Genomic DNA, 72089 nt, shown 5'->3' on the forward strand with positions numbered 1-72089 from the left:
AAACCACTAAAATTATCAGTTAAACAGGACATTTTTTTTTAAGAAAATCTAGATATTAGCCTATCAAATAAGAAATGGATTGTTGCTGGTCCCGATTTCTCACATCAAGGTCAAATCGAAGGCCAAATATTTAATATCTCTCAATTCAAATTTCGAGCTTGTGCTTCTACTTCCCGCTAAAGCTGTGCTCATCACGACTTTTTTTCTCCAAATATCGATTCCGTGATGGGCACGGTAAGTCAACACTTAAAAATTACTTTACTGTTAGGTTGAAGATGAGTTGATTCACTATGGGCTACGTTATTCAATTAAAGTAAAACATTACACTGAAGTTTTTCAGACAACATTAATTGCGTGGACAGCAAACTGTACAGCGAAAAGATGGAAAAATGAAGGGTTAACTTTAAAAAAACCCGCTCCAGTTGAAATGCTTATACAGACACGGACAATGACACGGAGAACCAGTCGTATTAACAAATGCTGAAACAAATTTTGAATTATTCGCTTATTCACCTAAAAATCACCTTCATTAACATGTCTGCTCACTAGGAGCGTATCCCCCAGCGTGTACGTTAACATATCTCAGATTTTGAGTACAGTTTCAAAAGTTCATTTCCGTAAACTGTAAAAGCAGTGATTACTATGCTAATTATCACAAATTAAATGCAACTTTTGAGTTGCATACATACAACCTACTAGGGAATGAAGACCATGTGCTAACAAAGAGTACACTGGAAAATGAAATAACACGTTATAACAAAAATTAAAATAAGATGATAATCGATACAAATATAGAGGATGAATATGACATATCCAAACTTCGCCAAGTATGGTAGAAGAAGCTATTTGTTTACTTCTTGGCCAACAGCTAAGAACATTTATAAATCTATATGTGGCTTTTTTATACGCAATTAGTACATTCAAATTCACAAACGATGACAAACTGAAGGGTACGAAGGTACAGTTGCAAGTAACAACCGTAGTCATAATTATATAGTTCTACTAAACAACGTTGAAAATAGTGGGTAATTAGGTGGTAAGTAGAAATGACCAAAACTGAACAGTTTACATCGATCATTTCGAAATACAGCTAGAAGATTAAATTTACAAGAAATAACAAAAATCAGTGAAATTTGGAGTTACACTAAGCATAGTTTGAGGGGAAAAGCGAGCATCCCCGGTGGGGATACTTCAGCTGACTTCTTTGGGGGGGAACAAAATGTGATTGAGGGGAAAATCCCCCTCATCCCCCCCGGTAATTCGCACCCTGGGTATGCCGTTAGTCATCGTAAAACCTTTCAATTGGAAGTGAAATAACAAACTAAAACAATTTTAAATCAATAAATGTTTATGTGTAAAAGTTGGTGTCTCTTATCTGTAGTTCTGAGTTCCTTTTACTTTGAAGTGACAAATGAGAGAAGAAAGTATGGTGATCGAAAAAAAACAAAAACAAATTTGAGACTGAAAAAGTTATTTTTCGATACATGTCCATCTGTTCGTCGGTCCGTTCGCTACACTTTTCTGTGCACTCGCCTGGAGGCCATACCGTTTAACTTATCTGCACCAAATTTTAGTTTAAGATTTTCATAGCATTTCCTATAGTTTTTTTTTTTGTTTGTTTCCCTCCTACTCTCAAAACAAGGGTAGTTTCCTGTACGATGAAAATAGAAAAAAGGTATTTTTTCATAACTGCTCTAACGATCTTGTTTTCTTTCTTTTTTATACATCAATATTTAATTAGCAACCCTATTTTGTGGTATAAGGCATTTATCTGAGAAAAATCTACAAGGGGTAGTTTATACTTAGGGGTAGAGATGCAAGAACTCGGAAAAAAAACGGCTTTTTTTGGAAAAAACTCGTTTTTTTCTGCTTCGCTTTTTTGCTTGGGAAATTTTGGGCTTTTTTCAAAATTCTGCTTTAAATTTATAAAGCAGACTTTGTTTCGCTTCTCTATAACACAAAAAGTCATTTAATTAGTGGTTGATGCCAATAATAATATAAAACCTCGAAAATAAACCATGAATTTCGAAAAGATATTTCAAACAATTTTACTTCAACATATTTACATTACGAATTCCAAAGGATTAACCAATGTATATAATAACAATTTTTTAGCCTCTTATATACAAAAGTTGGCAGGGTTGGCAAGAACCATGGTTGTTTTTGAAAATGCCAAAAACCCGTTTTTGGGTGGAAGGTTAAAGCAGTTTTTTTTTTTTTTTTTTGGGGTTTAAACCAGGTTTTTTGATTTAGATATTTTGCTTTATGTATTTATATTACATATTCACAGAAATAAGTTTGTTTCGCCTTCGTGTTATTATGCAACAACGTGGTTATGCTGGAAGAGGTCCCATAAGCTTAAAGAAGTCCGGTCAGTAAATTTCTTAAATTGAGAAACTCCTGCCTCCTGCTCCATTGGGAAAACCCCGTCATTACTTTAAATGTAAAATAATAACGGAAAAATCCTGTTATTGCTTTCCATGTAAAATTTAAGGTCAATGTATCATAATCAGTACGCTAAAACTAAGGTATTAAATTACAAATTTAATATGTATGTATCATTGAAATTCTAATCCAAGCTTAATATTGGAAGCTACGTAAGCAGTCGATAAATTTTGCCCATTTCTATCAATATATTTAAGCAACCCTGGATTCTTTATAAAACAGGCATTCAGGCAAGCAGAAATATACAATTTAGTTTCAACATCCTTATGTAATACCAATGTTATCAAGGAGAAGACTTTCGCTTAAAGTGACATCCGAACCGCTACTTGGTTGTTTACGCATGAAAGAAGGATTGTGGTTCGACCGAGAATTGAACATGGAGCACCTTAATTAAAAGGTGAAAAGGAAATAAAACTAATGCAGGTGGTTTGATATGTGGAAACGTCACCATGAAGTTCACACGATTCGCATTTTTCGTTCTTTTTATTTTTTGGTTTAAACCAGTTATTAAAAAAAACAGCTGGTTAACCAGCCAACCCTAAAAGTAAACATTTCTTTTAAAAAATACACAAATAACTAGCAAAATTGTATGTAGTATTTTTACTTCAAAATATTTCATACCCTCGTTTTGAAACAAAATAAAATTAAAATTAAACATAGGAGAAATACTTATATTTATATGATACACTTAAAGGCTGCACATCTAGAGCTTTTGGTTCCGTAGATTCTTGAAAATCTACAGTTAAGTTTTATATAACCACCATCACGGTTTACCCCATCCTCAAGTTTTCTGAAATTTTAATAAGAGGGATTCAACATATCATTACGGAACTCCCCCCACCCCACCACCACCAAAGAAAAACGAACTACGGAATATATTTAAGTTAAGATAAATACAACTGCACAATAAACATGACTGAGTGGAGCTTTTGCGCTTCCATTGGGAAGTCCGAGATTCAATCCAGCATTCGACTATTCTTACAATTTTTTTCTTCATTCCATCTGTGAATATAGAAATAGTGCGTGTACTGTGAGTTGGCCGACTTCCTTTCTTATTGTTTATAAATCGTTATTATTACTAATTACCAGCAGTGACGGTTTTGCAAAGATTAGGGGGGGCGGTCTTTCGGACTGAAGCCTGTTCCCCAAAAATTACGGAATGTCTAAAACAAACGAAATATCTATTGGTTATGCCTTTACTCATAAACTTTAAGCTCCCGTGAAATAAAAATTACGAATGTTTAGAAAAACTAAACATTAGTAAGAAAATCCCCTCCCAAAATACTTTTCTAAATCCGCCACTGATTCTCAGTATAAAATGAACTTCAAGGTTGTGTCCGGAAGATTATTGCTAAACATATAAACGAAGCGAAATATTAGTTATGCCTGTACTCATAAACTTCAAGCACCTCCCAAATAAAATTATGACTTTTCAGAAAACGAAACAATGAGAGAAACCCCTCCCAAAGTACTTTTCTAAATCCGCTACTGATTATTTGTATAAATTGGTATTGAAGGTTGTATAGGGGAAATTATTGTTAAATCATTGCACAGCTACAGTATAACAGAAATGTGGAAGTATGGTTTGACGGATATATTGAAAAACGTACGCTTTGACGGATATATAGAAAAACTTAATTTTAACTCTTGCGCTAGAAGCTTGAGTACTAAGCTCTTAGAAATGAAACACGGATGACAAACTAAAACGATCTAGAGAAGAAAAAATGTCAACTCAAAAGTTAAAATAAAGTTAAATAGCCTCTAAAATAGCCCTCAATACTACATTCTTCATGTTAGCTTTAATTCGTAAAACATGTGCTTCATCAATCTTGATGGTGAATTTCAGAGCGAAATATGCCATTTAGGTCACGGAATTCTTATCTAACTATAGAATATGCTATAAGAAAGCTATTTAGATAGAAAAATCATGAAAATGAAAAAAGCCAAAATTTCCAAAATTCTCGTTTTTTCCCCAAAAAAGCCGGCTTTTTATGTAAAAAAAACATCGATTCAAAAAAGCTGGCTTTTTTGCATCTCTACTTAGGGGTGAGTTTTTTCTCAGTGATTTTCTAAAAATGGACTGAAGTGTTTTCGTTCATATTTCATAAATAAATATTTCATTAATAATTTAACAATATGGCATAACTCGTTTGTCCTTTTAAAAAAATGCGAGGGGTAGTTTATTCTTGGTGGAGTGTGTTGTCTGGGCGATTTTCTCAAAAACGACTCAAAAGAGTTTATTCATATTTCAAATATAAATGTTTCGTTAATAACCGAACAATATGGCAAAACTCGTTTGTCCTTAAAAAAATATGCGAGGGGTAGTTTACTCTTGGGGGTGTTTCTCCTCCACGTTTTTTTCAAAAGTGAGTCAAGCAATTTTGTTCGTACTCAGAAATAAATATTTCACTAAAAATCTAATAATATAGAAAACTCGCTAACCCTGAAAGAATCCTCAAGAGAGAGTTTATTCGGGGAGTTATTTTTCCTTCACGATTTTCTGAAAAATTACTCGGACAATTTTATTGATAAGCCATAAATAAGTATTTCATTAATAACCCTATATTTAAGTATAAGTCATTTCTATGAAAAATTATTACGACTGATATTTTATTTTGGGGGTCAAGGTTTTACCCAACAATTTTCTCGAACGAGAGGGGATTTTGTTCAAATTTCGCAAAAAAAAAAATATTTCATTAATAACCAAAAGTATATCTTAACTCATTGTTCTAAACAATTCACAAGTCCTGACGTGTTCTTTTTGAACGACTTTCTCAAAAATGACTCATTTGATTTTTTTCATATTTCATAAAGAATTATTGCATTAATTGCTCTATTATATGTCTAATGAAAATGTGCTCAAAGTGTGAGTTAGTTTTGTAGTGTGGATTTTCTTCAATCGAAGTTTTTTTATTCGATAATCTGACATTCGATGTATTTGAATAATACGATAATTTTATTCGTATTATCCAAATACACACTTCAGTAACAACTGCGGCCTAACACAGTTAAGAAATTGAATTGCAAAACTTTAGTGCGGTGGCCCTGTAATTGAATATTTTTTGGTAAACTCCCTAGCTTTTTGTGGTAAACTCAGGCTTTTCTTTTTCGAGCGACAAAAGAGAAGAAAATATGGTGATTGTGAAAATAGTATATCAAAATCAGATTTCAACGGATTTACCTACTTCATGGCGTCTACATACCGAAAATGTGATTTTTCGATACCCGTCCTTCCGGTCCGTCCGTTCGGTACACTTTTCTGTGCACTCGCCTAGAGGCCATACTGTTCGTTAGGCCTAGAGGCCATAACGTTAGTCCTATCATAGATTAGGAGTTAAAAATGAATAACTCACGTGGCTATAAATGTAAATTTTCCGAATTTTACAATAAATGTCCCACAAAGATGGAATAAATTTCAAGCAATAGTGCTTCGTTAGTGCTCCAAAAAACACTAAGCATCATAGTTAGTGCTATCGTAATTTAGGAGTTATTGACGAATAACTCGGGCGGGGATAACTTTAGATTTTTCAATTTTTACACAATTTTACATCAATTGTTAGACAGAAATGAGATAAACACCAGCGGTTAGTCCATTGCCAGTGGTTCACAAAACACTAAGAACAAACGCTATTGTTATCATACTTTGTGTGTTATTAGTGAATAACTTGCGCAAGGCAAATTTAAATTTATCGAATTCTTAAAAAACTGACCCACACAGGTGGGATAACTGTCAAACGTTAGTGCATCATTAGTGATTCCAGAAACACCAAGTACCAACGTTAGTGCTATCATATTTTAGGAGTTATTCATCAATAACTCACGAGTCTATAAATGTAAATTAACCAAATTTCACAATAAATGTCCCACGAAGATGGGATAAACGTCAAACGTTAGTGCTTCGTTAGTGCTCCTAAAAACAAGCACCATAGTTAGTGCTATCGTAACTTAGGCGTCATTGACGAATAGCTCGGGCGGGGCTAACTTTAAATTTTTCAATTTTTACACAATTTTACATTAATTGTCAGACAAAAATGAAATTAACAACAGCATTTAGTGCACTGCTGGTGCTCCACAAAACACTAAGAACAAACGCTACTGTTATAATACTTTATGAGTTATTAGTTAATAACTTGCGCAGGGCAAAATTTAAATTTATCGATTTTTTAAAAAAAATTACACATAACGGTGGGATAAACGTCAAACGTTAGTGCATCGTAGTGTTTCTAGAAACACCAAGTACTACCGTTAATCCTATCATAGTTTAGGAGTTATTAATGAGTAACTCACGCGGAATAAATGTATATTTACCGAATTTTACAATAAATGTCCCACAAAGATGGAATAAACGTCAAACGTTAGTGCTTCGTTTGTGCTTCCAGAAACACCAAGTACTAACGTTAGTGCTATCATAGTTTAAGAGTTATAAATGAATAACTCACGTGGCTATAAATGTAATTTTACCGAATTTTACAATAAATATCCCACAAAGACGGAATAAAGTCAAGCATTAGTGCTTCGTTGGTACTCCAAAAAACACTAAGCATCATAGTTAGTGCTATTGTAATTTAGGAGTTATTGACGAATAACTCGGGCGGGGATAACTTTAGATTATTTAATTTTTACACAATTTTACACTAATTGTCAGACAGAAATGAGATAAACACCAGCGGTTAGTGCATTGCCAGTGGTCCACAAAACACTAAGAACAAACGCTACTGTTATCATAGTTTATGTGTTATTAGTGAATAACTTCCGCAAGGCAAATTTAAATTTACCAAATTTAAAAAAAAATGACCCACAAAAGTGCGATAACTGTCAAACGTTAGTGCTTCCAGAAACACCAAGTACTAACGTTAGTGGTATAATATTTTAGGAGTTATCAATGAATAACTCACGCGTCATAAATGTAAATTAACCGAATTTCACAATAAATGTCCCACGAAGATGGGATAAACGTCAAACGTTAGTGCTTCGTTAGTGAGCCAAAAAACACTAAGCACTATAGTTAGTGCTATCGTAACTTAGGCGTTATTGACGAATAGCTCGGGCGGGGCTAACTTTAGATTTTTAAATTTTTACACAATTTTACACCAATTGTCAGAAAGAAATGGGATAAACACAAGCGGTTAGTGCATTGTTAGTGCTACACAAAACACTAAGAACAAACGCTAATGTTATCATAGTTTATGAGTTATTAGTGAATAACTTGCGGAGGGCAAATTTTAAATTTATCGAATTTTTAAAAAGTTTACACACAAAGGTGGGTATAAACGTCAAACGTTAGTGCATCGTTAGTGCTTCCATAAACACCAAGTACTACCGTTAATGCTATCATAGTTTAGTAGTTATTAATGAATAACTCACGTGGCTATAAATGTAAGCTTACCGAATTTTACAATAATTGTCCCACAAAGATGGAATAAACGTCAAACGTTAGTGCTTCGTTTGTGCTTCCTGAAACACCAAGTACTAACGTTAGTGCTATCACAGTTTAAGGGTTATAAATGAATAACTCACGTAGCTATAAATATAAGCTTACCGAATTTTACAATAATTGTCCCACAAAGATGGAATAAACGTCAAGCATTAGTGCTTCGTTAGTACTCCAAAAAACACCAAGTACTAACGTTAGTGCTATCATAGTTTAGGAGTTATTAATGAATAACTCACTCGGCTGTAAACGTAAATTTACCGAATTTTACAATAAATGTCCCACAAAGATGGGATAAACGTCAATGGTTAGTGCTTCGTTAGTCAATGGTTAGTGCCCACCATTTAAGGACCCTCAAGGTGAGGGCCTATTCAAGCAATTCTCTGCCAAAGTTCACAATTTTCTTTTCTCTTGCGTCCCTTCTGCTTCTGCCGTTTTTTGGATGCTTCGATTGTGTCCATTTCAGAATAGAAACACCAAATATATCTCCGCAATAGTGCTTCAACTTCAAGCGACTCTTGCAAAGTTGCACACACATTCGTCGGTTCCTTGTATCTATCTATCAGTGCTTGCTTCAGTGGCCACACACAGTGGCGCTCTCTACCGGTAGCGCTCTTACGAGCTGTGTGCAGTTTCGTTGTGCAAGAATCGGTTGAAGTGGAAGCACTGTTGCGGAGATATATTTGGGGTTTCTGTTTCGAAGTGGACACAATCGAAGCAGCCGAAAAACGACAGAAGCGGAAGGGACCCAAGAGAAAGGAAAATTGTTAACTTTGGCAAAGAATTGTTTTAAAGGGGCCCTGACCTTGAGTACTCGAAAATGGTGTAGATACTGTGCGAAAAACACGTTTGGTTTCAGTTTTATTTCTTTTGGCAGTGTTGCCTCCATTTTCAGACCCCGAAAAAAATATATGTTGTACCCAAGCGTATAACAAATTTTTTTAACCAAAAAATCAGGAACGTATCTCCCCAAATTTTTTCCTACATTTTTTGAAAGTTTCCATGCGCAAAAAAATAAAGGAAATACGCATCGATAGTTTTGAAAAAAATTGCATATTTGTATCTACATAGTATCTACAATTTGTGAAACTTTCAAAATTTTTGGACCACTCTCACCAAAATTTAAAAATATTCAATTTTGAGCATGTATGATACGATAATTCGACAAGGGGGGAGGGGGTCAAAAAGTTTTGGGGGGTAGTTTTAGGTAAGGGTAACCTTTTTGGCCAATAGCGATCCAGTTTGGATCAAGGGCCGATTTCACTATTTTACCAGGAAAGACCCTTTATTGCTTCTTGAATGCTTCGAGAAACAGTAGGCACTAATGTTAGTACTGTCATTGTTTATTGGTCATTAGTGAGTAACTCAGGTTTTTTGACTTGTTCAGCTATCACACACTTTCATTCTTAATGTGTTACAAATGTGCAGCAAACTCCATTGTCAGTGCACTTCAGAATACTAAGCTCTAAAGATAGTGTTATTATATTTGTGAGTTATTAGTCAATAATTTGGGTAGAGCTAAGTTAATATTTATTACTTTTACAATAATTGTCCAAGAAGGTGACACAAACGCCGAAGGTTAACTTTTCAAAATATCAAGCGCTACTATTAGCGCTATAATAATTTAGCAGTTAGTAAACAACTAGTGCTGGGCTAACTTTGACTTCTCAACCTAATTGTTCCAGGAATGTTATTCTTAATTAAAAACTAAACATAAACACTTATGGTGTGTGAACTTGTCCCCCCACTTGACGCACTAACGATAAAATTAGTGTCAGTCGTTAGTGCATCGTTAGTGCTTCTTAGTACACCAACCCCTAACGTTAGTGCTTCATTAGTGTAGGAGCTACAAGTAAAAAAACCTTTGAGGGAAGGTGCGTGAACTTGGCCCCCACTTGACACACTAACGATAAAATTAGTGTCAATCGTTAGTTCATGGTTAGTGTTTCTTAGTTAACCCTAACGTTAGTGCTTCATTACTGTAGGAGCTACAAGTAAAAAAAATCCTTTCGGGGGCCAAGTTCACGCTGCCCCCAAAATACCTAGTGCCATTCGTTAGTGCATCGTTAGTGCTTCCTAGTGCACCAACCCCTGACGTTATTGCTTCATTACTGTAGGCTCTAGAGCCAAAACAATGGTACACGCTGGCCCGCACTTCAAGCAATAACGAAAGAAATAGTGCCGTTCGTTAGTGCATTGTTAGTGCTTCTAGAAAATATTAATAGTTTCGTTAGTGCTTCACTATTAGTGTAGATATAGCCAATTATAAGTAACGAAGCTCCCATAAGTAATGCATGGGGTATTTTTCATTGCGTTAAATTACCGCCAAATTCAAAAGCAACAATGATCTCTTTTAGTGCAATCGTTAGTGCATCGCTAGTGTTTCTTAGTGCATCAACACCAACATTAGTGCTTTATTACTGTAGGAACTACAAGTAAAAAATCCTTTGAGCGTAGCGTGAACTTTCCCCCCTTATTTTGAGCACTAACGAAAAGATTAGTGCCATTCGTTAGTGCATCGTTAGTGCTTCTAGAAAACACTTATTGTTTCGTTAGTGCTTTAATATTAGTGTGGTTATGGCTAATCACATGTCACGAAACTTCCATAAGAAATGCATGGGGAATTTTTCATTGTGTTAAATTACCGCCAAATTCAAAAGCACTAATGACCTCTTTTAGTGCAATCGTTAGTGCATCGTAAGTGCTTCCTATTGCATCAACCGCGAACGTTAGTGCTTCATTAGTGTAGGTGCTATAAGTAAAAAAAAAACTTTTAGGGGGCCTAGTTCACGCTGCCCCCACTTCAAGCACTAACGATAAAGTTAATTTAGTACCATTCGTCAGTGCATCGTTAGTGCTTCTAGAAAACACTTATAGTTTCGTTAGTGGTTTAACATTAGTGTGGTTATGGCTAATCACATGTCACGAAACTCCCGTAAGAAATGCATGGGGAATTTTTCATTGCGTCGAATTAGCGCCAAATTCAAAAATACTAATGATATCTTTTAATGCAATCGTTAGTGCATCGTTAGTGCTTCTTAGTGCAGCAACCCTAACGTTAGTGCTTCATTAGTGTAGGAACTACAAGTAAAAAACTCTTTGGGTCTAGCGTGAACTTGGCCCCCCACTTTGAGCACTAACGAAAAGATTAGTGCCATTCGTTAGTTCATCGTTAGTGCTTCTAGAAAACACTTATAGTTTCGTTAGTGCATTAATATTAGTGTGGTTATGGCTAATCACATGTCACGAAACTTCCATAAGAAATGCATGGGGAATTTTTCATTGCGTTAAATTACCTCCAAATTCAAAAGCATTAATTATCTCTTTTAGTGCAATCGTTAGTGCATCGCTAGTGCTTATTAGTGCAATAACACTAACGTTAGCGCTTCATTAGTGTAGGAACTACAAGTAAAAAACCCTTTGGGCCTAGCGTGTACTTGCCCCCCCACTTTGAGCACTAACGAAAATATTAGTGCCATTCGTAATTGTATCGTTAGTTCTTCTAGAAAATACTAATAGTTTTGTTAGTGCTTCACTATTAGTGTAGATATAGCCTATTGTAAATCACGAAACTCCCATTAGAAATGCATGAGGAAGTTTTCTTTGCGTTAGATTCTCGCCAAATTCAAAAGCACTAATGACTTTTTCTAGTGCAATCGTTAGTGCATCGTTAGTGCCTCTTAGCTAACCAACCCTAACGTTAGTGCTTCATTAGTTTAGGAACTACAAGTAAAAAAATCTTTGTGTCTAGCATGAACTTGCCCCCCCCCCCGACTTTGAGCACTAACGAAAAGATTAGTGCTATTCGTCATTGCAGCGTTAGTGCTTCTAGAAAATACTAATAGTTTTGTTAGTGCTTCAATATTAGTGTTGATATAGACAATTATAAGTCACGAATCGCCCATAAGAAAAAGATGGAGAATTTTTCATTAGGTTAATTTCTCACGAAATTCAAAGGCAGTAGTGGTCTGTTCTAGTGGCATCGTTAGTGTTTCGTTATTGCTTGCTAGTGCACCAATACTGAACATTAATGCTTCTCATCGTGAATGCTTTTATGGACTAGCGTACAATTAGCTTCCCCTAGGTTTTATTTTCTACCGTCCGTACTGTTGAGGTACTAATGTTAGGAGTTCTGCAATAAGAGCTACTAACACTGCACTATACTATAACTATTACACTATATGTAGTTATTTGTGCTTTTAAATATGGAGCAATTTTACAAAATGGAAAATGCTATGTGTCTAAATTTAGCCCTGCACGCTTCTCATGTTCTACTAAAACTATTTACATATTTAGTGCTTCGTTATTGCACACTAGTGCACTAAACTCTAACGTTAGTACTATCATTCTTAGAAGTTATTAATGAATAACTCGGGCGGGGCTAACCTTAGATTTTTCAACTTTTACACAATTTTTTAGTAATTGTGCCACAAAAGTGGAACTAACACCAGTGATTAGTGCATTTATAGAGCTCTATAAAACACTGAGTGCTGTCATAGTTTAGGAGTTATAAGTGAATAACACACTCGGGGCTAAATTTAAATGTATCGAAGTTTAAAATAATTGTCTCACAAACATTTAATAAACGTCAAAGCTTAGTACAGCGTTAATACTCCAAAAAGTTCTATTATTAATGCTACCTTAGCTCTAACGTAAGTGAAATCGTAGTTTGGAAATTATTGATGAATAACTCGGACGAGACTGAATTTAAAATTATCGAATTAACACTAATTTTCTCACAATGGTAAGACAAACGCTAAAGGTTAGTGCATCCTTAAATCTAAAAAAAAAATAATAAGTATTAACGTTAGTGCTATCATATTTTAGTACTTATTAATGAATAACTCACCCCTGTCTAACTTTAGATTTTTCAACTTAAATAATTTTACACAAATTGTCCCACAAAAGTAAAACAAACACAAGCGCTTACTGCATTGCTAGAGCTCTATAAAACACTAAGCATTGTCGTTAGTGCTTTCATGAATAATCCGGATAGGATTGAATTTAAATTTATCGAACTTCACACTAATTGTCCCATAAAGGAAAGATAACCATCGAAGATTAGTTCACTGTTAGTGCTCCATGAAACATTAATCACTTAACTTCAGTGCCGTCACAGTTTAGGAGTTTTAACAAATAACTCGAGCGAGGCTAACTTCGATTTTTCAATTTTTACACAATTTGTGTAAAGTTTGATAAATTTTAATTGAGTTCCGCCCGAGTTATTCACTGATAACTTTTAAACTATTATAGTACTATCGTCAGTACTTAGTATTTTTTTGATGCACTAAAAAGCACGAACTTTTAGCGATTATCCTACCTTTTGATGGACAATTATTGTAAAATTCGATAAATTTAAATTTAGCCTCCTGCGTGTTATTCGTTAATAACACTTAAATTAAAATAACATTAACATTAGTGCTTAGTCAGCGGAGGACTAAACGCTGGTTTTGTCCAATTTCCGTCAGAGAATTAGCGTAAAATTGTATAAAATTTAAAGATCTAAAGTAGCCTTCCCCCCTGAGTTATTCATTTTTAACTCCTTAACTACGACAGCAGTAACGTTAATGCCTAGTGTCTTTCGGAGTACTAACGATGCACTAATCTTTGACGTTTATTCCACCTTTGTCGGACAATTATTGTAAAATTCGCCAAAATTAAATTTAGCACTGAGTGACTTATTCACTTATAACTCTTAAACTATAATTGAAATTAACACTAATGCTTCGTGCTTCGGGAAGCAATAACGATGCACTAACTTTTGACGTCTATCTCACGCTAGACAATAATTGTAAAATTAGAAAAATTTCAATTTAGTCTCGCAAATGATATTCACTAATGGGCACTAACGAAGCACTAACGATATGAAATGCTTTTTTAGTATTTGAGACGCGTGCGGGGCTAAATTTAGACAAGTAGCATTTTCCATTTTGTAAAACTCTTCCCCCAAATTTAAAAGCACTAATAATCATATATTACTGTAATGGTTATTATTACGTACGGGAATTTAACGCAATGAAAAACACTCATGCATTTCTTATGGAAGTTTCGTGACTTACAACTTTCTATATCTACACTTATAGTGGGCACTAACGAAACTATTAGTATTTTCGAGAAGCACTAACGATACACTAACGAAAGGCACTAATCTTTTCGTTAGTACTCAAAGTGGGGGGCAAGTTCACAATATGTCCAAAGGGTTTTTTTGCTTGTAGTTCCTAAACTAATGAAGCACTAACGTTAGGGTTAGTGCACTAAGAAGCACTAACGACTGCCCTAAAAGAGATTATTAGTTTAATTTCCTGGCGGTAATTTAACACAATGAAAAATTCCCCATGCATTTCTTATGGAAGTTTCGTGACTTATAATTGGCTATATCCACACAAATATTGAAGCACTAACGAAACTATTAGTATTTTCTAGAAGCACTAACGATGCGCTAACGAATGGCACTAATCTTATCGTTAGTGTTTAAAGTGGGTGGGCCAAGGTCACGCTTGACCCAAAGGGTTTTTACTTGTAGTTCCTACACTAATGGAGCACTAACGTTAGTGTTGGTGCACTAAAAAGCAATAGCGATGCACTAACGAGTGCACTAAAAGAGATCATTAGAACTTTTGAATTTGGCTGTAATTTAACGCAATGAAAAATCCCCAATGCATTTCTTATGGGAGTTTCGTTACTTATAATTGGCTATATCCACACGAATATCGAAGCACTCACGAAACTATTAGTATTTTCTAGAAGCACTAATGATGCGCTAATGAATGACACTAACCTTTTCGTTAGTGCTCAAAGTGGGGGGCAAGTTCACGCTAGGCTCAAAGGGTTTTTTACTTGTAGTTCCTACACTAATGAAGCACTTCGTTAGTGTTGGTGCACTAAGAAGCACTAGTGGTGCACTAATCATTGCACTAAAAGATATCGTTAGTGCTTTTGAATTTGGCGGCAAGTTGACGCAATGAAAAATTCCCCATGCATTTTTACGGGACTTCCGTGACTTATAATTGGGTATATCTACACTAATAGTGAAGCACTGACTATTAGTATTTTCTAGAAGCACTAACGAACGGCACTATTTCTTTCCTTATTGCCTGAAGTGGGGGGGGGGCAGCGTGTACCATTGTTTTGGCTCTAGAGCCTAGACTAATGAAGCACTAACGTCAGGGGTTGGTGCACTTGGAAGCACTAGCGATGCAGTGACGAACGGCACTAGATATTTCGTTAGTGTTTGAAGTGGGGTTCAGCGTGAACTTGCCCCTCCAAAGGTTTTTTACTTGTAGCTCCTACACTAATGAGGCACTAATGTTAGGAGTTGGTACACTAAGAAGCACTAACGATTGATACTAATTTTATCGGTAGTGCGTCAAGGAGGGGGGGACCAAGTTCACGCACCTAAACACTTACGTTACTGCTATGATTGTTTAGGAGATAGTGAATATCACTTTGTTTTATCAACGTTTACTCCCACAAAGGTAACAAACGCGAAAAATTAGTACATATTGTGTTTCAAAATTTGTTTGTTTCAGTTTCTTGTGTATATTATAAAGGTTCATTTATCAAATTAATTGTTGAGCCCACTAAAATACATCAATGTATCATTTATGTACTTATCTTTAATAAATAAAATGGAGAAATGTGCATATACCGTATTCTCGCGTGTATAAGCCGCACTCATGTATAAGCCGCACCCTTAAATTTTAACTTTACTTCCGTTTTTAAAAAATCTTTTGTTCGTTTACCGGCAATTGTTGATTCAAATCAACAATAGCGGTATTTGAGTTAACGTGTTTGTTCCTGTATTGAATTGTTGTTTCGTCTGATTGTGGTTTTGTGGATTTGTTTTCTATACGTGTTTCTTGTGATGTACGGTAAATACCCTACAACAAACGCAAAAAATTAATACCTGAATTACCTTTAAGCCATTTTAAATCATTCGCGTGTATAAGCCGCACCCTACATTTTCGTTTGCTGTTTCGTGAAAAAAAAGTGCGGCTTATACACGCGAGAATACGGTACCTTTTACACACTTTTTCTTCAATATGTCAACTCAACTCATTCCATAAAAACTATTTAATTTTGGTTGTCCTGACAACGACATTTCAAAATCCTATTTTTTAAAAACATCTGAATATCTTTTTATAGACTTTATATCTAACTTATTTCTTTTTCTTTCTCTTTTTCTAATAGTAGAATCCAGCTTAGCACATATTTAAAATACCTTACGGCCCAAAATTACAAGTTAATAATTTTTACAAGTTCGTTACAAGTAAAAAATATACAACATACCGTTGTAATATGCATTTTATTTTTTAAAGTAAATGTATGATTGAATGATGGTGTATCACTCTCATAACCTAATTTGATTTAGGAGTAGTAGGGACCCCCGTTTGCCCGAATGACTCATCCTCACTCTCTTTTATGACCGGGGTTAAAGGTCAATGACCTGGCCCGGGGTCAATGACCTAGGGGCATTTAGGACCACCTCCTCTAAATTTTGGCAGGGGTACCTTGGCCCACCCCTAAATTTTGGCAGGGGTACATAGGACCACCCCCCTTAAATTTTGGAAATTGCCAAATTTAAAAATTTGATATGGTAGCCTAGGACCATACTATGTACCTCTATTAGTATGTACCTCTATGTACCATACTATGTACCTCTATCAGGGGGTCTATGTCGTTCCCTTTTATGGGTAAAAAATTGGCAAAATTCAAATTTCGGAGGTTTTTGACCTAATTTCCCCCCTTTGATGAGGTGTTATTACCCTATATGGTTATATGGGCGTATACAGGGGTCCATTACCTTTCATAACATATGGGTATATTAATGCACCCCTTGAAAAATTTGGGAGGGGTACCTTGGCCCACCCCTTAAATTTTGGAAATTGACCAATCTGAACATTGGGTATTATAGTACTGGACCCTAACATGTATTATGATAAATTTGGGTGGTCCACCTCGTTCCGTTTTAGGGGTACAAAATTGCCAAAATATAAACGTAAGCAATACGTTGTATCACGTGTTTGTTCTTTTGACCCATTTTATTTCCTTGGATGAGGTCCTATTACCATATATGGTTACACGGTTATGTATAGGGGTCTATTTCTATAATAAGACATAAATACATTTGTGCATCCCTTTAAAAATTTGGGAGGGGTACCTAGGCCCACCCCTTAAATTTTAGAAATTGCCCATTTTACACATTTGGTATAATAGTATAGGACCCTAATATATATTACTAAAAATTTGGGTGGTCCACCTCGTTCCCTTTCATGGGTACGAAATTGCCAAATTTTTAGTACAACCACGTGTTTCGTTTTTGACTTAATTTATTCCCTTGGATGAGGTCCTATTATCTTATATGGTTGTATGGTCATGTATAGGTGTCCATTACCTATAATAATACATAGGTACATTTGTGCACCCATTAAAATTTTCGGGAGGGGTACCTTGGCCCACCCCTTTAATTTTGGAAATTACCCATTTTATATATTTGGTATTATAGTATAGGACCCTAAAAGAGATTACTATAAATTTGGTTGGTTCACCTCGTTCCCTTTCATGGGTACGAAATTGCCAAATTTTAATACATTCACGTGTTTGGTTTTCGGCTCAATTTATCCCCTTGGATGAGGTCCTATTACCTTATATGGTTATATGGTCAGGTATACTGGTCCATTTCCTATCATAAGACATAGGTACATTTGTGCACCCCGGGAGGGGTACCTTGGCACACCCCTTTAATTTTGGAAATTGCCCAATTTAAACATTTGGTATAATAGTATAGGACCCTAAAATATATATATATATATATATATATATATATATATATATATATATATATATATATTACTACAAATTTGCGTGGTCCACCTCGTTCCGTTGTAGGGGTACGAAATTGCCAAATTTTAGTACAACCACGTGTTTCGTTTTTGACCTAATTTATTCCCTTGGATGAGGTCCTATTACCTTATATGATTATATGGTCATGTATAGGGGTCCATTTTCTATCATAAGACATAGGTACATTGATGCACCCCGGAGGGGTACCATAGCCAATCCCTTAAATTTTGGAAATTTTCCAATTTAAGCATTCGGTATTATAGTACATGACCTCAATATGTATCATGATAAATTTGGGTGGTCCACCTTATTCCCTTTCATGGGTAAAAAAAATTGCCAAAATATAAACATAAGCAATATGTTGTACCACGTGTTTGGTTTTTGGCCCAATTTCTCCCCTTTGATGAGGTTTTATTACCTTATATGGTTATATGGTCATGTATATAGGTTCATTTCCTATCATAAGACATGGGTACATTGATGCACCCTTTAAAAAATTGGGAGGGGTATCTTGGCTCATCCACTCAGTTTTAGAAATTGTTTAATATAAGCATTTGGTATCTTCGTACAGGTCTTCAATATGTATCACTATAAATTTGGATGGTCCACCTCGTTCCCTTTCATGGGTAAAGAACTACCAAAAATCAAATTTCGGAGGTTATTGACCCCTATTTAACACGTTATATGGTTTATTACCTTCATATGTTTATGTTCCCTTTTAAATTTGGGAATTATCAAATAACAAAATTCGGTAAACGTTTTCTAGGACCCATTGCTATTCCTCTTATGGCCAAATATTCAAAATTTAAAGGTTATTGACCGGCTTTATTATTGAATGAGTACAGGATTTATTACTTTTTAGTAGATAGTCAACCTCACTTCTGGTTGACTATCCTTGCACCCCCTAACTACCAAAAAATTATGAACCCGCCACTAACCATTACACTTTAACACAGAAGGATAGCGCAAAGTGAGATTGAATATGCTTTTATGACATTTAAAATCATAAAAACTTACATCTAAAAACCTACATCTAAAATTACACTACACTACACTACTTATAATTACACTTTTACTCTATCCCATAATGACCCCAAGCTAATGTATTTATACCATCTCGCATAATATATCTTTTATCATCTGATGAATCTAATGCTAGTTTATGAAGGGTTATGCTATATATATCGTGCTTATAACTCCTAATGAGGTTTGTGTCTTTATACGTTTTAACATATCATCAACACCCTAACGCGAGGCTCTCCTCCAATCAATCGAACCAAGAATAGTCCCTGAAACCAAAGACGTCCAAGTGCCAGTTTGCCTTGATGAAAGAACGCTAAACCCGACAGACACCGACTTAGATTTCAATACTAGCCTCAGAACCCAAGCTACAAACTAAACAACGATTGCAGAACTCAAAAGACTGTACCCAAATCAACATTGTCCTGAAGCTTAAAGACCCCCAACTCAATCAACCTGTTCAATAGAGTCAAAGAGCTCGACCCCATGGGCTGATGAGTGTTAAGAGTTTGTTTGGTTGTGACAATTTGAACTCTTCTGTTTGTCTTATGCTTGGTAACACTTCTTCAAACACCCAATCTTGAAAGTGTTCTGCTTCTTTCTTTTTCGACTTCATGATTAGCGCGTACAATCCAGGCTCGTTAATGAAAATTGTATGAGGTTGTAAGTTTGGCTTAGAAGATTGTTGAAGTACTTCTATTTGTTCTAGTCTAGCTTGGTATTTTTCTTTAACGTTTTCTCTGATGGCTTGCCTCGCGTTGACAGCCCAAGATACCTGCTGCATCTCCAGCTTTAAACCAAACATTCCGGGCTGCGTCTAATAAAGTCGTGATGTGTTGCTTTTTGTATATAAAGTCTAATGACACTGACATATTTGAAAGAATGTTTGTTGTTTGTTCTTGTTCACTTTTGTTAATGCCGACTAACTATCAACCAAAGACGTCCAAGTGCCAGTTTGCCTTGATGAAAGAACGCTAAACCCGACAGACACCGACTTAGATTTCAATACTAGCCTCAGAACCCAAGCTACAAACTAAACAACGATTGCAGAACTCAAAAGACTGTACCCAAATCAACATTGTCCTGAAGCTTAAAGACCCCCAACTCAATCAACCTGTTCAATAGAGTCAAAGAGCTCGACCCATGGCTGATGAGTGTTAAGAGTTTGTTTGGTTGTGACAATTTGAACTCTCCTGTTTGTCTTATGCTTGGTAACACTTCTTCAAACACCCAATCTTGAAAGTGTTCTCCTTCTTTCCTTTTCGACTTCATGATTAGCGCGTACAATCCAGGCTCGTTAATGAAAATTGTATGAGGTTGTAAGTTTGGCTTAGAAGATTGTTGAAGTACTTCTATTTATTCTAGTCTAGCTTGGTATTTTTCTTTAACGTTTTCTCTGATGGCTTGCCTCGCGTTGACAGCCCAAGATACCTGCTGCATCTCCAGCTTTAAACCAAACATTCCGGGCTGCGTCTAATAAAGTCGTCATGTGTTGCTCTTTGTATATAAAGTCTAATGACACTGACATATTTGAAAGAATGTTTTGTTGTTTGTTCTTGTTCACTTTTGTTAATGCCGACTAACTATCAATGCTTGTGTAAAGTTGTTATAACCACCGGGGGCTACGCTGTAGCCCCCCTCCCTTGGCTTTATTTGTCTGTTTTTAAGTGGGTTGTCGTCGTGTTCATTATACTCAACTGCTATCTTAAGCTAAGAAAATAAAATATATTTACTGCATCTTAATCTCCAGTTTCTAAGCTTTCATTTGACACTTGAATCATTAAAATCCGTTAAAAATTAACTTTAAAAAGCCGTTGAGAAGAAATGTATAATAAAATAACATTTACTGGAATAGGTGATCTGTCACTCATTCATTTGAACGATTCCAGTACCAGCACAGGACCGTCTAATCCAATTATCTTTCCTTCTCCTCACATTAACATGCATATATACACATTAGCCTCTTTTCCTTCAACAGAACTTTTAGCTAGCAACTGTAAGAGGGCGCTCTATGTGACGTAGTCTCCTCGAAGGAGAATACATCATACATGACGTCATTGAATCCGTGATGAAATACGAGGGCTGTCTAAAAAGTATCCGACCTTTGGCCAGAAAAATAGTTGCGAATACCTGACAGATTTGGGACTCTAATCCTCTTCAAAGTAGGCCCCTTGTGCTTCCACACACTTAGCCCACCGATCCTTCCACTGCTGGAAACACCGCTGGAAGTCTTCTTTTGGAATGTTGTTCAGCTCCGTCGTCGTGTTCCGCATTATGTCTTCTCTACTCTCAAAACGGGATCCCTTCAGAGGCATCTTCAATTTTGGAAACAACCAGAAGTCACAAGGAGCCAGGTCTGGAGAGTAGGGAGGTTGGCGAACGGTTGTAATTCCATGTTTGGCTAAGAACGTGTGGATCAATTGGGATGAATGTGCTGGGGCGTTGTCATGATGGACGTGCCAGTTCTTCGCTGTCCACATGTCTGGTCTTTTGCGCCGGACTGCGTCACGGAGTCGCCTGAGAACATCTTGATAGTACTCCTTTGTCACTGTTTGTCTTCCGGTGCGTACTCGTGATGCACAATTCGACGGACATCGAAGAAAACAGTCAGCAACACCTTGATTTTGCTTCGCACCTGCCGCGCTTTCTTCGGCCTTGGAGAATCGGGATGCTTCCATTGAGACGATTGTTGTTGTTTTGTTTCTGGGTCGTACCCGTACACCCATGACTCATCTCCAGTTATCACGGAATTCAGATACCCAGGATCAGTGTTGGTGGTGTCCAGAAGGTCCTGTGCAACGTCAAAACGGGTGTCTTTTTGTTCCTGAGACAACAACTTGGGTACAAATTTAGCAGCCACTCGTTTCATGTTCAAATCGTCACGCAAAATTGCATGTGCAGAATCTTTACTCACTCCAACATCTTCTGCAATATCCCGCACTGTCAAACGGCGATCTGCCATCACCAAATTTCGCACCCGCTCAACAACAGCTGCATTCCGAGCAGTTTGGGGCCTGCCGCTACGCTGCTCACTCTCGACTGATGTGCGGCCATCTTTGAATCGGTTGAACCATTGTTTAATTTGTGTTACACGCATCGCATCTTCTCCAAACACCTGCTGAATCTTACGAATTGTTTGGCTTTGAGAATCAACCAGCCTTTGACAGAATTTGATGCAGTATCTTTGCTCAATTCGTTCAGTCATCTTGCGAGAAACACTAAATCCGACGAACACTACCAACAGCACCTCACTTCGCGACCACCAGCTGACGACTGGCACACGCGAACGCGGTGAAAAAATTCAAGCATGCGCATTAAGGTTCCTCCTTCCACCGTGCACGGTGGCGCCGCCTGAGAATCACTACTTTGCGTGGAAAAAATTAAGGTCGGATACTTTTTAGACAGGCCTCGTATCTCTCGAGTCTCTTTCTCTCTTTTCTTCCCATTAACACTCAGCGATACCAGAATATCAGAACTAAATCCTAAGTTGCAAGATAAAAGAAAAAAGTCAGTGTTGCCAACTCAATAGTTTATTCGGAACGTTCCAGGATTTTAATTTTTCAAGATATCGCTTTAAAACATATAGGGATGAATTCACCCCATTACTAATAAATATGATAATTGTTAAAAGTGAGTTGGCAACACTGGCAGCATTACCCCCAAATAACGTTAAAATTCAATAGCTCGGCTCCTAATTAACCGATTTCAAAAATTCAAACGGCAAATGAATACTAATAACATAACCAATTTTATAAAATGCATAAATGGTTGCATAACCCTCAGGATATGTTCCCTTTTTTCAATATCTCTACAAAATTTCATCAAGTCGAAAAATAAAAAATACTACCATAATCACAATAAAATTCTGAGACTTTTTTAAAGAATAACATTTTCCCGAAAACTCAAAAATAAACCCGTAAAAAATTCCCGAAATTTCGAATTTGCTATAACATCATCAAATATTAACCGATTTTCAAAATTCGAACGGCATTCAATAGAGAAATAAATTTCCTATCTATTGAATGTCTTATAAATTGCTTAACTCTAAGGACATAATTATAAAAAACTCAAATAAATCTCTTATTTATACATGTATCTTTAAAATTTAAATGACATTATGTTCTGTATATCCAAAGGTCTTAGTTTTTATAGTCTTGATACTATAAAAACACTTGTACACTTAAAACATACTTAAAATTACAAGTTCGGATATTGATAATGGAATCTTCTGCTAACCTCATTCTCAATAGGAAACAATGACTTCTTAAACTCTGTACACTGATCATAATTCAAGCTGAATAGACTGCCGTTAATATCAAAAACAACTTGAACTTCGGTCTGCACATTTTTCACAATTACATTGAAATTAATAGTAAGTATAAATTTCTTTTGAGGATCCATTCTATTCACTCCATTTTTTACTTCTGACGACATATTTTTGATCATTTTTATTATTCTTTGGATTCACATACAGAACTCAGCAGTTGGATAATTATCTTTTAAACCAGTGTATTTGATTTTTATTCCATCTTTAACGATCTCATCAATCATTTTATCCGTTAAGTGTTTTGTAAATCTAGGTGGAAGAAATACCTTAAACTCTTCACATTCAACTAAAATGCTCTTTCCAAACTTAGTTTTAATCTTTTCCATTTTCACAATCTTATATTCTGTATTTAATTCTAATTCTCTTAATCCAACAACTTATTTTTGTTCAAGACTTCCAAGTTTATTTAAAAGCTCAATATGACTCGACATCGTATTTATTATATAGAAAATCAATGAACACTCTTCAATTTTTATCTTCACAAAAAATATTTAATCATTTGAAGACCGCAAACGCCATTGAAAGACACGTAGATGAAGAAGATAAGAAAATTTTTTCAGAAGTTAGGGGCATTGAATCAATGCCCCGCGTTAATCCACAACCACATACAATCTTCATCATTTTTTTATCAATTTCGTTTTATGGAAAAACTTCCATAAAACAATACAAACATGCATTTAACTATCTAAAACTCTTCTACTACTTTCTCATTCTTAGGATCATATGTAAAATTCTTTTGTCCAATTAAAATCGCATAGCATATAGTATTAGCAGCCACAGCTTCTGCAAAGTCTAGCACAATCTTTATGTTTGTTCTCTCATTTACCGATACATTCTTCCTCTTACTACAATTAATCACATACATTGGTCTGTTATCCATAAACTCTTTAGGGTCATAGTACATTTCGGTATTGCCACATGTTATTCTCTTAAATGCAGTATAATCTTCATACATCTTAAAATAATCCCTGTTAGCAATATCTAAGTTTCTTGATTCTTTTGGAAATACCTCATTCCTTCCATTCTTAAGATAGATATTCTTTACCTTACAATGATCAAACTTACTTGCATCTGCTGTTTGTTTGCCACTTCTATCAGTTTGGAACATTACAACTACGAAATCAGGCATATCAAATTGTCTAGAATTAAATTGAGTAGTAACATCAAACTCCAAGAAAGAACCTACAAATGTCTTCTGAACACATTGATAAGTATGGAATGAAAACATGATTTTAGGTTCTTTAAGAATATTCAACTTTAACTTGATTCATAATTAGATTCGTATTCAACAATAGGCATCCTTATCTCCATACTTTTTATTGTTATTTTTCCATCATGAGGAGCTGCTGCACCTGCCCCTGTTCCAACCCATTTGTACAAGACATCGTTATTGTTGTTAGCTTTTGTAAATGTTATTCTCAATCCACCTTTCCACATAACCTCTTTATAATCACTTAAAAAGCCTGGTATTAATCTTAATGGGTACAAAACACTAAAGTCCTTTCTTAGACCAAGTTTATCATCCGTTTCAAATCCTGCTTGTTTTAGATATTCAACTTCTGGTTTGGAAATCTTTAATGTTCCGATAGCTGTAGATGTTATTCCAGGTAGTTCAATCTTATCTATAACAACTCCATGCTTTCTAACCTCAATTTGAGAAAAGAAGAATGGTAAGAAGTTATCTACAAGTTTTATAGTATCATTTGCACCAAATGTTCCTCCAACTGATGCGCCAACAACTTCAAAAGTCATATGACAATCTGCCTTGTGTGGATGTATGAAGCCATCCCCCACATCGAAATCAAACTCAATATCTTTGTTAGCTTCATTCAAATTATTAAATGTTCTTGTGTTAGCTTTAAAACTCTGTAACTCGTAACTCTCAACACTATCCATTTATTATAAAGAAAATCTTGAAACAGCGCTTTTATGGGATATACCCATAAAAGAATCATACATAATAACAATTAAAAACTTATAATCCCCATCCTAACTTAACCTTAGCATTCATAGCAGTACCAACCCCAAAAGCAGCTAATCGTTCACCAATTGACGCATCACTACTAAATGCTCTTTTCCATGCTTTAGTTTCTAGTTCCTTATCTGAAATATGTCTTGACTCTGTATCTTTATTGTCTCTGTAGTATATATCGTGTTCTTTACAAGCCTCATCTAATGAGTTAATACCTTTATCACCTCTCTCTAACCTTTCTTGAAGCTTAGTTCCAGGCCCGCAAAATCTAAAACCTGGAATATGTAATTCAACTGGAAGTTTATTAATCAAATCATTTACTAATCCTTTCCCAAGCTTCTCATCATTCCAGAATCGTGGTGGTAATGTATTTAAGATCTTAATCAAATAGCCTATACCTTTTGGATCATTAGGAATAAATTGTGAAAGCTTATTATTAATCATACTCACTATACCTACTTTCTCATTATAAAAGTTATTATTACCAGCCTTTTCTTCTCCATCTATAACTATTAACCGATCAATTAACTTTCTCACATCATCCATCCATATATATTCTTTAGGTATCTCTGTATATTATTTAATTCCTTCACCAGTCCTTTTAGGTGTCGTGTTCTTTTTAGGAGTTGGAGGTAAAGATGGTTTAATATAATTATCCCAAATAGGCTTGATAATATTAATGTACTTAGAACCTCTACTAGATGCTACTTTTTTATCTCGATTATATTTTTTGAAGGCAGCATCTGATTCTATTATTATTTCCTTGTACTGTTCAAAATCGTCATCATCATAATCTTCAATGGTTTTATTAGTATTCATCGTTAACAATTCCCATAGACCTTCTGTTCCTTTATAAGTTTTACCATTAATTATCAAATCATCGCCATTTACTTTAACTTCAGAATTTCCTACCTTATTTATTATTTTTCCATCTTCTTCTACAGTTCTTATTCCAAATACACTATCATTTCTTTTACTATAATATTTCGTTGCAATCTTACCAAATGATTGTGCTGTTGTTAAAGGCTCTACTCCTTCCACTTTGTCTTTAATTTGTTTTCTCATTTGTTTTATTTCTTCCGTTATAGGCGTATCACTACTACTTGGAGAACTATCATAAGTTATCTTTTTAGGTGTTTCTAGTAGACTAGGATCTATTGAAGCCGACTTATGTACAACTGGAACAAGTTCAGTTATTAGATTTTTATTTTGTTCTGCTACTTATTTGATCTCACTTCCCAAGTTTTGAATAGCATCAATTACAGGTTGTTCTTGTGTCTTAAATTTATCATATTAATATATACCTGCTCTTTCTTTCTTCCAAGATTTGAAGCCCTTTATCAAGAACTCCTTTAACTTGATATTCTTATTAATTTCTTTCTCATCCATTTATTATATAGAAAACGAACAAACGTCAATAAACGTTAATAAACGTCAATAAACGTGAAAAAACGTCAATAAACGTCAATAAACGTCAAACGTTAAAACGAACAAACTTGAAAAAACATCAAACGTTTATAAAGTGTTTTATCTTGTTCCTATACTTACCATTGTTTACCTTCCTTGTCATATCAATTACTATAAAACCATAATCTTCTTGCCAACATTTTGAACATATCTCTCTAAATTTATCATAAGACATATCTCCTCCAACAAACTCATTATACACATGTTTAAGATTAGTATCATCTTGTCTGAATATGCATAGGAAGTTAACGTTATCTCTTATAAGCTGTTTAGGTACTTTTGAATATGTTTATGCAAGATAGAAACAGTCTAAATGTCTATGCCTACCTCTTGTAAAGTAATTTCTAACAGTATCTTGATTCTCTAAAATGTAATCATCAAACACAATGACAGAGTATTTTTCACATTCATCAATAGGTACAATAGAATCATTACCGCTTAAGAACGTTGTTATTTGCTTCTTAAACTTTAGTTCTGCTTTTTCAAATCGATGTTTTAACTGCTCATACTTTGGCTGATTCATGCTTTTAGAATATATATAGAAGTAATTATTGTTTAACCAACCTGGCTGTAATAAAAAATTAAATAGCAAAATCGTCTTACCACACCCAGATGGACAAACTATAAGACATCGAATATCATCAGGTATAAGTTCTCCATTTCTTTTTTTAGCTGTTGTTTCTTTTATCATCTCTTTTACATCCCAATTAATAGTTTTCTTACTCATTTATTATAGAGAAAATCGTCTCTTTTATGATCTTATATCTTTAAGTTGTTCTCTGATCTTAAGCAACGTATCTTTTATATATTCGTTATCCATTTCACCATTTAATGTTATTATCATCTCTAACTGTTCTTTAAATTAGTTAATACAAGTGACAATGGTTTTATATTCATCTTTTCTTTTGCTTATGTTTAATTTAGAAGACAAACCTGTTATTATAGCACTTCCAGTTGCAAGAGACGTTGTTAATATTGAGTAAATTGTTACAGGTATAAAAATATTAATAAATCCAGTTGTTGCAGAAAGTATAACTGATAACGTGATCAAAGTGTAGTATGCATATTTAACAATTCGTAGTTTTCTCTTTTTCTTCTTTAAACTGTATTCTAACTTTTGAATGACATTTTCTATTAACTTGATTACTTTCTCTCTTGGAATATCTCTAGGTAAATCAAACTCATTCATTTATTATATAATAAATGGCTAAGGTATTTAAGTTAACGAGTGACACTTCTGTTTTAAAGAAGAAACTCCATTATGAATTAGACAACAGTAACAACTATTTAAGTATAGGACTAGTTGGGTTTTACAGTACATATCTAACTCCAAACATTACACATAATACGTTGTTTAAGTATTGAGATGAAATTGTTCGTATAATAAATGGACAATACAGCTTACACAGTCTTAATGATTATTTAAAATCTCGCTCCATAAACATAACGTTAAAAGAGGATCATATAACAAATAGAGTAAAAATAGAAACATGTGATATTGATATCATGATGGGAAATTTAGATACTGTTCTTGGATTTAGGTTTTATGAATTTTTAGAAAAGAACAAAACACATATTGGAAGTAAGTTACCAAAGTTCATCCGTTTGATACTATAAATGTTCACTGTAATATAGCAGATGGTATGTTTGTTAAAGATGCAGAATACACACATAGAGAAACAGGAATTATAGCATCATTTAAAACAGATGCCGAGTTTAAACATAGTATTATTTATGAGCCTACTTATCCATTATTTTTCCCTATATCTAAAGACAAGGTTGACAATTTTGAGATAAGGATAACAGATGAGAATGCTTCCTTAATTGATTTTGGTGGAGCTACAACAACTGTACTTTTACAAACTAAGATTTTCTCTTAAATAAATAGGAAGATGTGTTCTATTAAAGGTTGTATGTTTAGCGTTCCTTACAACGAACTAAAGGATTTAAATATCGATCATGTATTGACAAAGAGACAACTTAGTGATAAATCTAAGAAAATTAAAGAAGGTAAAGGAATGGATTTAACTTTAACTACTGCACAAATGAAAAAGATTAAGAAAGAGCATATGGGTGGTTTTATTTTTACAATTCCAGCCATTTTAGCAGCCTTAGGAGCAGTTGGCTCATTAGCAGGTGGTGCAGCAGCGATTACTAAAACTGTACTTGATGCTAAGAAGAATAAACAAGAACTTGAAGAACAAAAAGACACAATATGGCTATGGAAGAAAAGCAGGGGGCAGGTACACCAAAGAAGTCAAAAAACAAAACCATTAACCAACTTCGATATACAGAGGTTGGTTAAAGAATTAAAGATAAAACGATTTAGAGGTGTATTTATGAGTGATGAACTTCAACAAAAACCCTATGTAAATGAGTGTGGTGTAGTTAACCTCGATAACTCAGAAAACATTGATACTCATTGGATATGCTATTGGAAAGATAACAACATAAAGTACGTGTTCGATTCTTATGGTGGTGTTCCTCCTAAACAACTGGTACAATATCTTGGTACTGAAAACTTATTTTACAATGACGAACGAATACAAGACTTTAATTCAGTTATATGTGGTCATCTTTGTGTTAAGGTTTTAAATCTAAATCAAGGGTATTCTTTTAGTGGTGTTATGTATATGATTAAAAATGATTAAGTTTAAGTGCTTTTATGGTTTATATCCATAAAAGTTTTGTTTTAAAATAAATATGGAAGCTATACACAATATATTTTTAGATTATTTTGAGAAGCATGAAGATGAACTAGATGCACTAGATAGATATAATTTTTATCAGTATTTTCAGGATGTTAGTAAGATAGACTTAAAAGATAAAAACAACGTATATGATGTTATTGATTTATGGAAAATGTTAATACCTAAATTTTTGTACACGGAAGAAGAGTTGGAAAAGTTACGTCCAATAATTACGTTAAAGGAGTTGTTGTCAAATTATAGTTCTAGACCATTAGAGTGCAGTAATTGTGGTAGTAAGTCATTAACAAAAGGTATGAGTAGATACATTTGTGATGATTGTTCTGTAGAGAGTGGTTGGGTTTACAGTACTAATGAAGGAAAGAGAGCTGCTTGCGTAAGAAAACCATGGTATGATACTATAAAAAGATTTAAGTTGCAGTTATCTCGTTTGCAAGCTTTACAGGATAAAATTATTTCTAAAGATGTGTTCAAAGTGTTAAATGATGAATTTAGAGATATACCAAGAGATTTAATATCAACAAAAGATGTTCTAGAAGTACTAAAGAAAAACAAATACACAAAATATTATGATGATGTCTATTTAATACACTATCACCTTACCGATCAAAAACCATTAAAATTACAACATATGGAGGAAACACTTATAAATGAGTTCGAAAACTTACACGAGACCTTTAAAGAACTGTATCCGAAAAGAGTATTGTTTATTAACTTAAAATGTGTATTGTACCATCTGTTGAAAAAGCACGATGTTGATGTTGATATTGATTTTAAACACTCATCTAAACAAATAGAGATGTTAAAGAAATGTTTTGAAAAATTATGATGGACATTTTCTGTATAATAAATGAGTATGGATATATTTGGTAATGTTAAAGATAGAAAAGATAATGTTGATGTTAGTGAAGAAAAATTAAAATTGTTGAAGAATTTAAATGATGTTGTTAGCGTAAGTCAACTTAGGTCAATAGAAGCCCAATTAGAGGACGATAGAAAACGATTTGAAGATGCATTAGAAACGTTACAAGACACATACATAAAGAAAGAAGATATTGAAAAGATTAGGATGGATACTACTAAATTGATTATGCAGAAAGAAACTATACCTTTATTATGCCGATTGAAAACTAAGAATGTTAAGGAGCCAATCTTTAAAATATTCAATCTTTCTAATGGTTACACATTTCTTTATAATGGGAAAATAATGCACATGGAATTAAGTTTGGATAAATACTTTTTAGACATATATTTAGGTGATACTTTGATCGAAAATGTACCTTTTAACTTTAACAAGAACGATATAATTACAATTAAACCAAATAAAAATTCAGCTATGGAAGAGGGTCAATTTTTGTTTGTTATAATGTACATAGAAAGAGAGGTTAAAAGTTTAGTATTAGGTACTGATAAATTTTAATTTTTTGTTGATTTTCTATACAATAAATAATGATGATGTATTGTGTTAAGTGTAAGAAGTTAACAGATACGGAGAAAGATACCATTAGAATTGAACAAACAAAGAATGGAAGATATCTAAAGAAAGGTATTTGTTGTGTATGTGGTGTTACTAAAACTCAATTCGTTAAAAAGCCCGATTGACTAGAAGAAGGTAAAGGTGTTAGAGAAGATATTATAGAAGAAATTCACAAACCATCTAGAAAAAACTGACAGATTAAGTGTAGTTATAAAAGGTATCGATGATCTTTGGCAAGCTAATCTTGTTGAAATGGATAGCGGAGTATTAAAAGGTGTTTCCAAATTAAATAAAGGTTATAAGTATCTGCTAACGATTATAGATGTATTCTTGAAATATGCATTTGCTGTTCCTGTTAAAGATAAAAGTGGTAAGAATGTTACAGAAGCATTCGAATCCATATTAAGAACGAGAAAACCTAGTAACTTACAAACAGATCAAAGTAAAGAGTTTTACAATAAAGAATTTAAGAAGTTAATGGAGGAAAATAAGATTAATCATTACTCAACCTATAGTGGTAAGAAAACTTCTGTTGTTGAGAGATTTAATAGAACACTCAAACAGAACATGTGGAAAAGGTTCACAATACAAGGAAATTATAAATGGATAGAGATATTACCAACATTGGTTACTGAGTATAATAATAAAGTGCATAGAACAATTGGTTTAAAGCCTATAGGAGTTAATAAGAAGAATGAGCGACCAATATTGGAGAAAGTGTATAAGAAAGAATATAAACGTGTTAAACCCAAATACAAGTTAGGTGATTATGTTCGTATAAGTAAGTCGAAAGGGTTATTTGAGAAAGGATATACACCTAATTGGTCAACAGAAGTATTTGTTATTAGTGAAGTTATTCCATCTAATCCACCTACATATACAATTAAAGATTTAGAAGAAGAGGATGTACAAGGTAGATTTTACGAAACAGAACTATTAAAGACGAAACATAAGGATGAATACTTGGTAGAAAAGGTGTTGAGAAAGAAAGGTGATAAAGTATATGTTAAATGGCTAGGTTTTGATGATTCGCATAATAGCTGGATAGATAAAAGTAATGTTGTAGTGTAAATATAAATGTTGTCTTTTATGGCTATTATTCCATAAAAGGCTAGCGAACCGTTACTCTCTGTGTTAGATGATTATGTAAGAGTGTAACGATTTCAAAAATGATTAAATAAACATTTTCTATATAATAAATATGAGTACTATGGATAATTCTCTTAGTTTAATGATATTTGCTATGAACAGATTAAAGGTAATTATTGGTATGGTATTTTTGGTGATTTCAAGTTGATTATAGATAAGAGTACAGGATACTTTAACGCTACTATGTTGTGTCAAGATGGTGGGAAAAGATTTGATAATTGGCTGAAAAATAAAGAATCAAAACTGTTATTAGATTACTACAACAAACTTCGAAGTTCCTCGGAGTCTAGGAACTTCAGAAACTCGTCTTACACAGTAAAACTAGTTGGTAACGAAATAAACAATCTAATCTCAGGAACATATATGTATAAAAAGATATTTCTCGCTATTTCTTTATGGGTATCACAAGACTTCTATGACAAATGCTATGATATTATCGAAGACTACTTCACACAAGATGCTAAACAATACCTTAACGACAAAAAACAACTAGAATCAAGGCTACAAGAGATAGAACAACAAATGAACGATTTAAGAATAGAAAACACAAGACTTAGTGATATAGCAGCTGAACATACAGAAGATCCGGGGAAAGTACACAAACTAGTTATTATTAAAAAGAACCTCTCCCCTATTCAACTACAAAAGATATTAGAAAAGTACGAAACAGACAAAAGAGAACAAGTAAAGAGCTATGAGAGTTACAGGTATTGGGTTGGAAGAAATCAAGAGTGTAACATAAAGACAAGATTACAATGCTTACAAGAAAAATATCCAGACATGACTATATTGTCTAAAACCAAAGACCCAAACTCGATTAACCTTCTAAATAAAGTAAAAGAAAAGTATGATTGTGTTATTTCGCATGGTTGTCATGTAGACCTAAAGAATGCGGATGGAGAAGAAGGTGATGAGTTTGTTGTTGATTTGTTTTTAAGTATAAGAGATAATTATCATTAAGTTTCGTATTAGATATTCATTAAGGTAAGGATAATGAGTTTTGAACATCCCTATCAGAAGAAGATTTGGTTAATATCTAATAATTAAGGTTACAACTTTTATGATATAATAATCATAAAAGTTAATTAGTTAAACATTAAACAAACCATCTGTTATAACATTGAATGCTAAATTCAATATACTACCTAAATCGGGATTATTATGATATTTTCTTATTATAACTCTCCAATCTACGTAATGTCCAAATAAATATATAAACTCTACAGAGAGGTGTTGATAAATTGAGATGTTATGCCAATGAACTCTGTCTTTGAACTCTTCAATAAATCCTTCTGTTAAATTTTGAAATATTGAAATTGCTTCCCAATCTACTTTGCCAGCGTAATCTCTTATAAGGTATTCTGATAATTGTTGAGTTCCAGATAAGCACCTCCAAGAAACTTTATCTGCATGTTCTCGTATAAAGGCTTCAGAGAGTTTGTTTCCATAAGATATAGCATCAAAATCAACTTTATACTCATTAATAAATTCTTCAGATAGGCTTTGATTATACGATACTTCTTCCCAATCAACTCTATCTGCAAATTATCTTATAAAGTCTTCTGATAACTTTTTCCATAAACATATTTCGCTCAAATTAACTTTCTCCTGATATTTGCGTATGAAATCTTCTGTAATGTGATCATAGTTATATTCCCCCTCATAATCATCATAACCTATAGATAACCATTGTTCATCAGTCAGTGAACCTAATATCTCATCAGACAAATTCATAATGTTTGCATAGAGAATGTTTTGTATAAGAAATGAGTTGTTTTCTTTAGTGGCTTTCTTGAACAAATGATCTAACATACCTATGGACACGCTAAAATTTATTTTATCTTCATCATTATAACCTCCAATATCTAAATATTTACATACACAATCAAATATAGGTTTGTAAGATAATATTTCCTTAGCACTAGTCATGTTCGTTTTTATTCTTAGATTTTTTAAATTTATCTCATTTTTGTTGGCTTTCTATATAATAAATATGGAGAAAGAATTTGATTTATTACATAATAGACTTAAACTAATTCATCATGATCTTAAACTTTTAGCAGCACTACTAGAGAAGCAAATACTGTTAAAGGAAAAAGAATTATTAATAATGCAACAAAAAACATCTGATTTGAGTAGTGATGATGAATATAAATATGGTAGTGATGATTATGATGATGATGATGAGTAAGTTTACAAAAATGATTTAATTTTAATATGTGTATATGTGATTTTGATTAGTGTTGTAAAAAAACGGTTTTTTTCTGTGAAGTTTTTTTTTCAATAAAAAACATCGTTCTTTTTCATGTTTTTTTTCAAATGTCTGTTTTTTTTCTGGCAACTATTATTTATTGATTTATGTTGCAGATTATTGAATAATCAACAGAACTTGAGTCGAAGCCCCCGTAACTTACAAATCGTTTGCTTCTTTGTACCTATACGAGCAAAATTGTGTGATTATTCCTTTCGGCCCCAGGTCATTTTTGGCGTTTTCCTACATTTCCAGTTACTGACTTATTGCTCAAAAACTATTAATTCGATTGATATGGTTAAGGCCTTGTTTTTCAGAAAATGGATGTGGCTATTTTTTGGTGTAAACTGCATTGCAGTGTTGCCAACGGTTGGGAGATTATTGAGGGAAATGTAGGGGTGAAAATTTACAAAAAATTCCTTAACCGAATTTCAAAATTTTTTGTATCTAGCACCACTGCTGCTATATGGATTCAAGTCACCTAAACAAATCTTTGGTGTGTTGACAAGGTACAGTGAAATCCTGAAGTCGCTGGCTTCCATTCAAAGAGGAAAAGAAAAAAATCTGTGTTACACATGAAATTTTGATACTTTTTACGCCTCAGAAGCAAAAATCAAATATGCCGAGGCTACAGCTTTTCTAATTATCCTATTGAAACTTTTTATGGTGCGTTCTGTAGAGCAAAGAGGAAGCTTTCAGGTAGTGGTACGTTTGTTTCAATGTAGCCAGTAAGAGGGTAATAATAGAGCGGAAAAGGGAAATTTTCCGAATTTTTCACCTAATAGCGGGAATTGTTTTGGCTGGAAATGCTGCCACCAGACAGACGAAAACTATCTGAAAATAAATCGTAGTACTCCAAGAATATATCCGACAAGCATCATGGCGGTATATAACAAAGTAAGCATGAAATTAAAAAAAAATCTCATTCTATCTCAGAAATTCACCATTTTCTTACCATTTCCAGAACATGGTTTATTATAAATCCTCAACTGTACTTCCCCTAATTATTCTAGTGAAACTTTTTATGGTGCGCTGTGTAGGCTAAGGATGAGGCTGTTAGACAGTGGTACATTTGTTCGAATGTAGCCAACAAAAAGAAATAATAGAAATAAAAAAGGGATTTTTTCCCAAAATTTGACCCTAAAATCTGGAATTAAAATTTTCTGTAGCTGGCAACACTACTATCAGACACACACAAACTATCTTAAAATAAGCTTTGGTATCCCTCTAATATATCCTACAAGTATTGTGACGATATCTAATAAAGTAAGCATGTCAATAAAAAATATCTAATTCTACCTTTAAAAAAATCAGTTATCTTTCCAATTAGAGAATAAGGTCTACTGTAAACCTCAACTGTACTTCCCCTAATTATCCTATTGAAACTTTCTATAGTGCGTTGTGTAGAGCAAAGACGAGACTTCCATATACTGGTACGTTTGTTCCGATATAGCCAACAAGAAGGAAATAATAGAGACAAAATATATAGTTTTTGCACAATTTCCCCCTAAAATCTGGAATTAAAATTTTCTGTAGCTGGCAACTCTGCTACCAGACAGACGCAAACTATCTTAAATTAAACACTGGTACACCACTAATATATCCTACAAGTATTATGGCGATATTTAAGGAACAAATCTTCTAATTACAAAAAATATATTACAGTAAACAGAAAAGTAAGGAAAAAGTACAAAAATCAAGGGTTAGAACCTAAATACGAATTTTACATGCGCCCCCTAATTACCCCATTGTAACGATCTGTACTTTCGTTTGTTAAGTAAGGACAAATGTTCGATTGGCGTAAGTTGACTTGCACTCCGACATATAGGTACGGATTTATAAACAAAAAATTCTAATTTTTTGCCCAAATATAGGAGAATTTTAATTTCCCTAATTGGCAACACTGCGCCCAGGCCCGTCCAATTGATTTCAACAGTTAGGTATCCATCCGAGAAAGCTACAGGAAAAAATGTAAAGGAAATTAGAAGTTAGAAAATTCTCAAATTTTTGACGGGTGAAATTTGAGAAGGAAATTCGACACCAGAAGAAAAAGAAATTAATATGATAAACTATAGTCCAACCATGTTTGGCAAGAATAATATCCCGATATCTTAATTAGTGTCCACACAGGAGCGGATTAAACAAGTGACACACCTGTGTGTGCCACTTTGGCCACCTGGGCCACCGAGTATGCATTTGATTATATTTTTTTGACTACTAACTCGTGTTGTGGTAGTACTTATAGTCTCGACTAATAATAATATCTTTGTAAACAATAACTGTATAAGGAAAATTTTACATCTTAGTTCCAACACTGTTGGTGAAAAATGCAGGGTGTTTCAAAATAAATTTTGGGGTTTTAAATCTTCGTAGTACTTATTACATTTTACGTACAATTATAAGCAATGCATCAAGTAAAAGAGAACCTCAAACAGTCTCTGCTACAAGTGTTCAATGTGAGATTAATTCGTCACACGGCACACATCTAGTCGATAGGCGAGAAGCCCGTAAACTTCCCGCCATATGGCACAAAACACATTCAATTTAGGAGAGTTTCGTTTCAACTGTACCATCTCCTGAGGATTTGCTGACGGCCAGATTCAAACATTATGAGTGTTCACATTAGCTCTTAGGTGAAAGTCGATTTATCACTGAAGACGACACGATCCAGAAAATCTTCATTGTTATGCAGGGATATTTCACATGAGAAATTGGCATGTAAACCGTAGTCTGTTGGCTTTAGACCTGTAGCAACTGCAAACGATAAAGACGTAGTTGCAAGCGTCTTCTTAATATTCTTCACACAGTCGGTTGCACTGTACAAATTCAGTCTTTATTGAAACACAAAAAGCTTTCTGCTCTCTAGTCTCCATCTTTGCTACTTGCTCTTTCTAACGGCAGACAGAAGAAACAATGCATGCACGTGCGTACGTACAAAACTGAGTTGCTCTTTCATTTGATATAATATTTATAATTGTAAGTTAATTGTAATAAATACTACAAAGTTTCAAAACCCAAATATTAATTTTGAAACACCCTGCATTACTTTAAATTGAGTCATCCTATATTCATGCCTTTTATATACATATCATCAGGGCCGGTCCTAGTCAATTTGCCGCCCCCCCTCTTTCTCCAGAAAGAACAAATCTTAAAAGTCATGATTTTAAGTATGCTACTCCAGCATGAACAACAAAGGTGAGGGTAAGTGTAATCGCACTCAGAAAGACTTAAATACTTACTAAGAATGCAATCCCGTTGTGTCTGTTTTTCTTTAAATATTAATCTATTATGTTACTGAAAGATAAAGCAAACACACCTGCAGAGGAAAAATGGTAATCCTTTTTATAGAATTCACTATCGAGCTTCAATCTCAATGTATCAGTTTGCAATTCCAGTGCAACTAGCTCTTTTATCTTTATTTCTTGATTTTTCTTCTACATCTTCTAATTTTTTTAAAAAAAACTTGTTTCTATCTTCAGTGATAAGGAACTTGTTTCTGACAGAAACAAGACTAGTTTCATATCAAAACTGTGATAACTTACTAAATGGAACAGACATTCACTACTATTCGAGAATTGAATTCTTGCATTTGACAACAATCAAACAATTTGTGCTCGGATTTATTCGACCATTTGCTTTAGCATTGTCCATGTGGCCTTAAACTAATGCAACCTAAACATAATTTATGACTGTAGTATTCAAATAGAAGGTCAGCTTAGTAAATGTAACTACCATCATCATGAAGTCTGCTTCGAACAAGAAATATTTAATTTAAATAATATATTGATGACAGATTTTGCCGGACCATCCAAGCTTGCCGCTCCACACAAGTGCGCGTATTGCATATATGGTAGAGCCGGCTCTGCATATCATATATATCTAGACGACAAATTATTTATATATGACACTTAGAAAATACTATTAGGCAAATTAGTATTAGTTTTTACCTTTAGACAAGTTATTGGAATTTTATACTGTTCATGACATTATTTTCGTACTTATTAAAGGCCTGCTTTCACGAAAAAACAAAATTTCATTTCTACTTTTATTTCTTAGTTGAGATTGATTAAAACTGCTGAAATCCGAATTGTTAATAGGTATGGTATTCATGTAAATTGTAAAATATTTGTAGCGTATCAGTATGTAGCGCTTAATTTATGTTACATTTTACGGTGATTACACCTACATAAAAATTTTTCATACTTAAATAGACGTAAGATGCATTACAAATGACTATTTGAAAAAAAACGAAGTTTAGAAAAAAAACGAGAGGCAATGTTTTTTTTCTGAAAAAAACGTACGTTTCTGAAAAAATACGAACCGTTTTTTTTCTATTTACAACACTAACTTTGATGGGATATTCTCATCAAAGTCGTGTTCTAATACAACGCGTAATATGTAGACAATGGCAGGAGTGTACAATGTTAAGCGTTGTATTAGGATATATGGAATTAAAAATAGTACAAAAATGAACTGAAATAATCCGGTGAAGATAAAAATTGAGTTATAGTAAGATTTTTCTATATAATAAATAAGATGAGTAATTATAATAGATTTACTGTAGTAGAGTTAAGGCGACAATGTAAAGAGAGGGGAATCAGAAGATATTCCCGATTAAGAAAAGCAGAACTGATAGACCTTAAACAATATGATGATGAACAAAGCAGAAGACAGATTAGAGATATATTCCCATTTAAACAAGAAGTAATTGAAGAACCAAGAATCAAAGTTGAATCAATACCAATCGATGTAAAACGCCAGAACATTGCATTAAAATCAAGATTAGAAACATGGAGATTTACAACAGATTATAAGTCACAAGATCCACTTGAACAATATATTACTACAACATCTAAAGCCATATTAAACAGATTACAAATTAGCTTAAGTAAACATAGTTCATTGAAAGATAATCTTTATATAAGTTGTACATATAAGAAAGGTGAAGAAACTCAAAACTTCTATTTTAACACTGAAAACCAAGAAATATATCAATCAAGTAATTTAAAAGAAGAAATAACTAAGATGAAACAAAAATTAAGAACAAGAATGGATGAGTTCCAAGCTAGAGGTTCTGGCTGGGCTCTTATAAACATTAACTTTTTGCAACTAGCAATCGTAAAATATACACCATATAGAGGATCAACATACATAGAATTACCTAAACAAATTCAAAACAAAAATTCAGTAATTAATGTAAAGAATGAAGATGAAAAATGTTTCTTATATTCAATTTGTTCTGCACTATACCCAGTTAATAAAGATCCACAGGTACAAGCAAGCTGTCAAATACTTAGAAGAAAAATTAAAAAATATTCATTTTCCTGTAAAACTATGTGATATTCCAAGAGCTGAAAAATTACTTAATATTTCTATAAATATTTATGCATATGATAAAGACTATTCAATCTATATATTACATCACACACAAAACAAGCAAGAAAATCATGTCAATTTATTATATATAAAAGAACAAAATGAAGACCAAGTTAAAACACACTATTGTTGGATTAAGGATTTAAGCAGACCAGTATGTGCACAGTTAACTAAATGGAGAGCTCGAAAATATTTATGTGATAGATGTTTGTTATACTTTTACTCACAAGACGCTTTAAATAAACATGAGCAAGATTGTTCGTTAAATGAGCCAGTAAAAATAATAATGCCCGAAGAAGGTAAATGTGTTGAATTTAAAAACTACCAATACACAATGAAAATGCCATTTGTGATTTATGCTGATTTTGAATGTTTGTTACATAAAGTTATGGGTTGTAAAGAATGTTATTCAGATAACGAGCCATATACGAAAAAATATCAACAACATAAGCCATCTGGATTTTGTTATTATGTAGTAAAGAGCGATGGAAGTAAAACTAATCCTGTTTTGTATAGAGGTAAGAACGCTGCTACTAAATTTATAAGGTTGTTAACAAAAGAAGCCAAACACATATCGAACATATACAAACAAAATAACGAATTACCATTAACAAAAAGTCAGAGAAAAGAGTTCAATGAATCTAAATGTTGTTATTACTGTAAGCAGGAGTATACTAAAGAAAATCATAAAGTTAAGCAGCACGATCATATAACAGGAAAATTTATAGCACCACTATGTAATAACTGCAATTTAAAAGTTAAAGTACCAAAGTTTGTACCACTGATCATACTTAACTTGACAGGATATGACTCTCACTTGTTTATAAAAGAGCTTGGATGTAATAAAGAAGAAATAGATCTAATACCCAATAATGAAGAAAGATACATATCATTCAGTAAAAAGGTTGGAACTATTAAATTGAAATTTGTAGATTCATTTAGATTTATGGCTTCTAGTTTAGACAAATTATCATCAAACTTGAAACCTGAGCAAATGATACATACACAACACTTTTATCCTAATCAAGAACAGTTTCAACTTGTAATAAGAAAAGGTGTTTACCCATATGATTATGTTAACAATTGGGATAGGTTTAGAGAAAGAAAATTACCATTAAAGGAAGCATTCTTCAACAAGCTTATGAACACACATATAAGTGATGAAGATTATGAACATGCAAAGAAAGTATGGGAAACATTTGACATTAAGAATTTCGGACAATACCATGATTTATATTTGAAAACAGATGTATTATTGTTAGCAGATGTGTTTGAGAACTTTAGGGAGACATGTCTTAAAGCTTATTATCTTGATCCAGCTTGGTATATGACAGCACCAGGTTTAGCATGGGATGCAATGTTAAAGATGACAAATATAAAATTAGAATTGTTGTGGGATTATGATATGGTATTAATGGTAGAGAAAGGTATAAGAGGTGGGATTAGTCAATGCTCAAAAAGATATGTAAAAGAAAACAATAAGTATATGGAAGATTATGATAAGAATAAAGAAGATTCTTACTTAATGTATCTAGATGCCAATAACTTGTATGGGTGGGCAATGAGTCAATATTTACCGTATAAGGTATTTAGATGGTTAAGTGAAGATGAGATTGAAGAAATAGATTTCACAAATATACCTGATGATTCTGATTCTGGTTATATATTAGAAGTTGATCTTGAATATCCTAAAGAATTACATAACTATCACAAAGACTACCCATTAGCTCCTCAAAATATATGTCCGCCTGGTTCAAAACAAAGCTATTAACAACCCTATATGACAAAAAAATATGTAATTCACTATCGAAACCTAAAACAATGTCTTTCACTTGGATTAAAACTTAACAAGATACATCGAGTAATAGAGTTCGAACAATCAGATTGGTTAAAGAAATATATTGATTTAAACACACAAATGAGAACGAAAGCAACAAATGATTTTGAAAAACACTTTTATAAGCTCATGAATAATTCAGTATTTGGGAAGACTATGGAGAATATTAGAAAGAGAGTTAATATTAAACTTGTAAGTGATGAGAAAAAATACGAGAAGCTTGTAGCAAAACCAAATTATAAGAGTACTACAGTTTTTACGGAAAATTTAGTAGCAGTTCACATGAACAAGGTTAAAGTGCAATTTAACAAACCAATTTATGTTGGTATGTCAATTCTAGATTTGTCAAAATATTTAATGTACGATTTCCATTATAATGTGATGAAACCAAAATATCAAGACAAAAGAGAAGTATGTTATACAGATACTGATAGTTTTATATACCATATCCAAACAGAAGATGTGTACGAGGACATGAAAAATTACATTGATTACTTCGACACGAGTGATTACCCTAAAGATAACAAATATAAGATACCACAAATCAATAAGATGATACTTGGTAAGATGAAGGATGAGATTAAAGGTACAATCGTAGAAGAGTTTGTGGGTTTAAGAAGTAAGATGTACAGTATAAAAGCACCTCAAATAGATTTAACAGATAAAGACTTTAAAGGTAAGTTCGATAAAGAAAAGTGTTGTAAGAAAGCTAAAGGTGTTAAGAAGAGTGTCGTGTATAAAGAACTTACATTTAACGAATATAAGGACTGCTTGATTAGCCAAAGAGAAAATTATAAAAAGATGAACTTAATCAGAAGTTATAAACATGATTTGTACAGTATAGAAGTGAATAAGTTAGCTTTAAGTTGTGTGGATGATAAGAGATGTGTTTTAAAGAATGGGATAGATACTCTACCATGCGGTCATTATAAGATAGAAGGGTTGTAGCTTTAGATGTAAGATTTTAGTTTGTAAGTTTTTAGATGTAAGTTTTTATGATTTTAAGTGTCATAAAAGCCTATGCGATCTCACTTTGCGCTATCCTTCTGTGTTAAAGTGTAATGGTTAGTGGCGGGTTCATAATTTTTTGGTAGTTAGGGGGTGGAAGGGGAAATGCGCCAGAAGTGAGGTTGACTATCTACTCTTTTTTCATAAGACGCAGGTGTGTTTGTGTACCAATCTTAAATTTTGGGAGGGGTACATTTCTTATTGTCATATCAATAATTGGTAAGTGTTCTTAGAATTGAGTGGTATCTCTTTCTTTGGGTAAATCATTGTCAAATATGAGTATGATCACGTGATCAGTTATTGACCTATGATGGGATTAGGAGTCCAGGACATTGGTACATTTAAACTTTCTAGGATAATTTGAGAATTGTCAAATGAAATTGCGTCATTGGTTTTGATTATTCCCGCCAAATGTAAAGTGTAAGCAATACGATGTACCACGTGATTGACCTTGATGAGGTAGTGTACAGGGATACATAGCTAACCTTATTGAATCTTATGACTCATAGTCTTAAGGAAATACATGCTACAACACTGGCAAAGTTATTGTTGATGCAATTTGATTGGTTGATCACTATCTTTCGTGCAATCTGATTGGCTGATCACTATCTTTCGTGCAATCTGATTGGTTGCTGATTTACAAATCTTTGCTGCATTCAGTTTTAAGTTTTGTTTAACATTTAAAAAAGTTTTTGAAATTTTTGTTTGAAAATTTTTTTATTTGAAACTTTGGTTTGACATTTTTTTTCGTTTGATATTTTTAGCTTGAAAATTTTTGTTTTAAAATTTTTTGTTTGAAACTTTGGTTTGAATTTTTTATATTTGAAATTTTTAGTTTGAAAATTTTGTTTGTAAAGTATTGTTTAAAAAATTTTTTGTTTGAAATTTTTGTTTCAAAATTTTTTGTTTGAAAATTTTTTGTTTGAAATTTTTTGTTTTGAAATTTTTGTTTCAAAATTTTGTTTGAAATTTTTTCGTTTAAAATTTTTGTTTTTCGTTTCAAAACAAAAAAATTTTGTTTGAAATTTTAGTTTAAAAATGTTTGAATTTTTTTCCGTTTAAAATTTTTTGTTTGAACATTTTTGTTTCGAAATTTTTGTTTGGAAAATTTTGGTTTCAAATTTTTAAGTTTGTGCACTCATTAGTGAAGAAAAGGAACTGCTTAGAAGAAAATTTGGTTTGAATTTTTTTGTTTGAAAATTTTTGTTTCGAAAGTTTTGTTTGAAATTTTTGTTTAAAAGTTTGGTTTGACATTTTTAAAAGTTTGTGCACTCATTAGTAAAGAACCGGAACTGTTTAGAACAAAAACCTCTATCAACATTGTGGTGCAATAGTACACGTCAGAACATGGGGTTGTACTTGAAATGAAAAAACACAATTCATTGAAATGGATCATTTTATTACACTCCACATACATCCATACCAGATATAGGATCTGGATATTGTCGATACGATGTATTTTTAACTTCTTGCACTAGTTTGTCCTTAGCGTATAATTTTAATTCCAATTGAAGTCTTTTAAGGTCTATTGCAATATCAATTGGTGGAAACTCAATGTCCATTTGAACACAAATAAACTGTTTATCAATACAGGTATGCACCCACGAACGATGTTGACAACCATCACAATATCTAGATACATGTTGTACAATATGCATGACACATTTTTCAAAAGAGTACTTTTTCAGGAATATACTTGTTTTGTTGCACACTTCCACTGCATGTTTCACACACTGGAATACATTGATGAATTTGTTCCATTCCGTTTGCGTGAGATACACCATGTTGCGAGGGACATGGAATGTACTCTTTTTACGTAATAGCACCATCTACTCTTCAAGGACTGTACGCAGCACCACTTCATGATTTGAGCCTAATGATTTGACTATGGTCACATTTAGCTCATCATGAAAATAATCGTTCATTTGGTCGATTCGTGAACATAAAATTTGCCATTCTTCACAGGTCAGTTGTACACCAAATTGTTCTGCTTTGCCCAATCGAATCACTGGTTCAAATGTTCTAGCACTGATACCAATCATCACATGTTTTGTTTGAAATATATTTATTGGATAATAGCTTGCGAAGATGAATTCTTTATCGTTAGAAGTACACATCTTGCCTCCTGAAAAGCACTTGCTCAAATGATTTCGTGGGATGACAGTGCATTGGTTGATTTATAAAACTACGGCTGACGTCATTCGAAAGAAATGTGCTGACGTTTGAATTCATGATTTCATCACAGTTGCTGACGTCATGCTGACCAACCAAATTCATACAACTATGTCTGATGTCAAAGGAATGTGCTGACGTTTGAATTCATGATTTCATCACAATTGCTGATGAAACCGGCTGTGTACTAAATTCAAATTGATGACTTCGACCCAAGAATCCTTTGTAACATAAAGATACAGATCCAGTATTTAAGAAACGCAGCAGTTCTTCTTGTTTTGATGCTTCCATGGGTAAATATCTTGCTGGTAAAATTATATTCTTATCATTTTCAACCTTCACTACGTTTCTTAATCCAAACTTTGTAGGGATTTTTTGGCTAGCTAAGATTCTATAAGGTACATTCTGTTGTAAATCAGTAATCTTGGTAAATGATTTCATCACGTCACGTGTGTTTAGAAATTGCAGACAAGTAGCCATGATGACGTTATCATGAATACTAACTCGAACGATACTTATATATGATGCAAAACTGATGACGTTGCATTATCATGTTCTGACGTGTACTATTGCACCATGATAAACAATGTTGTCAAAGGTTTTTGTTCTAAACAGTTCCGGTTCTTTACTAATGAGTGCACAAACTTAAAAAATGCCAAAACAAAATTTTCCAAACAAAAATTTCGAAACAAAAATGTTCAAACAAAAAATTTTAAACAGAAAAAAATTCGAACATTTTTAAACTAAAATTTCAAACAATTTTTTTAGTTTTGAAACGACAAAAAATAAAAATTTCAAACGAAAAAATTTCAAAACAAAAAATTCAAACAAAAAACTTTCAAACAAATAAGTTTGAAACAAAAATTTCAAACAAATTTTTTTTAAACAAAACTAGGAACAAAATTTTCAAACTAAAAATATCAAACGAAAAAAAATGTCAAACCAAAGTTTCAAACAAAAAAAATTTCAAACAAAAATTTCAAAAACTTTTTTAAATGTTAAACAAAACTTAAAACTGAATGCGGCAAAGATTTGAAAATCAGCAACCAATCAGATTGCACGAAAGATAGTGATCAGCCAATCAGATTGCACGAAAGATAGTGATCAACCAATCAAATTGCATCAACAATAACTTTGCCAGTGTTGTAGCATGTATTTCCTTAAGACTATGAGTCATAAGATTCAATATGGTAAGCTATGTATCCCTGTACACTACCTCATCAAGGTCAATCACGCGGTACATCGTATTGCTTACGTTTATATTTGGCGGGAATAATCAAAACCAATGACGCAATTTCATTTGACAATTCTCAAATTATCCTAGAAAGTTTAAATGTACCAATGTCCTGGACTCCTAATCCCATCATAGGTCAATAACTGATCACGTGATCATACTCATATTTGACAATGATTTACCCAAAGAAAGAGATACCACCCAATTCTAAGAACAAGTACCAATTATTGATATGACAATAAGAAATGTACCCCTCCCAAAATTTAAGATTGGTACACAAACACACCTGTGTCTTATGAAAAAAGTAATAAATCCTGTATTCATTCAATAATAAAGCCGGTCAATAACCTTTAAATTTTGAATATTTGGCCATAAGAGGAATAGCAATGGGTCCTAGAAAACGTTTACTGAATTTTGTTATTTGATAATTCCCAAATTTAAAAGGAACATAAACATATGAAGGTAATAAACCATATAACGTGTTAAATAGGGGTCAATAGCCTCCAAAATTTGATTTTATGTAGTTCTTTACCCATGAAAGGGAACGAGGTGGACCATCCAAATTTATAGTGAAACATATTGAAAACCTTTACGAAGATACCAAATGCTTATATTAAACAATTTCTAAAACTGAGTGGATGAGCCAAGATACCCCTCCCAATTTTTTAAAGGGTGCATCAATGTACCCATGTCTTATGATAGGAAATGAACCTATATACATGACCATATAACCATATAAGGTAATAAAACCTCATCAAAGGGGAGAAATTGGGCCGAAAACCAAACACGTGGTACAACATATTGCTTATGTTTATATTTTGGCAATTTTTTTTACCCATGAAAGGGAATAAGGTGGACCACTCAAATTTATCATGATACATATAGAGGTCATGTACTATAATACCGAATGCTTAAATTGGAAAATTTCCAAAATTTAAGGGATTGGCTATGGTACCCCTCCCGGAGTGCATCAATGTACCTACGTCTTATGATAGGAAATGGACCCCTATACATGACCATATAATCATATAAGGTAATAGGACCTCATCCAAGGGAATAAATTAGGTCAAAAACGAAACACGTGGTTGTACTAAAATTTGGCAATTTCGTACCCCTACAACGGAACGAGGTGGACCACGCAAATTTATAGTAATATATATATATATATATATATATATATATATATATATATATATATATATATATATATATATATATTTACATCAGCTAATCATTATCACAACAAACACTATTCGAAGCTTTCTTGCACCCACTGGAAAACGTGAAGTATATTATTATTTATTTGCATATATTGTTATTCTAGACTGTTCCCATAATGCCCACCGAGTTTACAAAATTTGAAAAATAAATTTCACTTTTTATTTAGGGGTCAATTTGAAGGCATTTTGTTATACTACCATTAAGAAACCCATATACATCAAATTACGAATTAATCATTATGGAACAATCTCATGTGTGACACGCAGCACTGGTACCAATCTTTGAAAGTTTCATTTACAACTCTTTTGCTTTTTCTTTTTTAACTGATTTTGTGAGTAATGGTGCATTCAGTATAAAGGTACAACAAGATATTCTCTCTCTCTCTCTCTCTCTCTCTCTGTGTGTGTGTGTGTGTTTGTTTCTAGTTTCCGGCGTAAGCATGTGGATACTACCAGGTATACTTTCGTGTGTACATATGCTAGTGTGTGTGTGTGTATATGAAGTATATGAAGTATTAATTGGGATCGCGTAGTGCAACTTATCGATATTAGTACGTACATACAAACGGCTGTTACTTCCAACGATAACTTTGAACGAATGCGAATTTTTAAATTCTGCTTTTTGCAATAAATAAGTAGAGTGATTCTTCTCGAGGGAGTTCCCCTAAATGGTAGCCCCTACCATGTCCAATTGAATCACAAATTGCCGCAGTCGTTTGTACATTGTTTGTACGGAAATGTACAAGCTAAATTTTCGTTTGTACACTATTAGGGGCGCCGCCAGAACGAAAACAAATTGGGGAATGTCTAACTGGTAGCCCCCCACCAACATGTCCTATTCAATCACAAATTATCGCAATCGTTTGTACTTCGTTTGAACAGAAATGTGCAGGCAAAATTTTCGTTTCTACAAAATTAGGGGGCTTCGCCAGAACAGAAAAAATAGGGGCTGTCTAAGTGGTAGCCCCCCCACCCAGGTCCAATTGAATCACAAATTGTCGCAATTGTTTGCACTTCGTTTGTACAGAAATGTGCAGGCGAAATGTACGTTCGCACGCAATTAGGGGCGCCGCCAGAACGAAAAAAAATTGGGGGCTGTCTAAGTGGTAGCCCCCACCAACATGTCCAATTCAATCAAAAGTTGTCGCATTCGTTTGTGCATCGTTTGTACAGATAATGCAGGCGAAATGTTTGTTTGAACAAACTTAGGGGCGCCGCCAGAACGAAAACAAAGTGGGGGCTGTCTAAGTGGTAGCCCCCCCCCCCACCATGTCCAATTGAGTCACAAATTATCGCAATCGTTTGTACATTGTTTGTACAGAAATGTACAGGCCAAATTTTCGTTTGTACACTATTAGGGGCGCCGCCAGAACGAAAACAAATTGGGGGCTGTCTAACTGGTAGCCCCCACCAACATGTCCTATTCAATCACAAATTATCGCAATCGTTTGTACTTCGTTTGTACAGAAATGTGCAGGCGAAATTTTCGTTTGTACACAATTAGGGGCGCCGCCAGAACAAAAAATGGGGGGCTGTCTAAGTTGTATACCCACCATACCATGTCCAATTGAATTACAAATTGTTGCAATTGTTTGTACTTCGTTTGTACAGAAATGTGCAGGCGAAATGTATGTTCGCACGCAATTAGGGGCGCCACCAGAACGAAAAAAATTGGGGGCTTTCCAAGTGGTAGCCCCCCACCAACATGTCCTATTCAATCACAAATTGTCGCAATCGTTTCTACGTCGTTTGTACAGAAATGTACAGGCAAAATTTTCGTTTGTACACAATTAGGAGCGCCGCCAGAACTGAAAAAAATGGTGGCTGTCTAAGTGGTAGCCCCCCCCCGTCACGTCCAATTCAATCACAAGTTGTCGCATTCGTTTGTGCACCGTTTGTACAGAAATGTGCAGGCAAAATGTTTGTTTGAACAATCTTAGGGGCGCCGCCAGAACGAAAAAAAGTGGGAGGCTGTCTAAATGGTAGCCCACCCACCATGTCCAATTGAATCACAAATTATCGCAATCGTTTGTACATTGTTTGTACAGAAATGTGCATGTCAAATTTTCGTCTGTACACTATTAGGGGCGCCGCAAGAACGAAAACAAATTAGGGGCTGTCTAACTGGTAGTCCCCCACCAGCATGTCCTATTCAATCACAAATTATCGCAATCGTTTGTACTTTCTTTGTACAGAAATGTGCAGGCGACATATTCGTTTGTATACAATTAGGGGCGCCGCCAGAACAGAAAAAATTGGGGCTGTCTAAGTGGTAGCCCCCCCACCATGTCCAATTGAATCACAAATTGTCGCAATAGTTTGTACTTCGTTTGTACAGAAATGTGCAGGCGAAATGTATGCTCCCACGCAATTAGGGACGCCGACAGAAAAAAAAAATTGGGGGCTGTCTAAGTGTTAGCCCCCCACCAACATGTCCTATTCAATCACAAATTGTTGCAATCGTTTGTACTTCGTTTGTACAGAAATGTGCACTCGAAATTTTCGTTTGTACGCAATTAGGGGCGCCGCCAGAACAGAAAAAATGGGGCTCTCTAAGTGGTATACCCCCCACCATTTCAAATGGAATCACAAATTGTCGCATTCGTTTGTGCATCGTTTGTACAGAAATGTGCAGGCCAAATGTTTGTTTGATCAAACTTAGGGGCGCCGCAGAACGAAAACAAAGTGGGAGGCTGTCTAAGTGTTAGCCCCTCATTATGTCCAATCGAATCACAAATTGTCGCAATCGTTTGCACTTCGTTTGTTCAGAAATGAGCAGGCGAAATGTATGTTTGTACACAATTAGGGGCGCCGCCAGAACAGAAAAAAATGGGGGCTGTCTAAATGGTAGCCCCCCACCATGTCCGATTCAAGCACAAATTTTCGCAATCGTTTGTACTTCCTTTGTACAGAAATGTGCAGGCGTAAAGTTTATTTGTACACAATTAGGGGCGCAGCCAGAACGAAAACAAAGTGGGAGGGCAGTCTACAAGGAAGCCTCCTACCATGCCTAATTCAATCACAAGTTTTCGCAATCCTATGTACATCATTTGTACAGAAATGTGCAGGTAAAATTTTCGTTTGTAGACAATTAGGAGCTCCGGCAGCACGAAAACAAAGTGGAGGCTGTCTAAGTGGCAGTCCCCCACCAACATGTCCTATTCAGTCACAAATTTTCGTAATCGCATGTACTTCGTTTGTACAGAAATGTACAGGCAAAATTTTCGTTTGTACACAATTAATGGCGCCGCCAGAACAGAAAAAAATGGGGGCTGTCTAAGTGGTAGCCCCCCACCATGTCCAATTCAATCACAAATTTTCGCATTCGTTTGTGCATCATTTGTACAAAAATGTGCAGGCGAAATGTTTGTTTGAACAAAATTAGGGGCGCCGCCAGAACGAAAACAAACTGGAGGCTGTCTGATTGGTAGCCCACCCACCATGTCCAATTGAATCACAAATTGTCGTAATTATCTGTACTTCGTTTGTACAGAAATGTACAGGCAAAATTTTCGTTTGTACACAATTAATGGCGCCGCCAGAACAGAAAAAAATGGGGGCTGTCTAAGTGGTAGCCCCCCACCATGTCCAATTCAATCACAAATTTTCGCATTCGTTTGTGCATCATTTGTACAAAAATGTGCAGACGAAATGTTTGTTTGAACAAAATTAGGGGCGCCGCCAGAACGAAAGCAAAGTAGGGTGCTTTCTAAGTGTAACCCCTCCACCATGTCCAATTGAATCACAAATTGTCGCAAGCGTTTGTACTTCGTTTGTACAGAAATGAGCAGGCGAAATGTTTGTTTGTACACAATTAAAGGCGCCGCCAGAACGAAAACAAAGTGGGGGCTGTCTAAGTGGTAGCCCTTGACCATGTCCAATTCAATCACAAATTGTCGCAATCCTATGTACGTCGTTTGTACAGAAATGTGCAGGCAAAATTTTCTTTTGTACACAATTAGAGGCGACGCAAGAAAGAAATTAATGTGGGGTCTTTCTAAATGGTACCCCGTCCATCATGTCCAATTCAATCACAAATTGTCGTAATCGTTTGTACATCGTTTGTACAGAAATATGCAGGCGTAATTTTCGTTTGTACACAATTAATGGTGCCGCAAGAAGGAAAACAAAGTAGGGCTGTCTAAATGGTAGCCCCCACCATATCCAATTCAATCACAAATTATATAAATCGCTTGTACATCGTTTGCACAGAAATGTGCAGTCGAAATTTTCGTTTGTACTCTATTAGGGGCGCCGCCAGAACGAAAACAATGTGGGGGACTGTATAAATGGTAGAAACATTAAAAAAATGTGTCACATTTATGGAGTATTTTTTTAACAGGACTTTGTTCACACTTTTGTGTGGTTTGGTATGTTCACACTATCGTGTGATTCACTATATTGATCTTATTCTAACGATGATGGAATGAAATGTTTATTTTTTGTTTTTTTGTTTTTTGTTTATATTTGTACTTACAATCATTATTGCTGAGTTAGTTTATCACTCCTTGGCTCTTGTTATTAAACTTATTCATTATTTCTTACGTGAGCTGAATCCTTATGAGAAGAATTTATTTTTTTCTTTCTATCTTGCGCAGAAACCGTTATTCTCATCTCGTACAGGAAATTGATAAGTGGAAGATATAACAAATTCACAAAGTAGACTGTTAAAGGGAGAATTATAACACAGTATTTTGTTTTATTTGATCATCTTCATTAAACTCATTTTACAGAAACTATAGAATGCATGGTGAAGTATTTTGGTGCATTCAGCATTCTGATTTACGAGTAGAGTTGCTAACTGGCCGGTATTTGCTGTGATTTTGATTAAGGCCGGTGACCGGTACAAACTTATTAGCCCCCTTCTGACGGGTATTTTGGTATCTGCAATCCAGAATATAACATTGAACATCGAAATTTTTCAACAGTGCCTTTACAAACACAAATTTCCGTTGTATTATACATTATCGATATTTTTTTAATGTATGGCAGTTTTTTTTTATTTATTTAACATAACAAATTTGATAACACATATTTTATTGTAAAAGGATTTTATACATTTATTGAGAGTAGAAAATGACTTTTTAAAGCAATTTCCTTTATTTGAAGTGTAAGTTTATAGAGTTAATTTCATTTTATGAATCAACTATTGTTACATAAAGATTAATGTCCAGTATTATTCATCTGTTTCGATAATTTTAAACAAGTGGCAATTGTTGGTAAATAAAATAACGATCGATACAGTCTTCAGTTTCTCAGTTGTACAGAAAATTTTGAGGGTGTGCCGGTAATTTTGTTTTCCTGAGTTGGCAACCTATTTACGAGGTTTTGTTTCAACTCTGCTACGTAGTGGCTCCGTACTGACACTCCGCATGCAAATAAGTATGTAAGGCTACCATACGCCCCGGTTTCTTAAAATTTGTTCCGGTGTGCAGAAATTTTCCTTCTTGTCCTGTTTTTTTCTTTATTATTATTATTAATTACATATCAAAATTTCTGAAAAGATAATAAAATCGAATTATTCCTTTTGCTTTAAATTCCAACAATACTATAGGAACAATTTCATTCTAATCTTTATTATTATTCCAATCGCTGCTTCCCCGGATATAACATGCAATGTTTAAATCCTCCTAAGTAGCACTCTTATCACTAAAAGTAAGAATGTATACCCCGAGGTGGCAACAAATTCTTGTGACGTTGCAGACCAGCCCCGAAAACACATTTTTTTTCTGCTTCAGAAAAACAATTATGCAAATTGCTTTCTTTTAGTTCGCATTTTAGGTTAACAAAAATAAATCAGTGTATTGAAATTTGGAAACAACTTCATAAATCTGGATTTTTTTTCTTTATAGACATGTAGAGCATGTAAAGGTGGTGTGTGTAATAATATTGAAAATATAAATTTTGCCTAAATATTGTATGTTCACTGATTGCGTTTATATTGTATAACAGCTTCTAGCTTCTATAATAATTTTTAGTACTGTTGATTAAGTATGGACTATATTAATACATTATTTTAAGTTGTATAACTAGTGCGATACTGTAGTAAAATTGGAAAGATAAAATTAATACAAAATGCAATATTTACCACTATTTGTAAGATGTCCCGTTTTTTCTGTTTTCAAAAAGTATGGTAGCCTTAAAGTATGCTAAACCATACAAAATAAATTGTACTGTAAATTGTACCCCTGTACTGATAGTGCTCTCAAACGGGTCGGGTTACGGGTCGGGTCGGGTCGAGTCGGGTTACGAGTCGGGTCGGGTCAGTCGGGTTAGCTCGTGTCGGGTCACTCGGGTCGAGTCATCACATTCTTCACTTATTTTCTATACGGAATACTATAAGGAGCTTTGTTGTAGAATTCAATTCGAAGTTGGTGAATGAATGATAATTGTGACTAATTGAAGGTGAAATAGTAACAAAATTTTAATTTAAACCTATATTAACTAATTGGCATTGTAATTGTAATTAATATTACTACTGACTTTTTTCCTTTCTGCGTTTCTATGTCAAGTTGAATGTCACATTAAGTGAAATTGAAAGGAAATATCTAGTTAACGTCCAACGTTATGCAGCAACGCTAAGAGAGACAGCGATGATGAGAAATAATTGAAGTGGTTGAATGCAGAAAGTGGGAGGAAATGGGAGAACACCGAGAAAACCCATGAACATGGTGTTTGTCCACCAGAAAACTTACTTGGTACGAGCTGGAATCAATACCCATGGACCTTAGGGTCAAACATCTGCCTTTGGGCGGGACACATTATTATTATTATTATTATTATTATTATTATTATTATTATTATTATTATTATTATTATTATTATTATTATTATTACTTTAAGAGTGACCAAGAAAGTTCCACCGCCTTTTCACCAACACCTTCGAACATTGGTATGTAACCTAAGACGTACCTGGAATATCAAAAATCGTCTCCATCAGCCTCGACGACCTTCTGCCGACGTTCTGGAAGGCTATGGATTCCATCGCAGTCGAACTTGGTGGGACGTGAAGTGAAGAAGGTATCAAGTGCATATTGAACCTCTACTAGCGATTTGAATTGGCGTTCTCTAAGGTGATTGTCCAAGGAATGGAACAGGTGATAATCGGACGGTACAATGTCCGTGGAGTATGGCGGATCCAATAGTGTTTTCCATTCAAGGCGTAGAATGATGTACTGGGTCATTTTAGCCACGTGGGGCTTAGCGTTGCCTTGTAACAAGAGGACCCCTTTGCGATTCAGAACTGCTGGATCCAGACAGTACACAGTGACAGTACATAGTTGCATTGATGATCTGACCAGCTTGTAGCAGTTCCCGATGGACGATGCTTCGAGCAGTCCACAAAATGCACAGGAGAACCTTATTCTGGTGTAGTGCTGGCTTGGGCTGTTTTCAACCGGTTCATGGGATGCTAACCAACAATGACGGCGCCGTGGATCTTCGTACAGGACCCACTTCCCATCACATGTCAACACCCTGTCCAGAAATTGCTCCTTCCTCAGACGAGACACCAAAGAAACTCAGGTGTCTGCTCGCGTTGCTTTCTGGCTCCAAGTCAAATCATGTAGGACCCATCAACCCAACTTGCAGTGCTTCCCAAGTTGATGGTGGTGGTGCCGAATGGTTTCTCCACTCACACTGAAATGTAGTACCAGTTCCTCACATATCTGTCTTCGCCTCAATTGCTGCCTGAAGATCTTTATTTTGAACATCTGTTTGTCTCCCGGCACGTGGTGCGTCTTCGAGTGTTTTGCCACCGTCCTTAAACCGTCATACCACTGCACTCTCCGCGTAGTCACGACACCCTCACCAAAGGTCTGTCATATCTTCCGCCCCGCGGAGCAGCAATTTGAACTCGTACAGCAAACAAGCCCTTATGACGCTCTGTGAAGGCCCCATGTTCACTCAGTCCTTACGCACGTTCACGGTGTATCTGAACAGCCACAACCAAGTAGTATGTTGGATATACTTACTAGTGTTGCTCACGAGACCAGGTTTGGGGAATTCTCGTCTCGAAAATGTGTCGTGAAGGTAGTCTCGTCTCGAAAAGTGCATATGTTTCTATTGAAAGAGCTCTGTCTCATCTCGTACCTCTTCATGAAAATTTTGTCTCGTCTCGTCTCGTCCAACAACTGACCTTCACCTTACATCCATTCGCATTCAACTCACGGTGTGAGGGCCAATTGAACACAGACTTCCACAAAGAGACAGAACTTTCTTGGTCATCTTCAGATTATTATTATTATTATTATTATTATTATTATTATTATTATTATTATTATTATTATTATTATTATTATTATTATTATTATTGCTGCGGTAGTGATTTGACTTTCTCCGCAATAAAATACTTGCTAATTTTATATAATGTTGCAAATATCTTCTAGATAAATTAATCAAGAAAAAATAAAAGGTAATTCCCTACAGAATGATATTTCAGTGCAATTAGTTCCTTATGATTCTATCAGACAGCAACGCTGTTTTTAAATAGAAAAATCGGGATGTTAACGTGATGAAATTTTTGTTTGTTACACAGCAAAAAATATTAAAAGAAGTTCTATATACATTCCTTACTAGAAAATAATGTTGTCTCCAGAACTTTTATTATTTTAGTCTTCAGAATTTGTCTTCAGAACTCAGTCAAATTTTATTTTGATTTTCGAAGTTGATTGCCTAAATTTTAACCTTGGAAATTTGGATGTGGAGTAAAATAAAGAAGGTTAGCAGGGCAGAGAGGAAAACGAAAAAATGCAAGAGACGAGAGCAATATTAGACGATATAAGGAAGCGAAAAAATGGACGGATCACAAGTTTTGATCTTGCTAAGGGATTGCATTCTGAGAGATGTAGTAAAGGGAGTATAATCAGGAGAGCGAGAGTGTGTAAGAAGGTTGCAATTGATAGATTGTAATAAGGAGGGTGGTACTTTATGTTGGGTTGCGAGGCAGATATTAGCGGGAAATCGCAAAAATGGAAGCTTCTTACCTAGTTCACGGAAACTGGCCTGTCATTAATGGCAGAACACTGAGGAGGAGGAGGAGGATAATTATACTACAAATAAAAAAGCCGAAACAATGGTTTATGCATAAGAATTGGTCAGCATTTTTTTCTGGTGGCAGTTTTGTAAGGTTCTAGCTCTCTCAAACTGGTTAGATTGTATGGTCAGGTCACTCGGGTCGGTTCACTCTGGTCACTTTTGGTCGGGCCAATCGGGTCAGCTTGGGTCGGGTTGTCGGGTCGGGTCAGTCAATTCGGGTCACGGGTGGGGTCGGGTCGGTCTTCAACACACATAATTTCCACGAAAATTACAATATACCACGGTTTATACCTCATTGGACTTCCAATAAAACATTTTCAATGATGTGTACACCATGTCACCATTTTTGTATGAGGAAATTTCTAGAGGGATTTTGTGGGAATTTCATGGAGTGTAGATTCCTGTGTGTGTGTGTGTGTGTGTGTGTGTGTGTGTGTGTGTGTGTGTGTGTGTGTGTGTGTGTGTGTGTGTGTGTGTGTGTGTGTGTGTGTGTGTGTGTGTGTGTGTGATACCTTACAGGATACAAGATGTCGAGGAAGTGTGTAATAAACCGGACAATTTCTGTTATGTATGTGGGGAGCTGATATTTAAATCACAACGTCGATGTTTTACTCCACTTTTGAGGAAGTGTTATCAGTTATATTTTGGTTGCTGTGTAGGAGACCAAGATAAGAACTGGGTTCCTCACTACATTTGTTGTACTTGCGTGAAACGTCTGACTGGGTGGGCAAATGGTGGACGAAACATGAACTTCGCAGTACCGATGATCTGGAGGGAACGAAAAGATCATTCTTCAGACTGCTACTTTTGTATGACACAGATAAAAGAAATAAGCAGTAAATCTAATTACACAGTACAGCACCCTAATTTGCCATAAGCAATTAGGCCAGTTCCACACAGTGCAGAATTACCTGTACCAGTACCTCTTCCTCATCTTACGGTAAATGAGGATTACGTACTTGAGGCAACTATTGAAGTTCCAAATGAAGAAGATGATCCTACTTATGTAGGAAGCACATCTACATTGGATCCCCATCTGATAACTCCGGGTGAACTAAATGACCTCGTACGGGATTTAAAACTCTCCAAGACAAAGACAGAACTTCTTGATACTAAACTTAAGGCTGGAATCTGCTCCATCGTGACCCTAAAGTGTGTATTTTTCGAAACCTTCATACAGAGTTTCAAAACTATTATTCTCAAGAAAATGATTTAGTGTATTGTAATAATGTCTGTGCTGTGATGGATACACTTGGACATGCACATAAGTACAGAGTGGAGATTGCTTATTGACTCTTCGAAAACTAGTTTTAAGGCTGTCCTTTTGCACAATGGCAACAAATTTCCTTCAGTGCCTTTGGCTTATGCAACTAATATGAAGGAAACCTATGAAAACATCGAAATAGTGTTAGAAAACATTCAGTATGAGAAATACAAGTGGACCGTTTGCTGTGATTTACGTCATTTCTTTGTTAATGGGTTTGCAGCTTGGTTATACGAAATGTTGTTTCCTCTGCGAATGGGACAGCAGGAACAAAGCGGAACATTACATCAAGAAGGAATGGCCAACGCATGTATTAACTCCTGAACAGAAGAATGCTGTTTATTCCTCACTGGTGAGCCCTGATTAGATAATTCTACCTCCTCTTCACATAAAGTTGGGGCTCTTCAAAAATTTTGTTAGGGCAATGGACAAAAGTAATGCAGGATCTTGTTACCTCAAGGAAAAAATTCCTCGGGTTAGTGACGCTAGGGAGTTTTGCAGACCCCCAAATAAGATGTTTGATTCGTGACCAAAAATTTGAGGATCTCTTAACTCTGGTTGAGAAAGCAGCTTGGTGTCCATTTAAATGTTTAACAGAGAATTTTTTAGGAAACAAGAAAGCCCCAAATTACCGTGAAATTGTGAGTGATTTCCGGCAATCATTCAATGAAATGGGTTGCAACATGTCCCTTAAAGTTCACTTTCTAGACTCCCACCTGCATTTCTTTCCTGAAAACCTTGGTGCTGTTAGTGATGAGTATGGGGAACATTTTCATCAGGACAATTCATCCATGGAGAAGAGATACCAGTGACAGTGAAGTTCAAAAATGCTAGCTGATTACTGTTGGACACTTAAAAGAGATGTTCTAGAAACCAAACACAGAAGAAAGTCGACAACTAAAACATATTAGTTGAGGTAAGTAAGTGTCCATTTATTAAGAAGATACCACTCACTTCTATTGTATTATTTATTAAGTAGATATAAAATGCTGACACGGTCTATACATCATTGAAAATATGTTTTATTTCAAATCCAATAAGATATAAACCGTGCTTATATTGTAATGGAAGTTATATGTGATTTTATCTGCACTAATGAATATTGTAAAATGAACAGTACACATAGCATATTTTTATATAAATATGTTTATTTCTCTAGATAGAATAATGCTACTTAGAGGGCTTACTAAGTATAAATCAAGCTAACATACAGTATAATTTGTGTGTTTATATACCTAACGTACCCAAGCTACAAGTATGAAAATGGTTTTTAAAAAAAGAAAAAAGAAAAAGAAAAGAAATTTGAGGGGAAATTTTCCGAAAACACCTCTGTCACGGAAAAACTGAGGGTGATAGAGAAAAACTGATTGTAGATTCGAATTCTACGTGAAAAGTTCTATTAGAATCAGGTATTTTCTTCCGTGTGCCAGAGAAAAAGAATTTTTTTTCGACTAGTGTAATAGGTACCATTTTCAAACTCAGCAACAGTTATTCAAACCGGTTAACGTTGATCGCAGATATTAAAAATACTCACATCCGTATATTATTTAATACAAACGAAAATTTTACCTGCACATTTCTGCACAAACGATGTATAAACGATCGCGACAATTTGTGGTTCAATCGAACATGGTGGGGCTAGAACTTAGACAACTCCCCTTTTTTTCGTTCTGTCCACGCACCTGATAGCGTAGAAAAAAACTTTCGCCTGCGTATTACTGCTCAAACGATGTACAAACAATTGAGATAATTTTCTTTTGATTCGGAGTAGGGAGGTGCTACCAATTAGGCAGCCTATACTTTCTTATCGTTTTGGCGCGCTCGCAATTGTGTACAAACGAAAATTTCGCCTGCAAATTTCTGTACAAAACCGTAATACACAAGTGCGACAGTTTGTGGTTGAATTCGACATGGTGGGAGGGCTATCAATTAGAGAGCCTATAGTTTGTTATCGTTTTGGCGGGGCCACATTTATGTGCAAACGAAACTTTCAGCTGCACATTTATGTGCAAAGGCGTACAAACAAGTGCGACAGTTTGTGGTTGAATTGAACATGGTGGGAGGGCTACCATTTAGACAGCCCCCACTTTGTTTTCGTTCTGGCGGTGCCCCTAATTGTGTACAAACCAGGGCCGGTGCGAGGGGGGGTCGAGCCGTGCCACCACCTGGGGCGGCAAGTCTGATGGGCGGCAAAATTTGAAAAAAGAAAATACAGGGGCGGCAAAATTTGAGAAAGAAAACAATAAAAGGGCGGCATGTGAAACAACCGCCCAGGGCGGCAAAACTTCTAGCGCCGGTCCTGGTACAAACGAAAATCTCGCCTGCACATTTCTCTATAACTATATTCAAACGATTGCGACAATTTGTGGTTCAATTGCACATGGTGGAAGGCTACCATTTAGACAGCCCCCCACTTTGTTTTCGTTCTGCCGTCGCCCCCTAATTACGTACAAATGAAAATTTCGCATGCATATTTCTGTACAAACGATGTACAAACGATTGCGACAATTTGTGATTGAATCGAACATGGTGATTGGGCTATCACTTTGAAAGTCCCCCACTTTGTTTTCGCCCTGGCGGCGCCCCTAATTATGTACAAACGAAAATTTTGCATGCACATTTCTGTACAAACGATGTAGAAACGATTGCGACAATTTGTGATTGAATTGGACATGGTGGGGGGGCTATCTCTTAGACAGACCCCCACTTTTTTTCGTTCTGGCAGCGCCCTTAATTATGTACAAACGAAAATTTAGCCTTCACATTTCTGTAGAAACGATGTGGAAACGATTGCGACAATTTGTGATTGAATTGGACATTTGGGGGGGGCTACCATTTAGAGAGCCCCCAATTTGTTTCAGTTTTTACGGCGCTCCCATTTATGTACAAGCAAAAATTTCGCCTGCACATTCTTGTACAAATGATGTAGAAACAATTGCGACAATTTTTGCTTGAATTTGACATGGTGAAGTGCTACCATTTAAACAGACCCCACTTTGTTTTCGTTCTTTCGGCGCCCCTAATTGTGTACAAACGAAAATTTGGCCTGCACATTTCTGTACAAACGATGTAGGAACGATTGCGACAATTTGTGATTAAATTGGACATGGTGGAAGGGAATACCATGTAGATAGACCCCACTTTGATTTCGTTCTGGCAGGCGCCCCTAATTGTGTACAAACAAAAATTTCACCTGCATATTTCTGTACAAACGATGTAGGAACGATTGCGACAATTTGTGATTGAATTGGACATGGTGGGAGGGGGGCTACCATTTAGACAGCCCGCACTTTGTTTTCGTTCTGGCGGCGCCCCTAATTGTGTGCAAACGATAATTTCGCCTTCACATTTCTCTTCAAACCATGTACAAACGATTGCGACAATTTGTGATTGAATTGGACATGGTGGGGAGGCTACCATTTAGACAGCCCCCCCAGTTTTTTTCGTTCTGGCGGCGCCTCTAATTGTGTACAAACGAAAATTTCGCCTGCACATTTCTGTACAAACGAAGTACAAACGATTGCGACAATTTGTGATTGAATTGGACATGGTGGGGGGCTTCCATTTTGACAGCCCCCCACGTTGTTTTCGTTCTGCTGGCGCCCCTAATTGTGTACAAACGATAATTTCGCCTTCACATTTCTGTTCAAACCATGTACAAACGATTGCGACAATTTGTGATTGAATTGGACATGGTGGGTGGGGGCTACCATTTAGACAGCCCCCACTTTGTTTTCGTTCTGACGGCGCCCCTAATTGTGTACAAACGAAAATTTCGCCTGCACATTTGTGTACAAACGATTGAGGCCATTTCCGATTGAGTCTGATAAGGGGGGGGCTGTCTAAATGGACGACTCCTTTTCACCTCTACTGTAATTAAATTCTTTCTCGAGAAAATCTGTAATCAACACTGTCAGTAGCTACGTCGTCGACTAATATACCTTAACAAGTACGGCTTTATTTTCGTATATTTTTCAACAGTTAACTAATTTAAAACTATCGCAAACAAGAATATGTAGTCAACTTCTTAAATACTTCGCTCGCAAGAACCCGTTCAGCGCGTGCAACAAGCAAAAACAACATGTTTGGCGTCTCACAAATGAAAAAGGAGAAAAAAGAAAAGCAAAAGCAGCACGGCAGTGCCTTATCGCAGTCAGAGCTGACAACATAGTTTCGGTCGTCACTAACGCCAATAGACCTACTAGCGGTGTACAAGAGTTATACAGTTACAATATACGTTGTGGCACAGTAGCGCTACAGGCGGAATGTGCACGAACTACAAATGAATATGTTCCCATACAAGCATCAGACACTGTTGCACCCTCTTTACATTCTACACATCATTTTTTCTCCCACTTTTTGACCTTCACAAGCAGAAGTACCAGGCTTTCCGAGTTCACAACCATAAACTGTTTGTGTACAGAGTACGTTTTCAGTTCTTCCAATGACTCTGCGCGTGAAGAACAGGGGTGATGATCGGGCTACCGAATACGGCAGTCAGAGACACCCGGTTGCAACTTTAAATGTAAAATACAAATATAGAGCCTTGACAATGCCGTGAGGATGAATATATATATATATTAGGGTCCTATACTATTATACCAAATGTTTAAATTGGGCAATTTCCAAAATTAAAGGGGTGTGCCAAGGTACCCCTCCCGGGGTGCACAAATGTATTATCTGTCAGGGAAGTAAATGTACACCTACTTTTCGAGTCTGGCATTCCTGCACTCCATCCGTGGAGAGTATGAGAATTAAATCAATCAAATATTTACTGAGGGACAAAAAGAAAAGTTTAATCTGAATAAGACATTCCAGAGGGGCACAAGCTCTGAATACGAATAGTGCATAGGGTAAATAAAGGACGACACCGAAAGAGAAAGCCAGAAACAGCTGTTAAACTTAGAAAAAAAGAGTAAAAATTTTCGAAGTGGGAACATAAAACACAAATACAACAAATAGGCCAACAACTCAACGTTCATCATGCCATGATCTTGGTGTAGTGGTTAAGGTGCTGGCTTACAAATGCAAAGGTCGTCAGTTCGAATCCCCGTCAAGGACATATTTAAAATTTTTGTTGATAATGCATACAGCTCATGAGAGGGTAAAAAAAGGTCGTATTTAGTTTCTCGTAGCAATTATTCTTGGTAATGTTTAGTACTGATAATACTTTTTTGTCTTTGCGTATTGCTTTTATTCTTTTCTTCATTTCGAAAGAGAAAAGTATCCGAACAAATGCCACCAAAATTTCTCTTATTTTGAATGTAAACGCCATTTGCGATCAGTGAAGAATAAAAATTGAACGTTCCGAAGTAGCTGCAAAAAGTAAAAAGAAAAACATGGAAATGGATCATACTCATGATTACTAAAAATACAATTTCTACATGCCTTACACCTCCCGACCACATTTCTACGTTAGAAAGTAAGAGGCTTGTGTTTAGGTTAGGCTGGTCAATACGTTTTGCAAAGGGGCCCGGTTTAGCTCTGACGCACCACAGATGTGAGAAGGGAGCAAAACACTTTTTCTCTCTCCCTCTGTGTGTCTATTTATCTATCTATCTGTATATATATAACGCTATTTGCGAATGCCATAACCACCCTAATTTTCAGCGGATTGAGACGAAACTTGGCACAAACATTAATTGTTGAAATATCTTGATGCGTTTGTTAACCAGAATAATCATATGAAAATGTTCAAAATGGCGGCCCTTCAAACTCTTAAAAAGTTCCAAGCGAACCAAATTTCCCCCATAAATAGATATTCAGTAAGTTTGAATAACTTTTCCTCTTTTACTAAAATATTTGTGTGGAAGGCTTATCCTCTTTTATTGAAATATTGGACCCGATTAACTGCCTAAAGAAGGTTCACGCCCTTTCGCTACGGTCAGGCTTTTTTTTTTTTTTTTTTTTGCAGGAGGAGGTTATTTCCTATCGGAACAAGATAATTATTAGTGATGATATTGAAATACACATTGAAAGTGAAGTAACTTGTGAAACGTGGTATTTGAAAGAATAATATAATAAATGTGCTTTCCTCTAACACAGAGAACTCTAAATCATATTTCGAGTTCGGGAGCGTGAATGGCGAGGAGTGTTATTTGATTTGCTTTTTAGTAACACATTGCAATGCAAATAAAGGTAGGCAACATTAGTGGTAAGTAAATAATAATAATAATAATAATAATAATAATAATAATAATAATAATAATAATAATAATAATAATAATAATAATAATAAATGTTGTTTGTGGCAAGGCAATATCTTCCTCAATTCTTCTTCAAACGTAATGATTGTAACGCCATATCTCCCTTACAAACAAAATATTAGCAATTTATATCGAGAGAACGGGAAATTGTATAGTGATGGGAGCAACGTTGGACAGTATGCACTCATAGTACTCAGAAAAATAAGCGATTTCAATGCAAAATGAACGAAGAGTCATCGTCAATAGGGAGTCGTGAGGCCACGGCAGAGCCCCCTTTAGGCAAAATGTCAATAACTTATATCGAGAGAACAGGAGGTGGTGGGATGGGACCTACGTTGGACACCGTGGACCTATAAGGCGCATCGAAAAAATTTGGGGGGCGGACGCCAGCGAGCCTTACTTCTTTCCACATAATAATATAAAATTATATTGTCGAAATACACATACGAGTTAGCTACTAACATTTCATATTATTATTATTATTATTATTATTATTATTATTATTATTATTATTATTATTATTATTATTATTATTATTATTATTATTATTATCATCGACAGCGTCTTTTCATTACGTGAGCATGTTTGACATGAAACCAAAGAGCAGATCCATCATTCGTAGAAAGAATATAAATAGTCAGTTACTTTAACTGAGCAACAGCGAAAAATACGAAAAGAGTGACTACCTTAGCAAAAAGGAACAATACTTTCTCTCAAATGGATAAAAAATCAAGCCGAGATAGATTCGAATTCGGATGGACGGCGCGAAAAGCCAGTGCTTTGTCCACATTTTTTTTAACTGACTCACCGAACGTGTTTCAGTAACTTACTTATTGCTAATTTTACTTGTTTCACTCGATTAACTTGCTTTTTCTAATAACTTATAACGACAGGAACACGAACACAGAAACATCGAGAATAGTTAAAAATTACAGTATTTTTCCTGACGGGAATCGAACCCGGGACACCATACACCAAAAGGCGCACGTGCTAGCCACTAGACCAGCAGGGAGGGCATAGCTCAGTCTCTGTGTCGTTAGAGACAGTTACGATCACTGTATTGCCAGCTATCACTTCTGTAGGTTGTATACTATGATCACATGTTTCTTCTTTGCTGGAAGAGTTAAACCTACATTCTATGTAATACATGAGGTATTTAGACCTACATGCTCTTCCTATAATGTAATAAAGGGTCATGCTGGGAATAAAAAAAGAACATTCCTTGGACAAAACGGAAACTATTAGCATCAGAAATATTTATCAACGAGGCATGCGCAGTAGTATATTTCAGAATAGTTACTGTTTAGTTCAGTAAACGAAGGAAGGGGTATAAAAAAGCAAATATGTCGCGTCAACGAGGTCGACTGAGTTGACAGAGGCGGAAGCAGATGTGTAGTAATACAACTTGGTTAAATTGATAATTGGTTCTTTATTCTGTAGTAGGTCGTATCACAACTTTACGGGAGAGTAGAGACTTACTGATGCTATAATATAGTAAACTTTAGTAACACGATCATATAGACACAAATGGATGTAACTGTGAGTACTACAACTTGGATTTAACATAAGCCGTTTAGATATTCAGTGGTTTGCAGGGTTGTATAAGACACAATACAATTCTTCATACCTCAGCTTCCGCCTTCCAGTAGCTAGATACATGCAATTTCTGGTTAGATACTGAAACTGCTGTCGGATTTTAATACATGACGTATTGCAGGATACAAAATGCTTTGCATTACTTGTTTGTTTGTAGACAGCTACTAGCTTAGTGTTCTGAAAGGTTGTGTATAAACTAGAGATAGCCAATTCCGGAATTATTACTTTTTGGACTCCCGTAAGTAAACCAGGACAAATTCCGGAATTCGGATAATTCCGATTTTGGAATAATTCCGGAATTTAGAAATTTCTGATTTCGTTAAAATTCCGGAATTCGAAAAAATTCGGATTTCTTTCGAAATCCGGAGTTTTTCTCAATTTCGGAATTTTCTAAATTCCGGATTCTTTCCGAATTCCGAAATTCTTCTGAATTCCGGAGTTTAACTGAATTCCATAGTTTTCCGAAATCCGGAAAGTGAAAGCTCCGCTTCCGAAAAATAAATTTATTTTATTTAATATGAATCGTGGCGGAAATAAATCTCTGACCAGGTAATGGCGACTGTTTTGAAAGAAATGGAGAGTATGAGAATTCAATCTGTTATATTTGTAGTTTCGTGTGGAGAAAAAACAAACTTGTGAACCAACGGTTCAAGGCCAACTCAAGTTATTAATGTAAACTTTGCCAACTTCATAAAAGAAATACGAAAGACATTTTGAATCGAAGAAATATAACATTTAAGTTTGCAACCGGAGACAGAGAAACCTAACGTAACCAGACTAAAAACGAATCGTTTAACGCGTAGCGATCGCAGTTCAGTGGTCGAGGTGCTTGTGCGAATACACGTTGTAATTTTTTTTTTTTTTTAACTTTAGGATTTTTGATGGGGATTGATAATGATAATAGTTATTATTATCTCGTAGAAGATTAAAAGCTAGGAGCTAATTATCGCTCAGGTCATACCATTAAAAGCAGAAACGTGACATTTGGAAAGAATATTTCGGTTTGATTTAATGTTGCTCACGACAAGAGGATTTTCTCATCTCGTTTCTAATACAAATAAAATAACATGAGAATTAACATTTTACACTCGAGACGGGTCAAGGCTAACTCAAAATTTTCGTCTCTCTTTGGAGATGAGAATCGAGACGAGATGAAAAGTATCGTAAACATTTCCCGTCTTGTCTCGATTCTCGAAATAGTGTATGTCCATTCTTTAACTAACAATTGCTCTGTAGACTGAATCTCATAGGCTATTTCGTTACATTCTATTTCAGAGCTCATTGAATTATGCTCTGTGTAGGTATTTTGTAGCAAAGCTTTTATATTTACCTCTGCATATCCTAAAAATTAGTTTATCATATGCCTTACTGTTGCGTGATATTCAGTTATATTTATTACAGTTATTTTCCTTAAAACATACAGTAGAATACTTCCTACATGAAACTTCAATGGAACGTTCTAGTTAAAAATGTTGGTAGTTGCAGAGGTGTGTCTTGAAGGTACGGAACCCTTTCCCCGAAATCTCTACCTTTAAGTAAGTTTTGCCAAATTTCAGGGTAAGTTTAAAACTTTTATTATTATTATTATTATTATTATTATTATTATTATTATTATTATTATTATTATTATTATTATATCAACAATGTGTATAATCTTTAAAAGATATACGGTTTGTATCTGAATAGTAGAAGCTAATTGACTGCCGATCTCGGCGTCAAGAAGTCTTCAGGAGGCAAGGAGATCGGTCACGTTCTGGGTTTGAGTTCCGAAGGGGCAAGTATTCGGGCTCGAGCCAAAAGTTGTTAAAAGTTATAGGCTTCAGCCAATATCATTACATGAACATGTTTGGAACGAACCAATAATGTTTCTGTAATGATATTTCCACCAAAGTGCATGTCGTAGTTAATTTATTCGTTGATCTAGAGACAATTTAGTGCCCATTAATAAACTAAATAACATACAATGGAGTAAAATTACAGAAATAATATCGTATTATACCTAAATTTCGCCGTGCAAGTTCAATAATATAATAATAATAATAATAATAATAATAATAATAATAATAATAATAATAATAATAAATTTTCATCGGTCCTGCGCGGAAAGTGAGAATTAAATCAATCACATGTTTAGTCAAGGTAAGGAGAAAAGCCTAAACTGAATAAGACATTGAAGCGGGTCACAAGCTGGGAATAAGAATAGTGCATGGTCTAAATAAAGGACGACACCGAAAGAGGAATCCAGAAACAGCAGGTAAACGAAGAAGAAAGGATAGAAATTGTTGAAGTGGAAACATAAAATAGAAATACGGATAGGGATGAGCACGAGTCAAAGGTAATTTTTTGAGTTGAGTTTCGAACCTAGTCCCTGTTTTCGAGGTCGAGTTTCGAGTTGAGTTGAGTTTGATAATGGCTCGCTCGCTCATTCAGCTCGTTTTAACTCGTTTTGAAATAATGGCCTGATTAGACTGGAAAGCGAAAGCCATGAGAAATGTAAGCAGTAATGTGGAATACTTTTAGTGTTGCTCAAGACAGGGGTGCGTCTCGTCTCGTAATTTTAATGCATCTCGTGGGACAATTTTAGTGTATCTCGTCTCGTCTAGATAACGAGAAGACAAGAGTTTTTTTATTATTACGAGACAGCCTCAAATGTCGTAATCACCAATATAAGTATATACTTTAGTTCTTAAAATCAAGGCTGAGACCTGCACGGCCGAATTCTTGAGCCCAAGCAGAAGACAAACTCGGGTAGTGATATCAACCGGCTCGTTTCGTATCAACTGAGCCAACAGCTCGAGTCAGCTCAGTTGGGATGAGCCGTCGGCTCGGCCCAATTGAGCCGATGGGTCGAGCTTTCTCGGTTGGGATGGGTCACCTACTCGGCTCATGTGAATCAGTTCGAGCCAGCTAAGTTGAAACTAGTCCATCGGCACGTTTCGACTCAGCTCAACTAAGCCGATGGCTCAAATTGGCTCGGTTGGGTGAGCTGTTGGCTCGGCTCACTCTCGGTTCGGTTCGATAGTGAATGAGCTGTAAGCCGAGCCGCTCGAGCCGTTGAGAAGCCTAAACCCGATCCCAGCTGTTTTGAACATGTTTGGCTGAAGCCTATAACTTTTAACAATTTTTGGCTCGAGCCCGAACACTTGCCCCTTCGGAAATCAAACCCAGAACGTGACCGATGTCCTTGCCTCCTGAAGACTTCTCGACGACCGAGATCGACAGTCACTTAGCTTATACTATTCAGATACAAACCGTATATCTTTTAAAGATTATACACATTGTTGATATAATAATAATAATAATAATAATAATAATAATAATAATAATAATAATAATAATAATAATAATAATAATAATAATAATAATAATAATAATAATAATAAAAGTTTTAAACTTGCCCTGAAATTTGGCAAAACTTACTTAAAAGTAGAGATTTCGGGGAAAGGGTTCCGTACCTTCAAGACACACCTCTGCAACTACCAACATTTTTAACTAGAACATTCCATTGAAGTTTCATGTAGGAAGTATTCTACTATATGTTTTAAGGAAAATAACTGTAATAAATATAACTGAATATCACGCAACAGTAAGGCATATGATAAACTAATTTTTAGGATATGCAGAGGTAAATATAAAAGCTTTGCTACAAAATACCTACACAGAGCATAATTCAATGAGCTCTGAAATAGAATGTAACGAAATAGCCTATGAGATTCAGTCTACAGAGCAATTGTTAGTTAAAGAATGGACATACACTATTTCGAGAATCGAGACAAGACGGGAAATGTTTACGATTCTTTTCGTCTCGTCTCGATTCTCATCTCCAAAGACAGACGAAAATTTTGAGTTAGCCTTGACCTGTCTCGAATGTAAAAAGTTAATTCTCGTGTTATTTTATTTATTTTAGAAACATTTTATTAGCAGCATTAATCCAAACCGAAATATTCTTTCCAAATGTCACGTTTCTGCTTTTAATGGTATGACCAGAGCGATAATTAGCTCCTAGCTTTTAATCTTCTACGAGATAATAATAATTATTATTAGTTTATTATTATTACTATTATTATTCCTGAAGATTTGATAGTTCAAGTATTGAAACATCCAAGTATTCAAATATCTGAATATAATAAAACGTATGTTATTGCTGATCAATCGCCATCAAAATTCCTAAAGTAAAAAAAAAAAAAAAAAAAAAAAAAAAAAAAAAAAAAAAACGTGTATTCGCACAAGCACGACGACCACTGAACCGCGATCGCTACGCGGTAAACAATTCGTTTTTAGTTTGCTTACGTTAGGTTTCTTTGTCTCCGCTTGCAAACTCGTATGTTAAATTTCTTCGATTCTAAATATCTTTCGTATTTCTTTTATGATGTTGGTAAAGTTTACATTAATAACTTGAGTTGTTCCTAAACCGTTGGTTCACAAGTTTTCGGAAGCGGAACTTTCACTTTCCGGATTTCGGAAAATTATGGAATTCAGTTAAACTCCCTAATTCAGAAGAATTCCGGAACTCGGGAAGAATCCGGAATTTAGAAAATTCCGGAATTGAGAAAAACTCTGGATTTCGAAAGAAATCCGAATTTTTTCGAATTCCGGAATGTTAACGAAATCAGAAATTTCTAAATTCCGGATTTTTCTGAATTTCGGAATTATTCCAAAATCGAAATTTTCCGAATTCCGGAATTTGTACTGTTTTACCTTCGGGAGTCCGGAAAGTAATAATTCCGGAATTGGCTATTCTTAGTTTGTACACAACCTTTCAGAACACTAAGCTAGTAGCTGTCTACAAACAAACAAGTAATGCAAAGCATTTTGTATCCTGCAATACGTCATGTATTAAAATCCGACAGCAGTTTCAGTATCTAACCAGAAATTGCATGTATCTAGCTACTGGAAGGCGGAAGCTGAGGTGTGAAGAATTGTATTGTGTCTTATACAACCCTGCAAACCACTGAATATCTAAACGGCTTATGTTAAATCCAAGTTGTAGTACTCACAGTTACATCCATTTGTGTCTATATGATCGTGTTACTAAAGTTTACTATATTATAGCGTCAGTAAGTCTCTACTCTCCCGTAAAGTTGTGATACGATCTACTACAGAATAAAGAACCAATTATCAATTTAACCAAGTTGTATTACTACACATCTGCTTCCGCCTCTGTCAACTCAGTCGATCTCGTTGACGCGACATATTTGCTTTTTTATACCCCTTTCTTCGTTTACTGAACTAAACAGTAACTATTCTGAAATATACTACTGCGCATGCCTCGTTGATAAATATTTCTGATGCCAATAGTTTCCGTTTTGTCCAAGGAATGTTCTTTTTTTATTCCCAGCATGACCCTTTTATTACATTATAGGAAGAGCATGTAGGTCTAAATACCTCATGTATTACATAGAATGTAGGTTTAACTCTTCCAGCAAAGAAGAAACATGTGATCATAGTATACAACCTACAGAAGTGATAGCTGGCAATACAGTGATCGTAACTGTCTCTAACGACACAGAGACTGAGCTATGCCCTCCCTCCTGGTCTATTAGCTAGCACGTGCGCCTTTGGTGTATGGTGTCCCGGGTTCGATTCCCGTCGGGGAAAAAACTGTAATTTTTAACTATTCTCGATGTTTCTGTGTTCGTGTTCCTGTCGTTATAAGTTATTAGAAAAAGCAAGTTAAACGAGTGAAGCAAGTAAAATTAGCAATAAGTAAGTTACTGAAACACGTTCGGTGAGTCAGTTAAAAAAAGTGGACAAAGCACTGGCTTTTCGCGCCGTCCATCCGAATTCGAATCTATCTCGGCTTGATTTTTTATCCATTTGAGAGAAAGTATTGTTCCTTTTTGCTAAGGTAGTCACTCTTTTCGTATTTTTCGCTGTTGCTCACAGTTAAAGTAACTGACTATTTTTATTCTTTCTACGAATGATGGATCTGCTCTTTGGTTTCATGTCAAACATGCTCACGTAATGAAAAGACGCTGTCGATGATAATAATAATAATAATAATAATAATAATAATAATAATAATAATAATAATAATAATAATAATAATAATAATAATAATAATAATAATAATATGAAATGTTAGTAGCTAACTCGTATGTGTATTTCGACAATATAATTTTATATTATTATGTGGAAAGAAGTAAGGCTCGCTGGCGTCCGCCCCCCAAATTTTTTCGATGCGCCTTATAGGTCCACGGTGTCCAACGTTGGTCCCATCCCACCACCTCCTGTTCTCTCGATATAAGTTATTGACATTTTGCCTAAAGAGGGCTCTGCCGTGGCCCCACGACTCCCTATTGACGATGACTCTTCGTTCATTTTGCATTGAAATCGCTTATTTTTCTGAGTACTATGAGTGCATACTGTCCAACGTTGCTCCCATCACTATACAATTTCCCGTTCTCTCGATATAAATTGCTAATATTTTGTTTGTAAGGGAGATATGGCGTTACAACCATTACGTATGAAGAAGAATTGAGGAAGATATTGCCATATTATTATTATTATTATTATTATTATTATTATTATTATTATTATTATTATTATTATTATTATTATTGTTTTACTTACCAGTAATGTTGCATACCTTTATTTGCATTGCAATGTGTTACTAAAAAGCAAATCAAATAACACTCCTCGCCATTCACGCTCCCGAACTCGAAATACATGAGGCCCGGATTCGATTCACGGCGGGAGCTCATGTGGTTCGGATTCCACGTTAATTAGTAGGTCCACGTCTCATATAGCCTCGCTGCTGAAAAGGGACGTTAAACTCAAAATCAACTCAACTCGAAATACATGATTTACAGTTCTCTGTGTTAGAGGAAAGCACATTTATTATATTATTCTTTCAAATACCACGTTTCACAAGTTACTTCACTTTCAATGTGTAATTTCAATATCATTACTAACAATCATCTTGTTCCGATACGAAAATAACCCCCTCCTGCAAAAAAAAAAAAAGCCTGACCGTAGCGAAAGGGCATGATCCTTCTTTAGGCGATTAATCGGGTCCAATATTTCAGTAAAAGAGGATAAGCCTTCCAC

Source organism: Thermobia domestica, chromosome 2 (assembly GCF_964235325.1).
Source record: "Thermobia domestica chromosome 2, izTheDome1.hap1.1, whole genome shotgun sequence".
In the NCBI taxonomy this organism is placed as follows: domain Eukaryota; kingdom Metazoa; phylum Arthropoda; class Insecta; order Zygentoma; family Lepismatidae; genus Thermobia; species Thermobia domestica.